Here is a 72089-nt window from a genome sequence, read left to right as displayed (position 1 = left end):
TCAATAGAACTTAATCTAATAATTTTATTCTATTTTATATTAGACAAAATTGCTATATCCTCGTTAAAAAAAAATATAATAATAATTCAATTGAATTTAATTTGTTATAGGGTGGGTCTCAGAAAATAATTTTATTCCATTTTGTATTAAACAAAGTTGTTATATTCTTGTTAGAAAAATAATTTTATTCCATCATAAATTAACCAAAATTGCCAAATAATAATAAATAAAGGAATAACAATTTAAATACTCGGCTGTGAGACATTTTCTGATCCAAAAGGGATCAGAAAATCCTAAAAAAAAGATCTAAAAAATCCCCAAAAGATCCCCCAAAACTCCCACCAAGGACCTCACAAATTGAAATCGTCCAGCTGTAACCTCCACCGGAAGCAGAAATGGTAAATCGAACATTCCCGCTATTTTTAGCCACCGTACGATGACTCATTCCACTGGCCAGCTAAGTACAAGCACCTTCCATTAGACGTCGCCTTATTTTTCCACCCTCGACTCACACGTGAATTCATTTGCCGCGTTTGTGAACACGGCCAACCGCGGCGCGTCCCATTCTGAATGCTTTTACGAACGAAATCTTGCGATTACCACTCTGACGCAAACGACGTCTATAGCCGTCAGAATTTTGGCGATATTCGCGTACGCAAATGACGGCTACAGCCGTCGTGAATATTTTAATCAATAAAAAAAGAACAGCGTATTTATTTATTTTTTTTAATTAATTCGTTTGAAAGTTAGACTCTATTTATATATTATTAATATTTATATTAACATACATATATATTCTTTATTTATATATTTTAGATAATTATTTATTTTATACTGATTTTTTATATATTTCCACTAAGAAGAAGAGCAAGTTTTTTTTTTTTTTTTTTAATTAATTCGTTTGGAAGTTAGTCTCTCGTTTACCAACAATTTAATATGTATTAAACGAGGGTGGATACAAAGGAGTTTCTTCGTTAGAAATTCCAATATGCTCGCTATAATTATCTTGGGAAGAAAATTTATTTGATTCTCGAAGGAACTGGATGCTTGCTTTGGAAGCTTGAAAATTAGTTTGAAGCTTACTGGAGGAGTGTAAATTTCTTTTATGTTGGGGGTTGTAATATACTTGCGTTGATTATGCGATTGTTAAAATTGTTAGGTAAATTAAATATAATTTGCAATTGGTAAATTGTTAGAACTATTAAATATACTGAATATATTTTAAAAATTATTAAATACATTTGAAAAATTATTAGATGTATTTTAAAAGATACTAAGCATGTTTTAAAAATTATTAAACATATCTTAAAATTATTAAGTACATTTAAAAAATTATTAAATGTATTTTAAAAATTACTAAGCATATTTTAAAAATTATTAAACACAATTTAAAGTTATTGAATACATTTTAAAAATTATTGAATATATTTTAAAAATTGTTAAACGTATTTTAAAAATTATTAAATATGTTCTAGAATTATTAAATATATTAAATATATTTTTTAAACACATCTGTTAAAATTATTAGATATATTAAATATATTTTGCAATTATTAAATTGTGGGAATTATTAAATATGTTAAATATATTTTAAAAATGATTAAATATATTTACAAAAATTACTAAGTATATTTTTAAAATTATCAAATATATTTTTAAAATTATTAAACATGCTAAATATATTTTTTAAACATATTTAACGTATACAGAGTGTCGATTTTCATCTTCTAAAAAATTCTGAGCAAACATAGAACAATTTCTCATCCCATTCCACAGCATGATCGATCCTGAACACCGAACGACGGCGTTTTTCTTCGAAATTGCAGGCATTACTGGTCGACGTAAGAAAACGGCTCATGATCGATTTTAATCTGACGTCTGTTTTCATTAATAAAGCCAGAGAGAGGCAGAAAGAGAGCCAAGAAGTCCACAGAGTGGATTATTTCAGCCATTTTTTAACTCGAACTAACCCTCGACTGTTAAACGTCGAAGCAGCGCCAGTTATAGGCGATTAATCCCTTTTTGTCCCATCGAAACTTGCCAGTTTAATGAAACTTCATCGATTGTGAATGAACAGACTCAAAAGTGAATTTTGGAAGCTTAATTTTTTTTTTTTTAGTAGTAAAATAATTTTTTTTTTTTTGTTGAGCTTTTTTTATTTCTCCGTCGTTTCTTCTTTCGATTTTGATATGGAACAGTGAAAAAAAAAGTTAGAAACCTCCACCAGCTCCAAGCCCTGATTTCTCTTTTTTTTTTAGCAGTAAAATTATTTTTTCTTCTATTTTTTTCTATTTTTTTTTTCTCAATCTTTTTCTTCATTTCTTCTCTCGATTTCGACATAGAACAGTGGAAGACAAAGGCTAGAAGCATCCCAGACACTCAGAAATGAAATTTCGAAGCTTGATTTTTTTTAAAAATCAGTTTATGAGTGAAATTATTTTTTTTTTTCTCGACATTTTTCTTCATTTCTTGCCTAAATTTCGACAAAGAACGTCGACCATCGAAATCCGCAAACCTCGACCAGACAACAGACGCATTCTCGACGAAAGTTTATTATCTCAGCCACGTCCAGCGAAGCGTTTCGCGCTCGCAGTCGAAATAAACCATAAAAAGCGTTAGACGTTTGTTTTCGAAGGCGCAGCTCTCGCTGTTGCTGCGTAAAACGCTCGAGGATGCCTCGAAAGCATCATCGAACGCCAATTCGCGGACAGAATTCGCGATGATCGATCGAAGTTCGATTAAAACCAGCGCCGCTGCCTCGTAAAATTCGAACTTGCCGCTTTCTGAGCCGATTCGAAGACCAGCGACGACGCCACAGCTCGAAACGAGCCTTTTAAACTGTCTATGAAACGTTTATCGAAGGTTTATTCGCCATTATTTCTGCGTTTATCGCACATGAAACGTTTAACGCGCCTTGAAATGAAAAATGACTGAGAAAAGATGCAATTATGGCAGTTTAAGAGTTAAATGCACGTGAAATTGGTTACTGCGAGAGAAGATGAGGTGGTTTTTAGGGTTTTTGAGGTTATGTTTGGAGTTAATTGAGAGGTTAGAGTTCGAGTTAAGCTCTGAAATTGAATTGTTATGAATTATTTGATGAATATTGAAACTTGAGACTCGAAACTTCAACTTTCAAGCTTGAGATTTGAAATTTGAAACTTTAAGCTCGAGATTTGAAGCTTCGAACTTCAAATTTCAAACTTCAAGTCTTCGACTCTCAAACTTGAAACTTTAAGCTTGAGATTTGAAGCTTCAAACTTAAAATTTCGAACTCAAGGCTTCAACTTTCAAGCTTGAAACTTGAAATTTCAAACTTGAAGCCTTCGACTCTCAAGCTTGAGATTTGAATCTTCAAATTTGAAATTTCAAACTTGAAGCCTTCGACTCTCAAGCTTGAAACTTTAAGCTTGAGATTTGAAGCTTCAAACTTAAAATTTCGAACTTAAAGCTTCAACTTTCAAGTTTGAAACTTGAGGCTCGAAACTTCAACTTTAAAGCTTGAGATTTGAAGTTTGAAACTTTAAGTTTGAGATTTGAAGCTTCGAACTTGAAATTTGAAACTTGAAGCCTTCAACTCTCAAGCTTGAAGAAATTTTCTAATAATTCATTTTCAACTTTCAAATTATTTGAAATCGCAATTAAAATAAATTTTAAATTCCAAAAAATTCTCTAACAATTCTCTTTTAATTTGCAGAAATAGTTTAAAGTCGCAACAAAAACAAATTTCTGACTAATCGAAGCAAATCTTGGAAAATTCGACTTCGACAAATCGCTCGAACGATCGCTCACAGACCTTTTTTCCCCTTTTTTCTTAGCAACTCGTGGACAGAGGGTGTTGTTTCTATGTTCAGTCGCTCAGGGTGAAATTTGTCACCGCGTGACAGAACAGATTTGGCTGTGGACTTTGTTACGTGACTCTAAAAGAAGGTTCCTCGGTTTCTTTCACGCGAGCCACGCGAGTTGACAATTATTTTTAGCCTTTTAAATACTCTCTCCTTTTCTACCTTCGAGAACAGCTGCGAAAGGTTTGTAAAATGTTTCGAAGAGTCAGAGAAAATGCGATGCGAAATTGTTGCACGTCGCATTTTAAGATTTTAATGGTCCTCGAGTGGACCTTTCGTCCATTTTGGTCCACGTTTTATAAACAAAATGACTTTAACTGTGCATTCTTTTCAGCTTAGAATTGTTATCATTATTTATGTAACTGAAATTTAAATGTTATGTTATTTTAATTATAATTATAATAATATGTAATATAAAATAATAATATAATATTCTAAAAACTTGTAGAAACCTAAACTAAATTTAGATAAAATAAAGAAGAAGAAAGACTGAATGAAGAACTTAAAAAAAACCTCTGTCAATGCATAAAATAAAAAGTATAGAAAAAAGAAGAAAGACTAAATAAAAAAATTGATAAAAAATATTCCCCAGCCCAAAATACACCTGAACACCCATCAACCCACAAACCCACAAAAAACAGCTGTTCAGACCTGTTCTAGAAGACTCTCGCGAGGCACAAAACAGATAAGACACTCGTACAGTCAGATTCTCTTTCTTTTCGAGGCTTCTGCTTCTAAAATTAGTGCCATTCTCCCAGAGCTTCATCCCTCTTCACGAGGCCTTATTATCCCCTACCCGTGGATTCAAAAGTGGGATCGCAGAAGCTGACCTGGTATCCCTCGCCATGTTTCAGAGAACGAACCAGCAGCATTCGCATTCCGTTCGCATCTCGCGCGATCAATCACGAAGATTCGTCGAGGCTCACAGTTTTGGTCCTCGTGTTCCTCGCCAATGATATACGAGACGTCCCATCGATCCTGCTCTCGAAATCAAAAATATTGTCCATTTATATTATGGACACCATATATCTTGCCAAGAGACGCCTGTATATTTTTCACAGCTGAGTGGGTTCCATTTCTTCCATAGTTTTGGATAAATTTATTTTTTAATATTAATTTCAGATTGTAATTTTCATTCTTCGATCTTTCTTCGCATAAATTACAATAATAGCTCAATCAAGCTTTCAATAAATTTTTCAAAATTCTCGAACGACTCTTTCCCTTCATTTTTCAATTCTCCTTCATTTAAGTTGCTATAGAAGGTCAACTAAGCTTCCAATTATTTTTTAAAAATTCTCAATTCACTCTTTCTCTTCATTTTTCAATCTTCTTTCATATAAATTGCTATAAAAGCTTCAAGCAAGCTTGCAATAATTTTTAAAAAAATTTTTAATTCACTCTTCCTCTTCTTTTTTCAATTTTTCTTCACATAAATTACAATAAAAACTCAACCAAGCTTCCAATAAATTTTTAAAAATCCTCAATTCACTCTTCCTTCATATAAATTACAATAAAAGCTCAACCAAGCTTGCAATAAATTTTTAAAAATTCTCAATCCACTCTTCTTCTTCATTCTTCAACTTTTCTTCATTTAAATTGCTATAGAAGGTCAACCAGGCTTGCAATAAATTTTTAAAAATTCTCAATCCACTCTTCTTCTTCATTCTTCAACTTTTCTTCATTTAAATTGCTATAGAAGGTCAACCAGGCTTGCAATAATTTTTTAAAAATCCTCAATTCACTCTTTCTTCACACAAATTATAATAGAAGCTTAATCAAGCTTTCAATAATTTTTTAAAAATTCTCAAATCACTCTTCCTCTTCATTCTTCAATTTTTCTTCACATAAATTAGAATAAAAGCTCAACCAAGCTTCCAATAATTTTTTTTGAATCCTCAATTCACTCTTTCGTCATATAAATTGCTATAGAAAGTCAACCAAGCTTCCAATAATTTTTTAAAAATCCCCAATTCACTCTTTCTTCACATAAATAGCTACAAAAAAAAAACCAAGCTTCCAATCAATTTTTAAAAATCCTCAAACCACTTTTTCTTGCTCGAAAAAAAGCTGAATACAGTTCATAAAGTCTATTTATATTTATAGAGGTCGAGATTAGGCGTATTTCTAGGTTATGATGCGACCATGGCGTCGATGGAATCGCTGGTCGCCTAAATTCAGGGGATTTGGAAGTTTTTTCATCAGAACGTAGAAGATTGTTTATGATGGACAGAAAGGAGGCTCGAAACAGTTCTGACCCAATTTTCACGTCCACCAAGACGCACCCTGCATGCCAAAATGGCTGCTTATTGAAGAGTCAACGATAAAAACGAAAAACAAAACAATTTGAGCTTTGAATTTACTCAATAAACTAAAATTTCTCCTTTTCTGCTTCAATTTTTCCAATTTTTGCCTTCAAATGCCTTCGATTTGACGAGAAATGAGCTCTGAATCCTTTTTTGACTCTTTTGTGCTTCGATTTTTCCAATTTATTGGATTGTTTCAGTTTGCAAATGTTTGGACATCGAGTTTTGTCGTAAAACTCGAAATGTGCTTCTGATAATCGACCTGACAATTCATTCTCTACGTTATTCAACAGATTTATCCTCCATTTTCTCAATTTCTTTCAAATATTGCACGTTTCTGTAAAGCAAAATTGTTTTGCTTTGGGATTTTTAAGTTCAGAGGCTGAAGATATTGAAAAAATGAGACACAGAGTGGATACTGAAAAGCTGAGGTCTTCTTTTATAAGAAAAACTATGTCACAAAGTCTACAATGTGTCTTTTTTCCTATTCATTTAGATAAAAACACTTGGTGGCCCACTAAAGTCGATATAAGCATTTCTTCACTGTTTATATCCAGGATAGAGGTTCCTGAGGGATACATGAATATTCTAGTCAGTATAAAGGAAGCTTTAGACCCTCTAGAATAAGAAAAACTACATTGCAAAGTCTGAAACATGTTTCTTTCCTTTTTAGATAGATAAAAAGAGTTGATGCAACAATAAGATCGATGTAGGTTTCACTGTTTATATGCGGAATATGCATTCCTGAGGGATACAGAAATATTCTGGTCAGTATAAAGGAAGCTTGAGGTCCTCTAGCATAGGAAAAACCACATCACAAAGTTTGTACGCGTTTTTTTTTTGGTAGTTTCAGAGGTAAAAGCACTTAGAGGACTACTAATGGGTTTGTTTTACTGTTTATGTCCAGGATAGACGTTCCTGAGGGATACATAAATATTCTAGACACTATGAAGGAGGCTTAAGGTCCTTTCACATAGGAAAAACCACATCACAAAGTTTGTACGCGTTTTTTTTTGGTAGTTTCAGAGGTAAAAGCACTTAGAGGCCTACTAAGAGGGTTTCTTTTACTGTTTATATCCAGGATAGACGTCCCTGAAGGATACATAAATATTCTAATCACCATATAGCAACCCTGAGATCCTCTCGCATAAGAAAAACCTGGTCACAAAGTCTGCAACAAGCTTTTTTACCTATTCACCAAGGTAAAAGCACTTGGAGGCTCACTAAAATTCTTATAGGCTTCTCTAACTGTTCATATCCAGGATAGACGTTCCTGAGGGATACGTTAATATTCTAGTCACTATAAAAGAAGCTTTAGATCCTCTCACATAAGAAAAACCACATACCAAAGTCTGCAACAAGCTTTTTTACCCATTTACAAAGGTAAAAGCACTTAACAGCCCCCAAAAATCGCTATTGGGTTTGCTCTAAAGTCCACATCCAAGCTTCCACGCCTCTCCAAACAAGTTTCTCTTTACTTTCTACATTAATACACCTCAAACTAATCCAAAAACATAAAAAAGTGTACAAAAAATCATTACTGTCGACAGAATATGAAGATTTACAAGTCCAACAGTTGTCGTCCAAGGCAATCCTCTTTCTTTAACCCTCGCACACAGGTCAAAGCTTCCCTCAACCACAAAACCTGAGGGAACAGCTCACTCTGGAACGCTTTACACGCTCCTCTGATTTATTCTCAGCCATTTCTCTTATCGCATCGCCTGCTATCAGCGAGAAAATGAAGATCGCGAAGGGAACGAAGCTGAGAAAGGAAAAGAGAGAAGCAGTCGTCCCAGTTTATTCGACCAGCGAACGAAACACGACTGCACTGTTTCGAGTGCCTCACTGCGAGGGGGATCGATATTTTAAAGGGCGAGTTGGACCAACTTTTCCACGCGAAACAGAAGAGTTGCTTCACGGATGAAGTAATGGCTTCTTCTGTTCTCCTCTGAATGGTTTTAGGGATATTAAATGGCGCCATATTTGCACGAATTAATGTTTTAAAGGGTCAAGTTCAATCTGAAAATGATTGCAGAGGATCTGAAGATTTAAAATAGCAATAATGAAGCGAAATGTGTTAATTCTGAGCTAACCACTGGCTGATATACTGGGTGGTCGCGAAGTAACGTGCGTCGAACAGAAGATTGCGGTTGCAATGAAATGAAAAGTGCAATTTGCAACAGCCAATGAGGGCATTGTAGGCTCGTGTGTTGGCCTCGATGGCCTCGCATTCTCGTCTCGAGCTGGACACAAGTGGCGCCTGAAGAAGAAGCAAAAAAAGAGAGAAAAAAAAAGGAAATGTGTTTTCAAAGAGCTTGAGAATTCGTCTACGCAAACAAAGCAGTTCAAAGTTTTCCTGGAGGTCGAGAAGAGACCAAGGCGAGAGATTCGTTTCAGTGACTTCGCTATTGTAAACAGTTAATTGTCAGTTAAATAATTCAGGCAAAATATTCTGAATTTTTTTTTTTTTTTTTTTAAGTACACGCACTAATTTTTTTCTAAGGCGTAATTTATTAGTAACCCTTTCTACAATATGTTAAAAATATTTTTCCATCATTGGTCTCATGTATAATAAATAATAATGATTAAGAAATTTCTTTACTTTATAGTTATCTGTTTTTTTTTTTGTACACGCGTTATATGAGAGAAAATTTTTTTCTAACGCGTAATTTATTAGTAACCCTTTCTACAATGTGTTAAAAATATTTTTCCATCACTGCTCTCGCATATAACAAATAATTATGATTATTAAATTTTTTTACTCCACAGTCGTCTGTTTTTTTTTCTTTTTAAGTTAACACGCGTTATATGAGGAAAAATTTCATTCTAACGCGTGATTAATTAACGAGGGACCATTAAGGACAGAAAGAAAATGGCGACTCACCTAAAGGATGTCCCCGGAACTGGCAGCCCTCGTAGTTCTCGTCAGTGGTCCCAATTGTCTGTTCTGCTCCGTTCGAGGCCTGCAGTAGATGATTTTTCGAAACGCTTTTCGAAAACTGTCGCTGAGGAACGCGTACAGGATTGGATTCACACAGCTGTTCATGTACGCCAAAATGTGGCTGGCTATTTGCACGACTATCGTCACGGAAGTCGTTGGATACGCCTTCAACGACTTTATCACTAGGATTACCTGTTTTTAACAAAAAAGAGACGTGCAAAAAATATTTCGTTAATTTTGAAAACCACTGACGCATATATAAATCACGAATTTTTGAAAAATTTTGGGACGAATTAATTGGAATAATTACAATTAATTAATTGGAATAAATACACCATTTTCAAAATAGAGCTGTGTAATTATAGTTGAACAATTCACCAACCTTAATCTACTGGGTGGCGAAAAATTGCTACTCTGACATTTAAAGATTGCAACAGCTGTTTTACAAATTCTCGCATCTCTTTTTTTTTTTTTAAAGGACTTAAATTACTTTCAAATTAATTTTCTTGAATTGTAATTGAAGAATTGACGAACCTGTATGGGACACCAGCAAAAAGCAAAGACGCTGACGACGACCAGCACCAAACTGGTGACTCTTCGTCTTCCTCGTCGACTCTCAGCGCTGACGCGGTCGCCTCGCCACAGTCTGATCAGCATGCAAATGTAGAAGAAGCAGATCAGCATCAGAGGCACCAGGTAGCTGACCAGGAAGAACCAAATTTGGAACATTGGCCAGTTGTACTGCGGCAGGATGCGACATGTCGTTTGGTTGTCTGATCTTGAGCTGCTCGCTTCCTGAAACTGAGAAAAAACCAAAAACTAGATCAAAATTTCAGAGAATGTTCCTGAAACTAAGAAAAAACCAACAAGTAGAGCAAAATTTCAGAGGATGTTCCTGAAACTGCCAGAAGAGCAAAAGCAAAAAGTAGAGAAAAATTTCAGAGGATGTTCCTGAAACTGCCAGAAGAGCAAAAGCAAAAAGTAGAGCAAAATTTCAGAGGATGAGAAGTGTTTTTTGACAAAAAATTTTTTTTGGTTTGCTGACTGTACTGACTTCAATATGAACTCGATAAAGGTATATTATACTTGAATCTACTAATTATAACTTTGTTAGTGTATTTTGCAAACTTTTTTAAAAGGCAGCTTCTAAGAAAGGAGAGAAATTGCGAGAAGATGAATGAAATTTGAATTTTCGCGCCAAGTAGTTGTGTGTAAAACACCATATACCCTTCATGAAGCTGCATTTCCCATAAAATTGCTCGATTTCCAAATTTGCTGAGTCATTTTCCACCTTTTTTCCTAATCAACATCCAAAAAATAGGAAAAATTGCAAAAAAATTAAATAAATTTGTATTTTTGCGACATGCACTAATTATAAAGTCCCATACACCCCCCATGAACCTACATTCCTCATAAAACAGCTTTAATTCCATCGTCTCTAACCAGAAACACCAAAAAACCAAACCCAATAACCGCAATATCGCTTGCATTCCCCCACTGACTGGCCATGGAATTAATATGTCTTGCCAAACACTGTCCATAAAACATCATACACCTCCCATGAAGCTGCATTTCCCATAAAATTGCTCGATTTCCAAATTTGCTGAGTCATTTTCCACCTTTTTTCCTAATCAACATCCAAAGAATAGGAAAAATTGCAAAAAAATGAAAGAAATTTAAATTTTCGTGCCAAATAGTGGCTATAAAATCCCATATACACCCCATGAAACTTCGTATTACATAAAATAGCTAAATTCCATCATCTCTACCCGGAAACCCCAAAAAACCAAACCCAATAGCCGCAATATCGCTTGCATTCCTCCTCATAAACGGCTCTGAAATTAATGTGTCGCGTGCAACTGGTTCGAAACTTCTCTGACCGAATCGAGCGCTGCACTTGACGCGCGCAGAAACCGAAACGCGATGATTTACACGCGCACGTCCCGTTAAATGGCACGTGTTATACACGCCGTGCTGAAATACGAGCTGAGAGCCAGAATAATCGCAATCTCACTGGGAGAAAACGTTTATTTCCGTTATTTCCGCTGAGCAGAACTCGCGTTCGAATTATTCGAACGCGCAGCGATCAGCTGTTCGCGTTCGACGATGGAATTTCGCGCGCTCTCAAATCGAGACGCGTTGTTATCGATCGCTCTGCGGTTCGAAAATAATTCTCGCGAATTGTGCTCGCCTCGAACGAAATAGATTTAGCGGAAATCACACGCGTACGCGTTATTTTAAGTCATCCTCTATTTTCGAGCTCCAACTTTGCTGCTGGTTTTGCATTCAAATCGACGATGGCGGTGGAAGTTGCGCTGATTGGCGGGATTTCGAAATCGAGATTCGAACGTGTTGGTTCGATTTATTTGGGCAATGGCTAACCTAATTTATTCGCGAACAGCTGATTGTGCATCTGCAAAGGATGTGGAATTCTTGGATGTTGAACGATGAGATTTTCTATACCGTGTGCCACACAAATTTTGAACTAATCCAATATTACATAATCCAGCCATTTTTGAAAAAAATCGAAATAAAAAATTGTAAGACAAATTTCATTATTCAGATTTTAAGATAATCTTTGTAATCAGTGGAATTCTTGAGTGTAAAAACGATGAGCTTTTGTATACTGGGTGCTACAAAAATTGTAAGATGGAACTTATAAGTTTCAAGATTGCATAAGTTTCAAAATTCGAGGACAAAACACATTAACAGAAGCGAAAGAAAAAAAAAAAAATAGTAAGAAATTAACTAGAGAACTAATAGAGTGGTAACGTGCCATTAATTTATATACCTGGTGACACGAAAGCAAAGGAAAAAGGATTGTAATTCAAGGACAAAACGTATAAAAAAAAATGTTTTAAATAGCCAGAAATTAACTTAAGAAAATTAATAAAGCGCTAACATGCCGTTTAGATACGCTCCACTACTTTATATACCTGGTGACACAAAAAAATCATCTTACCTCGCCATGAACAACGAAAGCTGGCGACGATATCGCAAGAATAATCGCCCAGGCGATGCAAATGGCAACGATCGCGTAATTCTCTGTCCTCCATGTAATTGAAACTATAGGGTGGACCACTGCCAAATATCTGTAACAATCAAAACACAATCATTCGTTAAAAAAAATTATTTAACATTTTTTTATTACTTTTTGCTTTTTTTTCGAGACACCCTATACATACATATACACACAAAGCATTTAAACATGATCTTTTGAATCAAAAAGCTTCAATAAAACCCTTCAAAATCCTCATTTTTAATAAAAAACTATCTACCAGGTGTCCAAATAGAAACAGTCGAATATCTCGAAAACTATTGAAGTTAGAAAAAAAAAGTTGATACAAAAGTTACTCGATACGAAGATTCACATCATCTGACATCAATTTTATCTCAATATCTGCATAACCAACAGAGATTCGACGATCAAATTCTTCTTATAAAACGAAATCATATTTTTGTTTCTGTAGTCTAGTAGAGCATTTCAAGAGGAATCCAACGACATGCAACACGACACGATTCCCGCAACTAAATTCCACATAATCGAGACTCAAAAATATAACATAACCTAAAAAAAAAATCAAAATTTAGGCTCACCTGTCAAGGCTCATGAGAACCAAAGTGTACACACTGGCGCAAGCAGTGACGATGATCAGATACTGCACCATTTTGCACCAGAAATTGCCAAAAGGCCAAAATGGCAGCGCGAAATCGGTCGTCGTGAATGGAATACAAAAAATGACGAACAGCAGATCAGCCACGGCCAGATTGATGATCAAAATGTTGGTCGTCGATCGCATGCTGGGATTCGCAGCGACGACAATCACGACTAACGAGTTGCCAATTAGCCCAAGAATGCCAATCATGCCAAAGAAAATTGGCACCACAATGGCGACGATCTTCTCCAAATTCCTCTCCTGCTCGAAATTTTCATCCTCGACAATCTCGTAGCTTTCGTTGCCAAAAGTCACGTTCATCGCCTCGTCCATCTTTCAAATCGTCATTAATTAATTAATTTCGACGAAATTTAGTGAAACAGCATTTTTTCACGTGTTTTGATGACGTCAGTTTCGTTTTTGGTTCAAAAACTTTGTCGTCGACGCGTCAGTTTTCGTTCTTTTTAAGTCCAGCCAGCGCATGTCGATAAAGAAGGTGGTCGCGCTATCGACGAAGTTTAATTCAAAATTCTTCAATTTGACGTCGCATATTTTTTTTTTTTAGAAGGTTCTGAGGATTCTTTGAGGTTTGATGAGACGATTTTTCATTTTTTGACGTTGTTTTGCTTGAAATTAATTTTTTTTGCTGCGATTTTCGATGAAGTCTGAAAAAGAAATTGGTTTTTTTAGTTAAATTTTGGTCTCAAATGCAGTTATTTATTATTTATTGTTAATATATTATATAATATTGTTAAATATATTCTTTTTTGAAAAATTCAGCGCTATTTTTAAATTTTGCAAGAGTTTTATTCGAAATTTTGGCGCGAATTTAAGTTTTTTTAAGCAGAAAAATGATTTTTTGCAAGATTGACAGAGTTTAAATTGTTGTAAACACAGTTGGATTGTGAAAAAGTATATTTTCTGACGTCCAATGGGATTATTTGGCGTTTATCGAGCTCCAATCGAATTATTTTTGGCGGGTAATGCAATTTACGTGGTCGAGCGATGGTTGACCAGTAATTCATTGAAAACAGTGGTTAATTAGCGATGTTACGAGAAGAGATCGAAGTAATAATATTTTCTGTGATTTTCGAAATTGAAAATGTAGTTTTTTCAACGAAAAATTTAGAGAAAAATATACTTTTTTCTTTAATACCGATATCAGATAAAATTTTAGAACAAAATAATTGAAATAAATTGCAGTTGGAAGGAATAAATTTTCGAATACAATTCTTCTTGCATTTTTTCAATTTTCAAAGTGGAAAATATAAATTTTTGAACGAAAGACTTAAAGAAAAATATATTTTATACATTTCAATTAATATCGATTAATTTTCGCGTGAAAATGACGTATAATTATTTTGAGACTTTATTGCAAGTGAAATTGCTCGATTCTAAATTTTCTGAGTAACTTTTCACCACTTTTTTCAAATCAGTTTTGAAAAAATAAGAAAAATTGCGAGAAAATGAATGAAATTTTAATTTTGTCGTCAATTACATCCCTCAAACCCCCACATAAAACCCCCAAAACAACATTAAACATAAATCTACCCATCTCACCCTCTTTTTTACCCTCTTTACTAATAAAAATGCAAAAAATAAGAAAAATTGCAAGGAAATTAAAGAAATTTGAATTTCAGCGGCAATTGCAACCCTCAAACCATCGCCAAAAAAAGGAAAAACAGCAAACCAACACCCAAAACAAATTTATCCCACCCCATAAAGAAGGATACCACCAAAAGACAACACCATTTTCCACCCTTTTCTCAAATCAGCTTCTAAAAATCCAAGAAAATGTGAATTTTGTCGCCAATTACATCCCTCAAACCCCTATACAAACCCCCCAAAACAACATTACACGCAAATCTCCCAATGCAATCTTTGTTGACCCCTTTTCCACCATTTTTGCCATTCAAAATCCAAGAAATAAGAAAAATTGCAAGAAAATTAAAAAGAAATTTGTATTTTGACGCCAAGTAGTGTCTCTAAAACACCATATACCCTCGATAAAACTACATTTCGCATAAAATTGCACAATTCATAAATTTTCTGAGTTATTTTCCACCCTTTTTCGCAATCAACATCCACCAAACCACCATCAAAAAAAGAAAAAACACGCAAAACTAATTTATCCCACCCGATAAAAAGGAAACACCAGCAAAAGACAACGAATGGCGCACGTGACACGCTTGCGACAGAGCCCAACCATCGCCTGGACCAACCCCTAATGAAATTCACCACGGTTTTCATTTAATTACCTCGCCACCACGGGTAACCCTCGGTGTTTAACGACCCCTCCTTTCACAGGATTAAGCCTGATAAGGCGTAACTGATGCAGCTGGATCGATTCATGATTGCTGGCCAGGTTGCTCTGCCAACGCTCGAATCATCGCCATCGAACGCTTGCTGTGTTTTGCGTTTCCTCAGACGAAGGAGAACCGGAAGTTGGCGATGGTCGCCAATGAGGACACTCGATTATGCGAATCCATCATGGAATTGTTTTTATTGTGCTTTGGTGCGTTTTTAATTTTGCGGAATTATTTGTTGTAACCAATAGAGTTGTGAATTTTTTTTTTTTTTTAGTCTTTTACTGTTTAATAAATTAGTTGGAATTAATTGAACCACAATTTCGTACTTTTCTTTTTTTTTTCTAAGAAGAAAAAGGTTTTGAGAATGATTGAATTGCAATTTTGTATTTGTTTTTCAGCTCTTTTTTAAGATTTCTAATTTAATGTGGTTTTGTCAAATTAGCTTTGAAATTAAGTGAACTACAATCTTATATTTTTATTTTTACTTTGTTTTTTAATAAAGATTTTGAGATTAGTTAAATTGCAATTTTTTCTATTTTTAATGAACCTTTTGAGATTACTTAAATTGCAATTTTTTCGTTTTTTAATGCACCTTTTGAGATTACTTAAATTGCAATTTTGTATTTTTAATAAATTATGTAATTAATTAAACCACAATTTTGTATTTATTTAATGCACCTTTTAACATTACTTAAACTGCAATTTGGTATCTTTTTTTCATCAATTTTAAGTAATTTCGTCACAGAAATAATTCTTACTTCTTCTCGTTCGAAACCAAACGTTCATTAATCAAGAAGTTCGATTTAATGAGGTCGTCGAATGCAACCCTCGCACTTTTCTAGGTCACAATTCACCCTCCTCGCGTTGCCAACAACAAACACAAACAAAAAAACCGCAAAAACTAAGAAAACAACTCCTCGCACTGGTCACACAAATCCTTTCTCTTCTGACCACCCTTTAAGTAACTCTTAATCGTCTCAAACGCTCACAAAATTACCCTCATCCTTCAATTTACGTTTAAATTTCGTAAAAACCATTTTTTTCAACTCTCTGCTGCCATAAATTCTCAAAAAAACGCACCAACACGCGCGAAACTGCTTTCAAAAAAATCCAAAAAATCAAAAAACGCACCAACACGTGTTCAACTGCTTTAAAAAAAATCAAAACAATCAAAAAAACGCACCAACACGTGTTTAACTGCTTTGAAAAGAATCAAAAATTGCAATTTTTCTACAAAAAAAAATGAAGAAAATTGAAAAAACGCACCAACACGTGCGCGAATGCTCGAAAGAAATCAGGAAATTGCAGTTTCTCGTCGAAACACTTCACTAAAATTCGTGTTCAGTTGGGGAAAAATGTGGTTTGCGCGAGAATTGACGACGAAAAGCGTTTTGTTCGAGGTTTTTCGGGTGTTTTTGAGGCCTGCGATGGCGGAAGACGCGCATCCGGCGGCGGACGCGGCACGACTGTGCTCGAAGGAAACAGAGCTGAAGGAATATCGTGTTTGGGGATGGTTGGTTGGGTTAGAAATGTTGGATTGTGGGGAGGGTGTGCGTGAGAGGCGCACAGCAGCACCCCATAAAGAGCTGAGATGTGTCGTTGGCTGGTAATGCAGGTCACGGATTTACCTTCGCGTAGTAACTCGATGGACCAACGATTTTAGGATTGACTAATGGAAAATTCGAGTTACGAGCAACTAAATCGAGTCTAAGTTCAGATATGAGCATAAAATGAATTATTTTTGTGCAGAAAATGGGGGAAAATTGCGAGCAATTAAATCGAATCCAACTGTAGGTATGTGTATAAAACAAATTATTCTAATGAAGATAATGAAGAAACAATACATTAGATTTTAGTGATTGGGCATTTAAATTTATACTAAGATCAGAAAAGTTGTTGGTAATATTTTTTAAATTATTTGAGTGCTGAATTTTAGTGAAAAAAAAAACACTAAGTGTTGGAATTTAATAAATGAAATTAATTTTCAGTGGTAGATTTAGGTTTGTTGGTTTATATTATCGACCTGTTCCGTTGGTTGGTAATGCAGGTCGCGGATTTACCTTCGCGTAGTAACTCGATGGACCAACGGATTTTTAACTCCGAGTAAGCATATAAAATAAATTTTTTTAATACAGATAATGAAAGAAAAATATATTAGTTTTTAGTGATTAGAGATTTAAGTTGATATCAAGATCAGAAAAATTTGTGGAATTGTTATTTGTTGAATTGTGGATATTTGTAGAATTTCTGGAATTTGTGGAATTATGGAATTTGGAGAATTTGTAGAATTTGTGGAATTTTGTAGGATTTGTAGAATTTGTAGAATCTGGTGTTTAAGTTGATGTCGAGATCAGAAAAATTATTGGAATTTAGTAAATCAACAACCAAACAGAAACCAGCAATTTTATTGAAAAACACCACTCCAAAACCACAAACATTACAACAAAAAATCCATCCAATCAACCCCAAACTCCACTCCAAATTAAAAATAAAATCAAACTCACACAAATTAAAAATTAAATCAAACCCATCCAAATTAAAAATTAATTCAAACCCACACAAATTAAAAATTAATTCAAACCCACACGAATTAAAAATTAAATTTTACCTACACAAATTAAAATTTTTATCAAACCCAAACAAATTAAAAATTAATTCAAACCCACGCGAATTAAAAATTAAGTCAAACCTGCACAAATTAAAAATTTTAATTGAATCCATCCAAACTCAAAATTAAATCTCCCAATAAAAAAAAAAAAAAAACCACCACCTAAATAACAATTTAATGCTTCCCAGCAACCCTATCCAAAATAGTCTGAGTCAAATACTTCCCAGCCAGATCCTTCGCAATATTAGTCAGCTGATCCCCAAAATTGGGCTTCCTAGTGGTAGGTGGCTGCTGATAGTACCCTCCAGGATACGCAGGATAGCTCTGCTGATATCCACCTTGAGGATACCCTTGCTGATACCCCTGAGGATACGATCCTTGCCCAGGATATCCACCATAATACCCTCCAGGATACTGCGAAGGATAACCAGCGCTCTGACCAGGATAACTGGACCTACCAGGAGGTCCTTGACCAGAAAATCCAGGACGACCAGCGTTCACGGAATTAGCATCGACTCTCTGCACAGTTTGCTCGTCCATTGCTCCTGCAGGATAGCCAGAACTGGAAGGATAACGCGAACCACTGCTGCCAGGATATCCACTGGACCCTGAAGGATAATTAGAGCCACTGCTCGAAGGATAACCACGAGAATTGCTGCTGCTTGGGTAGCCAGTTGCTCCTGAGGAGCTGCTCGAAGGATAACCACGAGAATTGCTGCTGCTTGGGTAGCCAATTGATCCTGAAGGATAGTTAGAGCCACTGCTCGAAGGATAACCAGGATATCCTGAGGAACTCGACGGAATTGGGTAGCCAGAGGAGCTCGAAGGGTAGCTAGGATAGCCTGAAGAGCTGCTTTGGCCAGGATAACTCGAAGAACTGGAAGGATACGAAGGATAATTGGAGGAACCTGGACTTCTTGGGTTGTTTGAAGGATAACCTGAGGATCCTGAGTCAGATGAGGGCCTTGTGCCTTTCGTGGAGTCTGAATTGGGGTAGCCACTGCCTGTTGGGTAGCCTGAAGAACTGGTTTTGGTGGACTGCTGGTCTTCGAGTTCAGTTTGGCGACGAACTAGGGTCTTCTCAGGGTCCTCGAACTCTGCGAACAATTCGTTATCTACCTCCTAAGTGGATGGACACTGTATACTTCCGGTTTGAGGCGCATGCCATGCAGAGTCCAACTTCTGTGCTGCTCTCGTGCGGTTCTCAAGCGTTTTGTGTGCTTCCTTTTTATTTTTTTTTAATTGTTGTTAGATTTTTAATTGCGTTGAGTGCTCGAATATAAAACGAGACGTTTTGGCATGCATTTTGAGGAGATTTTGGATTTTGCTTTTTCGTCGAAATGCTGGGTTTTGGCTGGATTTTGTTAAGTCCTGAATTTTTGTTAGATTTTTAATTGCGTTGAGTGATTGAGTATAGAAAGAGGAGTTTTGGCATGCATTTTGGGGATTTTTGGGTTTTGGTTTTTGGTCGAAATTGTGGGCTTTGGGTGGAGTGGAGTTTGTTAAGTCCTGAGTGGAGGATGTGAAGACTTGAGGTGGATGATTGAAGGCTTGTGCTTTGTATATTTTTTTTTTATATTTGGTTTTTACATATTTCTGGGTATATATTATGTATATGTATATATAGAAAAAGATTGTAAGTACTATGTGTGTGATTTTTTTTTTTTTTTTTGAGGAATTTATGGCAATTGAGAAAGTGTGGCAATGGTTGTTGGTAAAGTGGAATTAAGGGGATTGAGTTGGGTTTTTGCGTTCCTCATTAACCCTTAGAGCCCTGGACTAAGGACGCACATTTACGTTTGTCGATTTTTTCACTCGATATGCAATCGTTTCCGTCTAAAATTGATACAGAGCCACTCATCAGTGATTTGCCATATTTAGCTATCAATTGGACAATATTGGGATCACAAAAATCCCGTTTCACGTCTCACTTTCTAACCAATTAGACTCGAAACTTATTAATTCCTGTTGCAACTAATAAACATAAAATTATGCATAATTTTAATTCTGAAAAATAGCAGCTTTTTAATTGTACAACATTTTGCAGAAAAACCAGCAGCTCTAAGAGTTAACCAGAGAACTTCCACACCCTGTTTCCCTGGCGATCAGTGGACGTGTGAGTGTCGTAATATCCGCTGGCAGCCTGTTGGCCACGACTTTTGGGTGTCGTGGCTGACGCCTGATCGCGATCGTTGCCAAACAAACGATTAAAAATCGAGCCAGTGCCGATACTGTTCCTCGAGCCAGAGTTGCCACTGGCTCTGCCTCCAATTCTGCTCGAAGGCGTGGCTGGCGCTGGCCTCTTCTTCCCTGGTCTTCTCGTGGGATACGCTGTCGAATTGGAGATTGCTGGTCAGACGACTCGTCCAGTGGGTAAATCGACCAATCTCGAGGGCAATTACGCGATTGTTTTTTTTTTTTACATTGTTAAAAACGAGATACTTTGATTTTAAGTGGGCTCCACGTGAGGAAAATGGTTTTGGAGGGTTGATGTTGTGGTTTGAGGAGGAGTTAGTTGGTTAGGGTTGTTTTTGAAGCGTGCTTATGCGTAATTCATTGGTCACACTGTTAATATTGAAGTGTTGAGAAGAGATCTTTTTTCAGAAATCTTGAAATCCTCAAAAAATTAAAAGAAAAAAAGATTTCAAGATTTCTGAAATCCTCAAACTAGATGCAATAAATTCTCAGAGGAGATTTCTAATTTCGAAAGAAGAAGTCCTCGAAGAAGGAAATTTTCTACCCCAAGAAATTAAAATTTTCAAAGAATTTTTTCTAATCTTGAAAGAAGAAGTCCTCAAAGAAGGAAAGCTCAAAGATTTCTAATCTTTAAAGAAGAAATCTTCTCTGAGAATTTCAGAAATCTTGAAATCCTCAAAAAATGAAAAGAAAAAAATTCTCAAAGAATTAAATTTGGAAGGAACTAATCAGAGGAGTTCAGGATTTCTGGAATCCTCAAAGAATATTTCTAATTTTGAAAAAAGAAATACCAAAGATTGCTTTGAGAATTTCTAAATTTCTAAAATCCTCAAAAAAGCTTCCTAATCTTAAAAGAAAAAATAACGAAGACAGCTTTGAGGCTTTAAAAATTTCTAAAATCCTCAAAAAAGCTTCCTAATCTTAAAAGAAGAAATAAGATGGTCTTGATGAACTAATATAATAGTTGATACAGGCTGTTAATTGCTTAATATCGCCTTTCAAGCATGCAAATGCATAATTAAGGGTCACACTGTTAATATTCCAGCGTTATTGCACTTTCTCTGGCACTTTGGTCATTTACTCTTCAATTCTGCCCTTTATTTGCTTATTGCACTGAGCAGAAAAGCATAAAATTATGAAAAAACAAGCAAATTATATACAAAAAAAATTAAAAAATGGTACAATTCTGCTTAAAGCTATAATTAATAAAGAAAATTGCTCATTGGCTAACTACTGTGACTCGCAAAAAAATTAATTCAATTTTTATGCACTCATTGCATCAACTTCTGTTCGTTGTAATCGCGTAACAGTTCGATATTATCATTTTTAATTGACATTAATTGCTCTAATTCTCATCTCTGTTCGTGTCAGTGCCAAGAGAGTGCAGATAACAAGTGTCAGAGTTCAATAATGCAAATGAGAGCTGATAACGAGACCAGCAGCCTCGCAACGACTCCAATAAATGACTTCCGAAGTTTTACAATGACAAATGAGAAATTTATTTGATTAATTCTCTATTTCTGCTGTTAATTTACAGGATTCGTGAGAGAGAAAATTGCTCCTCGGACGGAAGAAGTGTCTGGTAAAAAATAAATAATAGAAAACCAGTGGTCTCCTCTCGCAATTGAACAGCTGATTGCTCAGGTACTGTTTTATCGACCGCGTGGTTGCTTAAAAAAATAGAAGCACCTCGTGTCCCCCTCTATTTAACTCTCTACTCGTCAATTACAAACAGTTTCTCCAAAAAGCACAACCTCAGCGCTCGAAAGACACGTTTAAAAGGCTCGTCATGGCGTTATCGAAAATACAAATCTCATGAAAATTCGTTACACAGAATATCTGTTGGACTAGCAGGTCGCAGAGGTCCAGGAGGACCCAACAGTGCCCTCAGAACCCGGACAGAGACCCAACAACAGCAGAAAAACCGACCCCTTCAGCCCAACAATTCACTTAACGCACTGCTGTTGCTCAAAATCTCGACTCTGAGTGCCCCAATCTCGACTCTCTAAAGCTACAAAGGTGTCCTCGACATCAGAAGTCCCTAAAGTCACAGCTGGTTCGCGCAAACGGCCAGTAAGATGGTCGCAAGGCAAGGTGCGAGCGCAACAGCAGCGCTTCTGCGGCCAGAATAGACGTTGTTGTGCAAACGATTCTGATTAGGGTAGTTTGCGTAGGGGTATTGGTATCCTGGGTACTGCTGTGGGTACCCTGGAGGCGCTGGATAACTCGGATAGCCAGGATAATTGGGTGGACCAGGCGCAGGCATCCTGTTGTTGGTCGGATAAGGCGGGTATCCCAAGTCAGACTGGCGATTTCCTTGGTTCGAAGCTTGTCCAGGGTTGCTGGGGTATGGTGGGTAGCCCAGGTTGGTCCCAGCGTTCGTCTGGTGGTATCCTCCAGCAGGTTCAGCCGGATACGGCGGCGCATTCGCGTTCGCGTACGGATTTGCATTGCTGGCAGCGTTGCTGGTCCTGTCGTTGGGCTTGTCGTCGACGCCTGTCCGCTGTCCGTTCACGTAGGACACGCCAGCTGACTCGTATCCTGAAAAGATCGTCCCCCTTCTGCGTCTGGTCAGAAAACACGAGCGCTCGAGACGAACGGGAAACGACACTCAACGGATTTCTACAACACTGGTTACAGTTAGAGCTTACTGTGCTGGCTAAGATGTACCATCCGAGGGTTTCTACTGGTGATTCGTCTTAGTGGTGTTAGTCGCAGGGATTCTGAAGCCTCTTACGAGTGCTTGAAGCAGTTACACCTGGATCGCATGCATTTTCGCTGCTGCTTTGCAGGAATACTCTTATTGGGTTTCATTTTTATGGTGGTAGCAGGGAATTCTAAGGTAATTATGTGTGTGGCGACTCGATGCTTTCATCAGAAGGGTTGAATAGACACTAAAACCACTACAGTGACCCCTGTTCCCCACTTTTTCCTATCGTTACAGCGCCAGCGACCCAAAAAGTGCTCGTATGTTACTAAATAATTTTCTACGGTGTCATTAATGGGGTTGGATCGACACTGAGGGCCCCACAGTGACCCCTGACCCTTGTCGTGTCCTGTAATTACAGTTACAGCGATGTAATTTGTGTTTGGGTGTTGATAAATCATTTTTTGTGGCAGCGTTTCCAGTGATTTCTGCTACGAGTCGCCACTGGTCCTTCGTAGAGCATCAGAGCACACTTTGGGGGCTCTGCGAGCACCATACGAAGTGGTCAGACCATCTGATAATATTTTCTGGGGTATTCGTTTAGATATACTGGTTATTTAAATGCCCGTGTATGGTTTTCATGCTTTTGTGCGCCCCTCAAGTACCCTCGACTCTCATGCTGGCCAACCATCGTGCAGAAAATGGTGGATGAAAGGGTGTAAACACTCACCAATTGCGTCTGACTTCCTCACACACTTTGGCATGCCATTCTCTGTCTTGCAGTACTCGTTGTCGCCACACACAGTGCTTGCGCAACTGGCCCCTAAAAATAAAAATCACTATCCTTATTAATTCACACCTTCATCGCTTGCTTTTTACAGTTATTGGAATTTAAGAAAGCAAGAAAAATAGAGAACTAAAATAAAAATATCGAAAATGTTGTAACGCCCTCGTTTGTGCTGCTGAAAATTAATTTTGGTGATGAAGCATGTCTAAGTGTGGGTCCAAGGGTGTAAAAAAATTAAATTTTCATTTAATGGAGTCGCAATAAATTTTTTAATTAATAGAAATTGTAATTTAATTTTTTTAATTTATTTTTTTTTATATCTGCTTCGATTTTGGAGCTTTTATTTTTTTTTGTGGCTGTTGGGGCCCAAAATTATTGGTCTTCCAGAATCCATGTCCAGTTAATTTTTTTTTTTTTACTAAGATGAAATTTGAATTCAACAAACGAGTATATTCGAAAAGGTCAACAACATTCTTACCTCCTGGACGAGATTTAGTGCAAGTTGGATAACGACCACAGTTGTCTCGTTGGTAGATTGAACAAGGATCCTCAGCCATCACGCAGACCTCGTCGCTCCTGCAGCCGATGTCCTTGCATGTTCTTCCGTACTCTGCAACCAGAATAAAGCAGATAATTAAATTTTTAGAAATAAAAATTGGAATTATTCAGAAATTAATGATTGGATAGTTCAGAGATTTGTTTTACAAAGAGATTTTAATTTTTTGGGGGATTTTGGGATTTCTGAAATCGTTGAAGAAGATTAATTTTGAGTGAACAATTCTTTTTTGAGGATTATTTATTTGGGAATTTTTTCTCTTAAAATTAGGAATATTTTTTTAGGCTTTTTTCTTTGGAGATTTCTTCTTTTAAAATTAGAAATCTTATTTGAGGATTTCTTCTTTCAAAATTAGGAATCTTTTTTGAGGATTTCTGATTTTTTCAATAGCCATCATTACTCCTATTTCTCAATATTTTTTTTAATAGTCATCATTACTTTTACTTCTCAATATTTTTTTTTCTTACAACAAAAACACTTGACAATTAAACTTTTTATTAAATAATCATCGTTGGACGTTACTCTACTTCCCAATATTTTTTTTAATAGCCATCATTGCCCGTACTTATCAATATTATTTTTTTTCTGACAACAAACGCTTGACAATTAAGATTCTTTTTTTAAATAACCATCATTAAATGATAAGACTATGATATAATTATCCATTTCCCTATTTAACCAGATCAGGAAGAGGAAGAGGGTAAAATTGGGCGATTGGGACGAAGGTCGACGTAATCGCGTCCGCTCGAGTCAGAGATTAAAAGCGATCATTTGTTTGCATTAAGTCCGTTTAAATCCCAGTCGAATGGAACGATTCGATGCGGTAATTGAAACCCAACGCGGCTGTTTAACCCACGATTATACTCTAATTACTGTCAGAAGAATGTAAAATCCAACAGTGTCCCTTAAAAGTGAATAATAAAAATTTCTACGTTATTGAAAAAATTCTTTACGCATAAAATAATATTTAAATAAATTTTAATTCATTAAAAATAACAATTAAAAAATTTGTTACGTATAAAAAAACGTTTAAAGGGTTTGTAAAATGTGAGAATAATTTTCTGCTTACTGGAATACGAAGCAGCGTCGGGTATCGAAGAGATAAGCAAGACTGTCCCAAGTAGGACACCCAGTGTGTAACTGGAGAACATTTTCTGGAACAAAGATACGAGTTTGTTAGTTATATTCTCGTTAAATAAATGATAATATTATTATTAATAATTATTGTGTTCCAATAGAAATTATTCTTTCGTGTTTTCTATTAAATTATAAAAATTTAAAGCTGCAAAGGTATTATTTAATTCTTTGAGGATTTCAAGATTTCTGATCTTAAAATAGAGATTTTTCATTTTGAGAGAAGAAACCTTCTTCAAAAATTTCAAAAATCTTGCAAACCTCAAAAAATAAAAATCTTTTCTTGAACCAAATCTTTCAATCATCCAATTATTTACTTCTATTATTTCTTCTTTCAATATTAGAACTCTTCATTAAAAATTATAATTCCTTGAAATAAATTATGAATATAAGTGCATCAACAAATTTATTACAAAGCAAATTAAAAGATACTTGAAAAAACCGGAGTCAAAGCAAAAGCTACTTCAAATTCTCGCGCCAATTACACGTGTCCTTCGCCCCACATTCTAACCTCGCACATCACCCACAAACCCAACCAGGTATAACCTAAAACGCCTAGAAACTCGACTAAAACAAACCTTAGACACAGTTCAGTCAGCGATAGGATTACCAAGACCGTAAACTCGACAGAATTGGAGTCAATCTTCCAATCAAACGACCTTGAAACCGTCAACGCATCGAACCGCGTCGTAAAACTGCGTCGTAACAAGTTTCACCATCGCTCGTCTGATTGCCTCGCAATAATCGTTGCGTGCGAATAAACGAGTGTACGAAGTCTCGAAGAGCAGCAGAATAATTATTTTATGGTAATAATGGAAGCTCACCTCGAATTAATCACTCGTTGCAGCACGCGAAGCGATACACGCCCTCCTCCACGCGCAGTCGGTGCGACACTGAACGCTCGATGGACTGCGGTAGCGACGTGACGTCAGCGCGCGCCAGACGAGGACAGACTGCGAGGCTGCGCGCGCACGACGAGGGCAGACTGCGAGGCTGCGCGCGCACGACGAGGACAGCGCGCGCGTCAGACGAGGACCGACTGCGAGGCTGCGCGCGCGTCAGACGAGGACAGACTGCGTGGCTGCGCGCGCATACGAAGAACAGCAGACGTGACCGCCACCGAACAGGAAGCTATGTTGACCATAAATGATCGCTTTCGCAATGGGAAAAATATCGATTCGTTCCAGGAAAACTTTACTTTTGGCTGTTAACCTCTTCAGGAATCAGTTTTCTTTTTATGGAGAGGAAAAAGGTGGGAGTTAATCGTTTGTTTAAGGAATTTAGTTAATTCTTTGTTTGAAGGAGTGGGTGAAGTTCAAGATCGAGTGGAATTTGAATTTATGGGGATTGGTTGGTGCTTCGTTTTGTTGGATAAAAAGATTTTGGGGAGTTAGTTTTTGTTATTAAGTGAAAATTGTATTTGGTGATCAATTTTAAATACATAAAAATTGTTATTTGATGGTTTTTCAAGCTTTAAAGTCGAAAAGTAAGAAGATTGGTCGAATCTTTTATTATTGAAGCTTTATTTATTAAAATTATCTCTTGCAATTAAATAAAAATTGCATTTAGTGATCAATTTGAAATAAATAATTGTAATTTAAAGGTTTAATTAAAATTGCGATTATTTGTTGCAAATTAATTACTGTGCAATTTTTATTCGATTGCAAAGACAACTTTAATTCCATAAATTATAATTTCATTTGTTTGCTATGCAAAAAATATAAAATAATTAAAAATATATTTAGATTAACAGAGAATAAAGAAACTTAATAATTATACTAATATTAATATAATTATACTAATAAATTAAATGAAACTAATTATAAAATTTCTCCAGATTTATTTATAACATAATTAAGAATTTCGAGCTTCAAAAAACCCAAAATTGCAAATATTTATCGCAAATTGATCCCAATTTTGATTCGATTACATTAACAAATAATTTCCAAAGATCTTTCAAAGAATTTTCGAGCACTGTAATATTATTCTGCATCTTGTTTTGGAGCAATAAAATCGCCTATCGAAACGTAAACACGTTTTATCTGTTCCAGTGATAAAAACCCAAGTCGAAAGAGAAAAAAGGAAATGATATACGTGGTAGTCGTTGAATCACGGATCTATGCATGGCAATTCCATGATGTCATCATCTGACGTTCAGATTAACAAATTATCAAGGAGGAAACTGCTTTCGTTTAAAAATATTATTCAATATTTGCTGAACGCGATCAAGAAAAGAAAAAAAAGAAAAATAATCCACTATTTTTCATTTTCAATATTACTGCAAACAACACACAATTACAATTTTCAATGTATACTCTTAAATAACAAAAAACAAGCTAATAATTTAATTTTGAACGTTTTACAGGGCACGTTGAACAATTTGTGGCATAAATGATGAATAATAAACATATAAAAAAATATTATAAAACATGATTTTAAATCAATAAAATAACATAATTGTAGGTAATCATTGCTCTTAAATAACAAGAAACAAGCTAATAATTTAATGCTAAACGTTGCATAGACTATGTTGAATAATATGTGGCTTAAAAAGTAATAATGAATAAATAAAATTATAATATTTAGTATTTAGATTATAAAGAATGATTACAAACAAATTAAATTATAAAATTTAGTATTATTATGTATAATGAATTAGTGAAGATTATTAGTGGAAATGTTAAATATTTATTAGTGAAAATTATTAGTGAAAATATTAAATATTAGTTACAATATTTAATATTTAAATTGTAAACAATGATAAAAAACAAATGAAATTATAATATTTACTATTATTATTGTATGTTATTTATTAGTGAAAATTATTGGTGAAAATATTAAATATTAATTATAATATTTATGTATATTAGTATGTTAGTATTATATATTAGTAATAATATTTAATTTTTAAATTACTATATTTTAGAATACAGTTAATTACGCGTAAAACTCTACTACACTCAATTAAAGTGTTAATAGTAGTTATTATTATCAGCAGTACTTAATTGCTCCTTTTACTATGCGCATTGCAACGTACGCTCTATGCTTCGATTATGCAATCTATGGCAGCAGAAACAGATACACATGTTTCGTTTAAAATTGTTTTATCTTGGCGTTAAACAAGATTAAACGTGGATCAAAGTCTGGTTGCTTAATTCGTGGCGCACTCGACAGTTATTAAATTATTCATTCGTTATTTATTCACTTATATTTTTATGTTAATTTATTATTCATTTTTTTATTTTTTATTGGATTATTTCATTGGAATTTTTGCTAATTTTTATCTTTATCTTATCAATCTATTATTCGTTCAGGAATGAATTTATTAAATTATGTATTCTCTTATTTATTTATGTTAATTTATTATTTATTTTTTTAATTTTTATTGGATTATTTCAGTGGAATTTTTGCTAATTTTTATCTTCATTCGTCGATCTGTTATTCCTTTAAAGACGTGATCGTCTTCAGAGTGATTTCATATAGATGAATGCAAAGAGGGGCCTTGTGAACGAGTACACGTAACAAGTTCTATGCCAAGCATACTTATGTCTGCTGAAGACGATAAGAGTTTGATTGATGATGTGAAAAGTTGTTTTTTGTTTCCTATAAATGTAGCAATTTTTTTTTTTTTGTGAAGTAAATGCAGTAAATTTTTTTTTATGTAGTAGAATATGTTTCTTGAAATGTGTGGTGTTTTAAAGTTCAGAGGTATAATTTTGAAGCTTTGAAGCTTAGAGATTTTGATCTCTGAGCTTCGAAGTTCTGAATTTTGGAGTTTTGAGGTTTAATTTTTAGAGCTTCAGAGTTCTGAGTTTCAACTTTTAGAGCTTTAACTCTCAAAGTTTCAAAGCTCAAAGCTTCTGATCTCAGAACTTCAACTCTGAAAGCTTCAAAGCTCAGAACTTCAGGGTTCTGAGCTTCAACTTTCAGAACTTCAATTCTCAGGGCTTCAGTGCTCAAAGTTTCAAAGTTCAGAGCTTCAACTCTCAGAACTTCACAGCTCAGAGCCTCAATTCTCAAAGTTTCAAAGCTCAGAGCTTCAAAGTTCTCAGAACTTTTAAGCTCAGAACTATAACTTTCAAAACTTCAGAGCTCTAAACCTCAGATCTCAAAGCTTCTAAGTTCAGAACCACAACTCTCAGAATTTCAAAGCTCTAAGCCTCAGATCTCAAAGTTTCAATTTTTTAAAGCTTCAAAGCTCAGAACTTCAGATCTCAAAAGTTCAACTCTCAGAGCTTAAAGGCTCAGAACTAATGAAAATAAAACAAAAACCTACATTAAACCATCAAAAATGCTGCAGCACTTTCAAAAATACCAAATGCATCTTCAATAAGCATACAACCACAAACCAAAAGTGAATCCCCACGAAACACCTCAAAAAACAAAAAAAAACCAACATAAACTCAACAAGACCGCTGCAACACTTTCGAAAGGACTTAAGGTGTCCTAAAATGTCATATAAAGTTAATCTATGCAAAATTATTTAATAAATAAAGAGAAAACCTACATTGAATCAATAAAAACACTACGATACTTTTAAAAAAGGTTCAGTGCGTTTTAAATAGATATACAATCGCAAAACGCAAGTAAATCCACACAAAACAACTTAAAGATAAATAGAAAGCCTACATTAAATCAACAAGAATAGTACGATACTTTCAAAAGGACTGAACAAGTCTTAAATAGACGTTCAACTACAGAATGCAAGTGAATCCACGCAAAACTACTTAAAAAACAAAAGAAAAACCAAGAAAACCGCTGAAACGCATTCAAAAGAGCCAACAGCGCCGCGTATCTCCCGCGCGGCTGCGCGCGCATCCCGCGGCGGGTCACGAGTGGTGGCTGCGCGTAGGACGGGCGTCGTCCGTCAGTCGAATTCGTGGCCCCGTCCGGAGCAGGTGTGTGTTTCGCTCTGGCGCGCTTCTACGCGTTCAAAGACTCGAAAGTGCTCGACGAGACGAACGAGAGAGAAAGAGAGGGGACAGACGTGTGTGTTTCCTCCTCGATCGAGCCGTCAGTGTTGCCTCGCGAGTTCCGGTTAACGATCGCGAAAGCGCGGCACTGGCGAGTGCCGCAGCGCAGCTCGCGAGCTCTGCTGCAGTCGCTGAAGAGGACCAATCGCGGACTCAGAGGGCATCGAAAGGCCTCGCTTCCTGTCCCAGCAGCTGTGACCAGCTTTTGGTACGTTCGAAACACGCATTTCACGCTCGACACGCGCGCACGTACAGGTTGGAATTTACGTACACTCGACGACGCGTGCTTCGACGCTTCAACTGCTTTGGTTTTCAGTCTCGTCGAGTAAATACCGCCTCGTCTCTCTTGTTACGCGAGTTTCTGATGCGAGGTCGCGTTCGTTGAGGTTATTGCACGGACGAACGAAGAGAGAATGGTTTTCTGTTGTCTAGCGATCGCTGCGAGTGTACTGCGATCCTGGAACACTTTGGTGCAATGCAAATTAGCTCTGATATTGAATGTAAGAATATCAGAATCTTTGAACTTAATCATTTCTATGCTTTACTTAGAACGACAATATTTAAATCACGATACAAATGGGTTCCAGAACGAATATTATACCTTGAGAACTTAAAAATTTGAACATTTTACTTGGTTTCTCGTTCTAAGTATTCTAAAAGGCTTTGTACTTGAATTTTGTCGAATATTTCTGATGGATATCGGTTTCCTCGAGTACAGCTGGCATTGTAGCAGTGCAGAAGGTGTTTCTCGCAGTCAGTGTTCGCAAAAACACGCCAGGGAACGGAACAACAGACCCATAACTCGATATCGAGTTTCGATTTCGAATGGAATTAATTACTGGACTCCCTCGATCGAGAGAATCACTTTTCGTTCTCAGAAGAATTTGATAAATTATTTTTTTCCAGCCAAATAAAATAACCAAACTCCATTTCTGGTAATAATTAAAATCAATTAAACGATCGAGTAAATTTTAATCTGTTTTTGATGGCGATTTGTGAATATTTTTGTTTATCAGTTGTTTTTTGAGCAAAGTGGTTCGCTCGAGAGTTCGAGCGGCAAATTTGAATTTTGTACGAGGCCATCTCGCTTGATAAGTTTCCTGGCTGGTTATTTAGCTCTGGCTCGAAACTTTTTGGCTCGTTTCGAGCCAGTTCCCTTCTCGAGCACGGTTTTCATCCCAGGCTCGATTCGCGTTTTAAGAAGAACCGTGACGACGAACAAAAGCGAACGATCGTCCACTTCTCGATAAACGATTCGATCGAGATAGAATGGCGGACTCTGCTGAGCTCGTTAAAATGGCCACTGCATTGAACAGATCGCTGAAATCGAAATTTTTAAAGGAGTATAATTTTAGAAAAATTTCAAAGTTGGAAATAAAAATAATTGTAGGACTAGGAAGACTTCTATGTGCGTTGTAAATGTGAATTAATTACAGTTATTAGTCACTTTTTATTGTGGAGGTCCACATTTGAAATTTTATGGTGGATGGAAAACTTTTTTCTAGATTTTAGGAAGCTCGACTTTTATAAAATTCTTCAAATTCTGTAAATTGAAATTTCTAGTATTTAGAAATATAAAAAATCCTATTTAGAAATTTTAGAAATATAGAAATATTAAAATTACTATTTAGAAATTTTTAGAATACAGAAATTTCTATTTAGAAATTTTTACAATACAGAAATTTCTATTTAGAAATTTTTACAATACAGAAATTTCTATTTAGAAATTTTTAGAATACAGAAATTTCTATTTAGAAATTTTTAGAATATAAAAATTTGCAATTTAGAGTTTCTATATTTATAAATTCTAGAATTTAGATTTCTTTAATTTAGAAACACAGAAATATAAAAATTGCTATTTAGAAATTTTTAGAATACAGAAGTTTATAATTTACAATTCATAATTTCTATATTTCCAATTGCTACAATTTAAAAATTTGAAAATCTATAATAATTTCTACTATTTACAAATTTTTATATTTTTATATCCAAAACGCAAATTTCCTTCTGATTTATTTCTTTATTTTCTTATTTACTTTCTTGTTTATTTTCTTTTATTTTCATTCAACTATTTTTTCAGCCCCACCTATTAATTACAAGAAGAGCATGGAATCTAGGGTAATGTCCTGATCGAGTACAGAGGGTGGAATCATCTGGGCGCTCGTACAACCTCGTCAACCCTCGAATCTTTCTAATTTCGTTACTTCGACCCAAACAATTCCAACACCTCCTCAATAATCAAAATAAAAAAAAAGCACTAAATGAACCAACAAAATTAAATTTTTATCAGTGAAAAGAAAGAACAATCAGTCCAAAAAATCCATCCAAAAAGAACAAAATTTTGTTACTTCGACCCAAACAATTCCAACACTCCTCAATAATCAAATTTAAAAAAAACACTAAATGAACCAACAAAATTAAAATTTTACCAGTGAAAAGAAAGAACAATCAGTCCAAAAAATCCATCCAAAAAGAACAAAATTTTGTTACTTCGACTCCAATAATTGCAACACCTCCTCAATAATCAAATAAAACAATAATTAAATAAAAAGATTGAAATAAATTAAACAAAATTTTTACAATTTACAATTTATTTCTTTATTTCTAAGTTTTAAAAATTTGTAAATAGAAATTTCTGTATTTCTGAACTGTAAAAATTTTTAAATAGGAATTTCTATGTTTCTAAGTTCTCAAAATTTCTGAATAGCAATTTCTATGTTTCTAAATTCTCAAAATTTCTGAATAGGAATTTCTATATTTCTAAATTCTAGGAAGTTCTTAGTTTTAACAATTTCTATAATTTCTATATCTCTAAATAGAAATTTCTATATTTCTATATTTCTAAATTCTAAAAATTTCTAAATAAAAAAATCTCTGAATAGTAATCCCTATATTTCTATATTTCTAAATGCAAAAAATATCTAAACAGAATTTTCTATATTTTCATATACAATTATTTTATATTTCTATATTCTAAATTCTATATTCTAAGAATTTCCAAATAAAAAAATTCCTAACTAGAAAAATCTCCAATCCAAAGCAACAGAACTACGAATATCGACAATTCTAAGCTTGTGAACTTAAATCACACAACTAAATCAAATTTCAAAAATGGCGACCAAAATAATTCCTCTAAAAAAACATGGATTCTTAAAATTACAGAATAACCATTTATTTAACCAATTCAAAGCAACACAGCTGCAAATATCGACTATTTTAATCTTGAGAAATTAAATCACGCGTACGATTCAAATTTCAAAGATGGCTGCCAATTTGAATTCTTCAGAGGAACTTATTAAGTCCCAACATTCTTTTATTTTAAGAATTCCATGAAAACACGCGATGTGAACACCTTTAATATGAGTTTGCCACTTGTTCAACCCTTCTCTGGTCCATCGAAATTGATACTGTTGGAAATTGGAGACCAGAGAAGGCAGAACTTAAGAAATACGACGCCATTGCTCGTCTGCAGCCATTTTAAACCAACCATAATCGCTTTTAATATTAATTTAGAGAAGAAATTCGATGGAAATGGCTCATAAAACGAATAAAACAAATTGTAATACAAATTTCTACAACATAAAATTGATTTTTCTGTATAAATTTTCGAAATTGAGGACTTTTTGATGACCAAATGAGATAATTGGACTGAAATTGTAATTTTTCGAGGCATAAATTGCTTGAACATTGCATTTCTCCTCGAAATTGATTCTAAATTTTACATTTTTCATGTACAAATGCGTTGTAACGCGAAACGAACGATGATGGAGAATGCGCGGTGCCTTTGGGAACGCTCGCGATGCATCATTGTCTCTGCTGTATTTCAGAACAGAAATTCTGCGCCAGGAGCGACTTACTCTAATGAATTCTTGATGAACACTTCTTCTGGCCTTTTTTTTTCGTGGCCAAATTGAAAATTGTCAAACTCGAGGGACTGCAAACAAATAAAAATAGAAAAAATAGAAAAATAGGCAGAAAAATTGAGAGAATAATTTTATTGTTTCACTTTTGTTGCTCAGATAAAACTACAAAATATCATGGCTTCAATTTCAAATATTCTCTTTTATTTGAATTCAAAATTGGCGGTAAAAAGATTTGAAAAAATGGCGTTCCTTTCTGGTAAATCAATCGCAATTAGTCTTCTACAAAGTATCGTGGCTTCATTTTCAAATATTCTCTTTTATTTGAATTCAAAATAGTCTTCTACAAAGTATCGTGGCTTCATTTTCAAGTATTCTCTATTATTTGAATTCAAAATTGGCGGTAAAAAAGTTCAACAAAATGGCGTCTGAAAATCTCGCGTTTCTCTCTGGTAAATCAATCGCAATTAGTCTTCTGCAAAGTATAATGGCGTTGCTTTCAAATTCTTTTCTATTTGAATTCAAAATTGGCGGTAAAAAAATTTGAAAAAATGGCGTTCCTTTCTGGTAAATCAATCGCAATTAGTCTTCTACAAAGTATCGTGGCTTCATTTTCAAATATTCTCTTTTATTTGAATTCAAAATAGTCTTCTACAAAGTATCGTGGCTTCATTTTCAAGTATTCTCTATTATTTGAATTCAAAATTGGCGGTAAAAATGTTTAACAAAATGGCGTCTGAAAATCTCGCGTTTCTCTCTGGTAAATCAATCGCAATTAGTCTTCTGCAAAGTATAATGGCGTTGCTTTCAAATTCTTTTCCATTTGAATTCAAAATTGGCGGTAAAAAAATTTGAAAAAATGGCGTTCCTTTCTGGTAAATCAATCGCAATTAGTCTTCTACAAAGTATCGTGGCTTCATTTTCAAATATTCTCTTTTATTTGAATTCAAAATAGTCCTCTACAAAGTATCGTGGCTTCATTTTCAAGTATTCTCTATTATTTGAATTCAAAATTGGCGGCAAAAATGTTTAACAAAATGGCGTCTGATAATCTCGCGTTTCTCTCTGGTAAATCAATCGCAATTAGTCTTCTGCAAAGTATAATGGCGTTGCTTTCAAATTCTTTTCTATTTGAATTCAAAATTGGCGGTAAAAAAATTTGAAAAAATGGCGTTTCTTTCTGGTAAATCAATCGCAATTAGTCTTGAGCGATCGCTTGCGCGATTACTCGTTCTTAGACTCGCAAAGCGAGCAACCCTGCGTCTACTTGGCGCGGTTCCGCCTCATCGTCGCTTCATTATCCGTACTTAACGAAGCTTTTTTTGCAAAGCACCACGATCGATTCGTGCCAGTTCCTGGAAAAATAGACCATCCAACGAACGCTCCATTTCGCCTGGCAGAAACTTCGCTGATAAAATCGCGAGATTCGAGATATTTGAATTTTCAAATCATTTGCGCGCGAATTTTGAACGATTCAAATTCAAATGAACGAAAATATTGAATAAATGTTTTTCTTTTGTTTCTAATTATTTGTAAGGCTTGTCAATTTTTAAATTCGATGCTTCTTAGGTTTAGCTCGAATAATTTGCGCGCGAATTTTGAACGATTTGAATTCAAATAAGCGAGAATGTTAAGTAAATGGCTTCTTTTTTGTTTGCAAGGCTTGTTAATTTTTAAATTCGATACTTTTTAGGTTTATATCACGAATGAAGGCGCGTTTGCATCGCAAACAGCCGAGATTAAGAAGTTGGATCGTTTTCACAAAGCGTTATGAAGTCAAATGTTTTCATAAAGTAGCTCGACGCGAAACTTGCACAGTTTCGACTGAACTTTTTTCTGAGAGCCTCGCGAATTCTGATAGCAATTCCTTTTAACGCCACACGATTGCCTCCTTCAATTTATCACAACCAGAAAAGCAGACATTCAAAGTAGACGTTCTTAATTCAAATATTTTTAGCGCCAATTTTGAACGTTCCATATTTAAAAGAGAAGAAATTGTAAAATAAGAAGAAAAAGTGGATTTAAACTGCTATTTGCGATGAAGTGAAGAACTGAACACGAGTTTCAGATCACTCGATGAAGATGTGTACAAGTTTCATTTTGAGTGACTTTTGGAACAACATTCGTCCCTTCGTACACAAGAAACTTTGTTTTTCGTGGATGCAGACACTCATCTTTTATTATATTTGTCGCGCAGCGTGGGTTTTTGTCGTAGTTCAAGTTTAGAGGTTTTGCTAGTGATGGATATGAACGAACGTAGAGAAATAGAAACAGTTTAAAAATATCAAGTTTTCTTTTACAATTTTCAATTGCAACGAATTGTTCATTGTACGATTCATATTTCATTCATTCATGATTTTCATGATTCATTTTAGCGATGGCTATAAACGAACGCAGAGAAATAGAAACAGTTAAAATATCAAATATCAACCTTCCTTTCACAATTTTTAATTACAATGACTTATACATTGTACAATTCATTTTTCGTTAGCAATGGCTATGAACAAACGCAAAGTAATAGAAACAAATGAAATATCAAATACCAAGTTTCCTTTCACAAATTTTCAGTTGCAACGAGTTGTAAACATTGTACGATTATTGTTTCATTTATTCATGATTTGCACGATTTTTCATGATTTATTAGTAGTGATGGCTACGAACGAACGCAGAGAAAAAAGGAACAGAAGAATAAAATATCAAATATCAAGTTTTTTGCTAGTGATGGCTATGAACGAATACAGAGAAATATCAAATACCAAGTTTCTTTTCACAGTTTTCAATTGCAATGAGTTGTACACTGATTCACGTTTCATGACTTTTCATCACTTATTTATGATTGAATTTTCATGGTTCATTTAAGCAATGACTCTGTCATTAGTTTCTGCGTCAGTTTCGATGAAAAAGACTCGAACGCATCCAGTCTGGGCTTCGATGTAATCCCTTCTAAGAGCCTCGCAGGTTAAAAACCAGGCGTCGCGTTAACGGCTGATGAAAAGTCGTGACCCGCAGCCGCCCTCCGTGGCGAGTTCACGGATTACGCTAATAGGAACCCCATAGAATTTATACCAGCCCAAGGATTAAGGGTTCAATTTCTGTTCGTGGCCCTGGCTGGACCGAAACGTCGATTCAATTACGATTAAGGGATTAAAAAGATACGTAACTGAGACCACTCTCTCTCTCTCTCTCTCTGGCTCCTCTTACTGATCCTTGGCTAAAGGTTGGATCACAGTCAACGAGGATTTCGAGCTCGACTTATGCTGCGACTTCTGTGTCGTTTTTTTTCTTTTTAAAGTTGATATCTTTGGTGCAATTCTTTAGAATTAGAGAGTGCTTTTTTATTGCTGAGAAAATGCATGGTATTCCTTCTGAAGTAGTTAAAGTAATTAGAAATTGTTCTTTATTGCTGAGAATTTTCTTTGTAAAGTACCCAAATTTCTCTTAATCCACCTCAGAAAGTCCTCAAAATCCACCTCTCATCCTCCAAAACCTCAAAGCCAACGTCAAACATCCAACATCCATCAAATCGTCGCACGATTTCTGCCTCCCATCGAGCTCGTCCCTTTAAATTCCAGCAGAAATGTTTAATCGAACAGCTTGGCTCGATCGCTTCGCCCATAAATCTCCACCAGAACGCTTTCTGTTGCAGAGCTCGACGAGGCGAGGCGAGGCGGAGCAGGAAGGACCGCTGATGAACCGAGAAACCGGAAACGACGAGTCGCGAGACGCGGAGGAAGCTCGAAGATTTCGTTATCGAGGGATTGCGAGTCGGCTGTGATAAATGAGAAACGCCCCTCGACTGCTCCAAACGAAACATTCAGACCCAATCCACGACTGGGGACAGCAGAAAGTCACGTTCTTCCTTAAAAACAAGCTTTCTCTCTCCAAGTTCGTCCAATTTTTCAGCATTGCAATTTTTAAATGCCACATCTGGCCTACAAATCTCACTTCTGACTGTGTCAGAACCCTTTCATGGACTCCAGGAAGTTTGTACACCCTTTAATAAGAAGAGGAGGTAACTTAAATTGGTCGAAATCTGCAAAACAAGTTCTCAAAGTGATTGCAATTACTTCTGCCATTTTAGTCTCGGTGCATCGACTTTTTTTCTTGCTCTGAAGGCAATTATCAATAGTAGAGGGTTATGACGAGCAGAAGAGTCCTTTTGTATCAAGAATTTGGTCCAGAAGAAGTGAACATTTCTCTATTTTCTATGAAGACCAACTGCTAAGTAAAATAATAAAGCAATTATAGCAAGAAAAAATATGAATTGGTTGAGAAGGTTTGTGTGGAGCTTGAAGAAAGTGTTCGAGCTGGATGTGAGAGAAGATATGGGGTTTTAGAGGAAGAGAAGAGGCGTTGGATTGGTCGTTGCATGCGCTGGGATGCCCCCATGACAAAAGGGAGGCACGTGGTGATGTCTTGTTGTTGTTGGTGCTGCGACAACCTCAGCGGTGCCGGTTCTTCGAGTGCTGGTGCTCGAGGTGTTGTTACTGGTGCGTCTGGTGGCAGTGTTATAGTTGGCGGCGACCCCAATAACGCCGCTGCCAGTGGTGGTGGTGGTCTTGGCATCGCTTCCGGTCTATCAGCGATGCTGTCGCTGGTCGTCGTCACTGTCGCTATTAGCACTGGCGAGTGGCTTCTCACGGAGGAGAAACTGCCGAAAACTTCGTCGAATGCTTCTGCGGAGCCTGACAGCAAAGTTACTTACAGCGGTCTGTGGCGTGTCTGCGTTGCTATAAGTAAGTACCTTGAAGTATGCTGTTTTCCGAATTGTGGGCGAGGGCATTTGTGGGACAGTGTAGCTACATCTATCCTTAATCTATTTCATAAAAATCATAGGAAAATGCGAACATTTTCATTCATGTTTTCACCAGAATCTATATATCATCATAACTCATACTATTGCGACTTTAATTGCAGTTTGTAGATTCTATAAAGCTCAGAGAGCGAGGGCATTCATAGAATAGTGTAGCCACATCTATCCTTAATCTATTTCATAAAAATCATAGGAAAATGCGAACATTTTCATTCATGTTTTTACTAAAGTCTAAATTATAATATCGTAATTGTAATTGCAATTTATAAATCTTATAAAGTTTAGAGAACGAGGGCATTTGTGGAATAGTGTAGCTACATATGTGTTTAATCTATTTCATAAAAATTGTAAGAAAATTCGAACTTTTTCATTCATGTTTTCACCAAAATCTAAATTATACTATTGTGATTGTAATTGCAACTTATGAATTTTATAAACTTTAGAGACTGAAGGCATTTATGGCATCCTGTAGCTACATATGTACTTAGTCTATTTTATAGAAATTGTAAGAATATACGAACTTTTTCATTCATGTTTTCACCAAACTCTATACACTATCATAACTCATACTATCGTGACTTTAACTGCAATTTGTGAATTTTATAAAGCTTGAAATGCGGGGGCATTCATGAAATAGTGTAGCTACACCTATGCTTAATCTATTGCATAAAAATGGTATGAAAATACGAACTTTTTCATTCATGTTTTCAATGTAACTCAGAACCTGACAACAAAGTAACTTACAGTGGACTGTGACGAATCTGCATTGCTATAAGTATCTTTAAATCTGCCATTTTCTGTCTCATAATAACAGAAAAAACTTTCATTAATTCCATTTCCACTAAACTGTTCCTTATATGCCCAAAAAAGGACACTTACTATATTATCTTAAATGGCACAGCAGGTAAGGTAGTTGACTACCACACCAACTATCCTAAAAGATTCAACTTTAATACTCACGATGTTAGACACGCACTTTCATCAATCATTTTTATTATTGCGATTGATTTTTATGTCTGTTCGTCGATTTACAATCGTGTTTGCAAGGTTAGACGGAAGTAAACACGAGCAATGGCAAGCGATAACGGAAATTGGTAAAATGGGCGGTCGTAAAACCGAAAAATTCTTTGAGAATGGACCAAAGTAGTTTAACGGACGAAATCCCGTTTAAGAGAACCCACTCTGGCGTCGTTCGAGCTTTCTGCTGTGCAACCCTTTTCGTGACCATCGGGGCATATACTGGGGGTGATAATAGAAAGGGGTTTATAACTTCCAGGGTGAATGGCACTCTCAAGCTGCTAATAAACATGTCTCATAAATTTCATATTTTCTAAGTTATTTTCTACGCTATTCTACTCTTTATCCTCTCCAACTTCTTCTAAAATTAACAAACACGATACTAAAATCCAAAATATAAGTCAATCTGTACTACTATTTAGTTAACGATATTTGTCATTAACATTCTTAATTGACATTACATATTTAATTCATTTCATACAATAATAATTAAAACAAAAAACAAATCAATTCGTACACTGACAGAAGACTTATCTAATAACATGCAGAATAAATGTCGATAAAACAGGCCACGTCGATACCAACAAAGCTCAAATAATTCTATGCAATGAAATTTTTATTTCTATCGTTCTGTTTTCTGTTCTTTCGTCTTGTTTTGTTGTTGTTTGTGATTAATTAAATTAATGCGAGGGTGTGGAATATTTTTAACGAAAGAAGACGAATGTTCGTTTCTTATTTCGTCGAGCAGAGGATTTTCTCTTCGATGAAAACGAGGGCAGAAAACGTTTAAACGGTAATATTCACGAGGCGTCCCGTGATTCCGGTCTATCGATGGGAATGACGGGAAGGGATGGAGTCTGGGCTGAAGGAGGACGAGTACAGCGAGTCGGAAATGACTCGTTACCGAGGGCGCCGGAAACTGCCTCTCCTCCGCCATCTCTGGGCCTCTAAGTAGCTCCACGCCTACTTGGACGATGCCCACCTTGCTAAAAGGAAAAGAACTGAATCTTCTTTCTGCCAGACGTCTTCTGAGCCTTCAATTTCTCTGTTCAGACTAAAAAAAAAAGAAGAATTTTTTATAAAATCGTAGAAGGCTCAAGAAGAATAATTTTAGTAAACTTCTGAGTCTTCAATTTTTCTGTTCAGTCCAAGAAGAGGAAGAATTTTTTTTTTTTATAAAATTGTAGATAACTGGAGACAAATAATTTTAGTAATATATGACACGAGTTTAGTTACTGGAGTTGGTTTAATTCATGAACAATTTCTGAGTCTTGAATTTCGTGGATCAAACTAAGAAAAAGAAAAATTCTTTTATAAAATTGTAGAAGACCTTTGAAAATTCATTTTGGTAATAAACAACGCATCGAGTTTAGTTTAATTGACGAGAGCGTCGAAAATCACCAAAGATAAATTGGATACCTTTATTATCGACACAGTAGCCGCGATGTGGAATATCGTGGCCTGTGACAAATGCTTCTGGGTATTTAATAGAGTAATCGTGCTGGCTTGGAACTGGCACTCATGGAATAGTGTAGCTACACATATACTTAATGTATTTCATAAAAATTATAAGAAAATACGAACTTTTTCATTCATGTTTTCATCAAAGTCTAAATTATACTATCGTGATTGTAATTACAATTTATGAATTTTATAAAGTTTAGAGAGCGAGGGCATTCATGGAATAGTGTAGCTACACATATTCTTAATCTATTCCATAAAAATTGTAAGGAAATACAAACTTTTTCATTCATGTTTTCACAAAACTCTCTATACTATCATAACTCATACTATGGTGACTTTAATTGCAATTTGTGAATTTTATAAAGCTCAAAACGCGAGGGCACTCATGGAATAGTGTAGCTACACATATTCTTAATCTACTTCATAAAAATTGTATGAAAATACAAACTTTTTCATTCATGTTTTCACCAAACTCTATATACTATCATAATTCATACTATCGTGATTTTAATTGCAATTTATAGATTTCTTAAAGCTGTCAGATCGGGGGCATTCATGGAATAGTGTAGCTACACGTATCCTTAATCTATTTCATAAAACTTATAAAAAAATATGTACTTTTTCATTCATGTTTTCACCAAACTCTATATACTATCGTAACTCATACTATCGTGACTTTAATTACAGTTTATGAATTTTAAAAAACTTTGAGATCGAGGGCATTTATGGAATAGTGTAGCTACATATGTCCTTAATCTATTTCATAAAAATTGTAAGGAAATTCGAACTTTTTCATTCATGTTTTCACCAAACTTTATATACTATCATAACTCATACTATCTTGATTTTAATTGCAATTTATAGATTTTATAAAGCTCAGAGAGCGAGGGCATTCATGGAATAGTGTAGCTACACATGTACTTAATCCATTTCATAAAAATGGTAAGAAAATACGAACCTTTTCATTCATGTTTTCACCGTGATAGTAATTATAATATTTAAGTGACGAGAGCGTCGAGAATAGCCAAAGATAAATTGGATACCTTTATTATCGACACAGTAGCCGCGTCGTGGAGTCTCGTGTCCCGTGACAAATGCTTCTGGGCATTTAATAGAGTAATCGTGCTGGGCTTGGTGTCTTCGCAACGTGTCCAGGTAGCCCGACCCGTTTGTACCAATTAGCCACGGTGATGTTAAATAATGCCACGCCTGGGAAACCGGCCGTGTAACGTATCCCAGTTGTAAATTGGATGATCCTATTTCATTGTAAACTTCATCTCGAGTCGAGGTCTCGCGTGGCTCGCTGCGAATTTTACCTTCCCCAACTACCTTCAACTGTGAGCAGAAAATCGAGTGGAAGGTACCTTTAAAACTTACCTCCTTTTAACGAACGTTTCCATTTTATCTGATTATTATTTTATCATTTTTTGTATTTTGATTTATAATTGTCCCTTCTTGCCAAAATAAATTTAAAATCGTAATTGTGAACGAAAGATTAGAACTGGATGATTTTACGAACGCTATTCAGTGGTTCTGTACGAGATGAAATAAAAAGTATTTATTTTTTGCTGTGCAAAGAGCAATTTCGAAAATCCATGTGTAAATAAAGTTCCTGCGAATGGCAATCTACGATATAAAAAAAAAACAGAGTGTATGAATTAGAGGATTGGAAATCTGCGTTCAGAAATGCATCAGAATTTGTTTCTGCAAATAGCAATCTGTATTTTTATTTAGAAAAAGCAAGGACCCAGCATGCCAATGTCGAACCCACAACACACACACACACACACAGTCCAGAAAGGAAGCCAGAACCAGGAAAATGAAAAATGATCGAGGAAGAATCGCAGACTTCCGGGTTTCTGAGTCACGCTCGAGCAACGCTGGCAGCGCAGGCCAACCAGTTATTATTTCTGTTATACTTCTGTCAATGGAGCCAGCAGCGAGCCAGGAATATCGATTCCGAGCTGTCGAACGGAGGCAATACGGCCAACTTCCGGCGCGAACCGGAAATGACTGTTCCACGCCTGCCAACCCAATTCTCTGTCCCCCTTTTCGCCCACCAACCCAAATAATCCCTGACTATAAAAGCCAACGCTTTGCGTTCCCTCGTGGATCATTTTGCGAACGCTTTGACAGTTAATCCACGTTATTTCGATCAGATCAATTATTTGCGTTACTGTTCAGCGAAGTAATAATATTTGACGGAATATTAATTGCCAAACGCAAACGTGATCTCGTTTTCGTTATTGGTTTCTGCTTACAATCAGTTCTGAGGTCGTGAAACTGGAACATTCTGCGATTTGCATGCAGTAATTACCGACAGATGGGTCTCTGTAATTACTCAAGCGATCTCGTGGACGAGACCTTTCTTATCGACCCTGGGTAATCGTCTGAATGAGATACATTGGATCTAACGAATTGTTGTTGTTTGGGGAGTGTGTGAGTTGAGTATGAATTTAGTTTTTAAGGTTGGGTTGGAATGTATTGGGTGGAGAATAAGTAGGTATATTGAAGTATTGTTTACGTTGCAGTTGGCGTTTCTATTTCTGAAATTTATTACTTGTATTTGTTCTAACGATTTTTGTTAACTTTTCATCCAGTTTTTGCAATGTCGATACAGTTTATGAATTTTATGAAGTTTGGAGCGCAAGGGCATTTATGGAATAGTGTAACTACATGTGTGCTTAATCTATTTCATAAAAATTGTAAGAAAATATGAACATTTTCATTCATGTTTTCACTAAAGTCTAAATTATACTATCGTAATTGTAATTGCAATTTATGGATTTTGTAAAACTTAGGGAGAGGAGGCATTTATGGAATAGTGTAGCTACACATGTGCTTAATCTATTTTATAAAACTTATAAGAAAATGCAAACTTTTTCATTCATGTTTTCACCAAACTCTATATACTATCATAACTCATACTATCGTGACTTTAATTGCAATTTGTGAATTTTATAAAGCTTAAAATGCGAGGGCACTCATGGAATAGTGTAGCTACATATGTGCTTAATCTATTTCACCAAAATTGTAAGAAAATACGACCTTTTTCATTCATGTTTTCACCAAACTCTACATATTATCATAACTCATACTATCGTGACTTTAATTGCAATTTATGGATGTTGTAAAACTTAACGAGAGGGGGCATTTATGGAATAGTGTAGCTACACATATCCTTAATCTATTTTATAAAACTTATAAGAAAATACAAACTTTTTCATTCATGTTTTCACAAAACTCTATATACTATCATAACTCATACTATCTTGATTTTAATGGCAAATTATAGATTTTATAAAGCTCAGATAGCAAGGGCATTTATGGAATAGTGTAGCTACATATATCCTTAATCTATTTCATAAAACTTATAAGAAAATACAAACTTTTTCATTCATGTTTTTTACATAACTCAAAACCTGACAGCAAAGTTACTTACAGTGGTCATTCAGTGATTAGCATCTAGTAATTACCAACAGGGCGGTACTGTATAATTACTTGCTCGATTTCACGCACGCGACCTTTCTTATCGACCCTGGATAATTGTTTAACTGAGATAAATTAGATCTCGCGAGTTTTTATCGCTATTGAAGTTTCTAAGTTGAGTATGAATTAAGTTTTTGCTTGTATTGGCAGATATTGAGTGAAGAATAAGTGCGTACATTGAAGTATCTTCTAAATTGCAGTTGAGGTTTCAATTTCTGAAATTCATTACTTCTCGAAACTCTCATCCTCGATATTATTTCAAACGATTTTCGTTCCCTTTTCAACCCAGTTTCTACAATATCGAAAGATCGAGCGTTCATTAAAACAGTCTCTAAGCGAGGCGCTATATTTTTACTGTAATTAAAGCCAGCTAGATTGTATAGCAGAGATATCGCTGTTTGATGTGAATTGTGGGATTCGATAACACCTTCTGGCCTTGTATCGATCAAATATTATTATCTCGACGTACAATCGAGTTTGCGAGCGATGCAGGAATTATATCTTCTGTGGAAAATGAAGAAAATGATGATTTTAATTTAAGAAATTAAAATTACAACGCCAAATACTTATTAAATATTAAATATTAAATTATATAAAAAGTTGAGAGATCAAAGACGTGGATTATTTTACCAGTCCACACAGCTCTGTGAAGAATCAAACCATTTTCAGACATTTTGTAGACTGTAATCAGAATTTTCTGGTTTTGATGGTCTGCAGTCATAGTTTTCTGGTTTTAATCTTGGTTTTCATGGACTCTGATCCCAATCTTCCATTTGCAACAAACTAAAACGACAAAAACCATACTTTACCAACCAATACTTGACCAATAACCCCTAAAACAGAGATCAAGAGAAAGAATGAACGTGGTTTAAGTAGAATCGAGTAAACACGTTGCCATACAAATCATTCTTCCCTACTTTTCAGGCTCTCGCATGGAGTACGAGTGCACGAGCATTGATTACTTCCCAAACGAGGAGTACAGCCCAGATCCGAGTGACTCGACGATGGCAATACCATGTGAGTACCACGAGAAACGCCCACGTGAGACAGATGGAGTGGCCAGCCAGTGCCTTTGAAAACGAGGCTTGATTAGGTGTCCTCCTGTCTGCCAGCTGGAGAGCCCCTCGTTAAATATTCGGCAGGGAAAATGCTTTCAAATAGAACGCAGCACCGTCCACGAGTGATTCGAGCTGACAATTTGTCCATCCTGATTGTCTCGCCCCATCCAAGCACTCTGAAAAAGAAAAAAACCAAGTCAACAGCGTCTGATTCGAAAGAAATCCTGCACAATACTATTCTTTAACACACGAGACGTATTTGTCGCTGAAAAAATTGTTTAATAGAGTCACTGCGTGTATTTGGAGCACTCTGTGAGGTCGAGAATGTAGGAATTTGCAAATTGCAAGAAGCATTCAGAGAAATCTCTGATCGAAGAGGGACGCGAGGGGAAAAAGGAAGTTTTCTATTCGCCTGGAGTTTCATGCTGGCTATTTTTTATGCAGATGCAGTTACCAAGTCGGCGATGTTCTTCTTCGCAGCGACATCGCTGCTGGTGGCGGCTGAAGTTTGTTACTTCACTGCTCACGTTACTCACCCGAGGCACAGACTCTGCGTCTTCGTCGCTGGAGTGGTTTTCATAGTCTCTGGTGAGTAGCAAAGTAGGTCCCGCGTTTCTGCGATAAAATTTGTCGTGCATAGAGGAACGAGAAGAAGAAGGGACGTGTGCTGAGACTTGTAAATCTGATTAGAACATCTGTTTAAGGGAAAGAAGAGAGTTCATTATGCTAGAATAAAAGAGGGGAATTCAATTGTTTCATTGGCACTATTTCAATTTTTCAGATCGCTTGACACTTTCTTAAGAAAAGTATTGTATCTGCTGTTGGATAGTAGCGTTATATTTCGTTTATTGCAGCAGGGTGAACCAAAATGGCTTCCCTCTGCGAAGGAGAACAGTTCAGTATATTAACGTGACTTTAATTGCAATTTATGGGTTTTGTAAAAGTTAGGGAGAGGGTGCATTTATGGAATAGTATAGATACGTATGTGCACAATCTATTTTATAAAAATTGTAGGGAAATACGAACTTTTTCATTCACGTTTTCACGAAAATCTATACACCATCATAACTCATACTATCGTGACTTTAATTGCATTTTATAAATTTTATGAAGTTTAAAGATCGAGGGCCTTTATGGAATAGTGTAGCTACACATGTTCTTAATCTATTCCATAAAAATTGTAAGAAAATACGAACTTTTTCATTCATGTTTTGACCAAACTCTATATACCATCATAACTCATACTACCATGACTTTAATTGCAATTTATGGATTTTATAAAGCTTAGTGAGAGGGGGCATTCATGGAATAGTGTAGCTACACATATATTTAATCTATTACATAGAAATTATAAGAAAATTCGAACTTTTTCATTCATGTTTTCACAAAACTCTATATACCATAATAACTCATACTATCATGACTTTAATTGCAATTTGTGAATTCTATAAAGCTTAAAACGCGAGGGCACTCATGGAATAATGTAGCTACATATGTCCTCAATCTATTTCATAAAATTTATAAGAAAATACAAACATTTTCATTCATGTTTTCACCAAACTCTAAATTATACTATCGTCATTGTATATTTTAGTTATTTCATTGCATTTTCTTGTGTATTTCAGTAGTTTCATTGCAATTTATTGTATATTTCCCGCTTTAGAGGTAAGAGAGAGAAAGATATATAAGAAAGCTATAAGAAAGAGTGAGAGAGATGATGATGGCTTTGCTGGAGAACACGTGGCGCCATCTCTGTGAAAAGTGCTCAAACTGGTCGCACACAGTTATCAACAGCGAAGTGAACTACTGAACAACTATCGCCATCTGTTGGAGAAATGCTGAAACTTCTCAAGCATTAGTTTCAATATCTTTTGTAGAGATGGCGCTAGTAGTTCTTCAGTAGTTCACTTCGCTGTTGATAATTGTGTGCGAACAGTTTGAGCACTTTTCACAGAGATGGCGACACGTGGTCTAAAGTAGTGTTTGTAGCAACTGTCTCACTCTTTCTTATAGTTTTCTTACATATCTTTCTCTCTCTCTTTTACCTCTAAAGCGCAAAATATACAAGAAATTGAAATAAAACTAATAAAACACACAATAAATTGGAAATTTATTTTATTGATGTTAGTTATGAGTCGTGACATTATATATTTACTACATATTGTGCAATATTAATAGGAAAAGAGCTTTTAACCTCTATTGTATGTCATCATATTATTTATCATTTTTATGATGGCTTAAAAGGTAATATATACATATGGCTTTCAGTAACTATAATTGTTAGTTAATAATAACCAAAATATCTGACAATACTTAATATGTTAAACATCTGCTGAGGTCTGACGGTTTTAATTTGTACCGCAAGAGAAGTTTACACATTAACAAATGTCATCCTACGCCACAGGTTAAAAAAGTTAATGTAACTGCAATTCATGGATTTTATAAAGCTCAGAGAGTAAGGGCATTCATGGAATAGTGTAGCTACATATGTATACAATCTATTTCATAAAAATTATAAGAAGATACGAACATTTTCATTCATCTTTTCATCAAAGTCTAAATCATACTATCATGATTGTAATTGCAATTTATTAATTTTATAAACGTTATAGACCGAGGGCATTCATGGCATTGTGTAGCTACATATATACTTAGTTTATTCTATAGAAATTATAAGAAACTATGAACTTTTTCATTCATGTTTTCATCAAAGTCTAAATTATACTACTGTGATTGTAATTGCAATTTATGAATTTTATAAACGTTAAAGACCGAGGGCATTCGTGGCATTGTGTAGCCACGTATATACTCAATCTATTTCATAGAAATTATAAGAAAATTCCAACTTTTTCATTCATGTTTTCACTAAAATCTAAATTATACTATCATGATTATAAATGCAATTTATGAATGTTATAAACTTTAGAGGCCAGGGGCATTTATGCAATAGTGTAGCTACATATGTACTTAATCTATTCCATAAAAATTGTAAGAAAATATGAACGTTTTCATTCATGTTTTCACCAAACTCTATATACTATCATAATTCATACTATCCTGACTTTAATTGCAATTTATAGATTTTATAAAGCTCAGAGATCGGGGGCATTCATGGAATAGTGTAGCTACACGTATCCTTAATCTATTACATAAAACTTATAAAAAAATATGTACTTTTTCATTCATGTTTTCAGAAAACTCTAAATATTAAACTCCATATTACAAATAATCCATAATCTCTCCGATCCATTAAACTCTTCAGTTTTAAATGACCTTATTACATCTCCTAATAGTTCTCGAATAAATCACGCTAAATAATTTTCCATTTCAGGTTTGTTAATGCTCGTTGGCATGGTGATGTACATATCGGTGTTCAAAGCTGAAGTAGGCAGCAAGCTTAGACCAAGGTCGTCGTTTCAGGTCAGTGGAACGCAGCTCTCTTTTCCACATCCCTCCAAACCCGAACTGCTCCTCCAATAATCCTGTTCGCAGCAGATATCCTGCAACAAATGAATCTCTTTCAAAGATTTAAATGGCACGATAGAATGTCTGCGAGTCCTGCGATTTTCGGTTTTCACGTTCCATTCGCCACCTCTCAGATTACTTCCTCGTCTGTACTCGTCGCCACACTGAATGAACACGTCTTCGTCGCAATCTTGCGATTTCCAGGGACCGCCGTTCACCTACAGGTACGGATTCTCATTTTTGCTGTACGTGAGTGGCTTCATCACGACCGAGGTCGCTGGCACTTACGCTATTTTCTTGTATATTTCTTGGCACCAAAAAGAACTGGTACGGAGAGACTCGAGGCGAAAAAATTACGGGGTTGGTAGTATCTGCTTCTTCTCCACCGCTTCGTAGGCTCTTAAAACTTGGACAGAATTGTCTGACCTCCGCTTGGTAACTTTTTTTTTTTATTGCACTCGACCATCGTTTGGCAGAGCGTCCACGTAACTTCCATTTGAATCGCCTAGCTTTCTATTCAAACGAGCCTTTTTATTGCCTTGCTTTGTGGTCTGAAATTAACATAATGGTCGAAAATTAATTAATGTTACTCGTTTTGTTTCTGTTTTAGCACAGTTTTTATTCTGTGGACGCTTTTTGGTGAAACATTGATTTTTTTCTTTAAATTGAAGATTCATATTATTATTATTATTGTGGAAGTTTTGTCTTTTTAAAGAATTAATTTTTGTGATGTTTCACTGATTTTTAAAAATAGTTTCCACGATATTCAGCGATTATCATTTTTTTTTTTAATTGTATTCTTCATTATTTGTTTTTTTTCCAAATAGCAAGAAATTAAATGTGACTGCACTGAAATATATTTTATTTAAGTATTTAATTATTAAGATTGGAGATAATATTCTGTCCAAGTTAGCAGCAAATCTGTGTATGTGATTTTACAAAACCCCAATTTGCAAGAAATTTAGTTATTTTAGAAACCCTGTCCCCGTTTTACAACCTTCGATTTCAGGGCGTGTACCACTTAGACAATCACCACGTGCACCACGCGAATCACGCGAGCACGGGGCACACGGGGTTCCTCTGCGAGAGGCATCAGAAGAGATACTTCTTTGGGAGGGATTCGGTGGACCACGTCGACATCGACGAATTCTTGCCACCACCGCCTAATCTGGACTACCACGATTATTCCAGACAATTTCCTAGAGACATCACCACGCAGACGGTAAATAAAATCTTAGTAAAACCTTATCAATTAAAAGTTATTATCCTTTTACTTTAAAGATTAACCAGCTGAAACCTTTCTTTAAGTCTAAGCTATTTTCTTCTTCTTTCCTAATTTTAATTTCGTTTTTTTCTATTTTAGGAACATGAATGAACTTCGATAAAGGAAATTCCAGAGAATCCTTATGAATTAAGTTATTCTTTTACACTGAAGATTAATTAGTTGAAACCCTTCTCTAATTTTATGCCATCTCCTTCTTCAATCCTAACTTTAATTTTTTTTTCCAAGGGCATTCATGGAATTATGTAGCTACATATGTACTTAATCTATTTCATAAATATTGTAAGAAAATAAGAACTTTTTCATTCATGTTTTTACTAAAATCTAAATTATACTACTGTGATTGTAATTGCAATTTATGAATGTTATAAACTTTAGAGACCGAGGGCATTCATGGAGTAGTGTAGCTACATATATACTGAATCTATTTCATAAAAATTGTAAGGAAATACGAACTTTTTCATTCATGTTTTCACCAAACTCTATATACTATCATAACTCATACTATCGTGATTGTAATTGCAATTTATACATTTTATGACGCTTAAAGATCGAGGGCATTTATGGAATAGTGTAGCTACATATATACTCAATCTATTTCATAGAAATTATAAGAAAATTCCAACTTTTTCATTCATGTTTTCACTAAAGTCTAAATTATACTATCATAACTGTAATTGCAATTTATAAATTTTATAAAGAATAGAGAGCGAGGGCATTCATGGAATTATGTAGCTACATATGTACTTAATCTATTTCATAAAAATCATAAGAAAATACGGACTTTTTCATTCATGTTTTCACTAAAGTCTATATACTATCATCACTCTTATTATCGTAACTTTAACTGCAAATTATGGATTTTATAAAGGTCAGAGAGCGAGGGCATTCTGGAATAGTATAGCTACACATGTCCTTAATCTATTTCATAAAAATTATAAGGAAATAAGAACTTTTTCATTCATGTTTTCGCTTTTTCATTCCTGCTTCCCCTAACTTTAAATCATCTTCTTCTCGTTTTCTAATCAAATTCAATAACTTTGAGAGGACTTTTTAAGAAACATGAATGAACTTTCAGGTCAGTACAACAGCAGACGTCCTCCAAGAAGAGGAGGAAGAGTACAGTTCAAGTGTTCAACACGAGTTCGTCACCTTCGACTTAGACGAGCCTCTGCCACCGCCACCTCCAGTCAGAGGCAGCGAATGGATCTTTGATACATTAAGGAAGACTACTCCTGTCTGATACACCGTCAGGTACATCAACTCACTCCAAAAAACGATATTAAAATCAAGTTAGTGACTACAATCTTTTATTACAAATTTAAGTTCCACTAAAGCAATTTTTTATTTTTTAAATAGATACGCCAAGCTGGTGCAAAGCGTGGAAACAGATGAAGAGGACGAAGAGGGCCACGAGAGGGCCAGTGACTAAGCAGATCTACTTGGATCTTTAATAAACCACTCAGCAAGAAGCTGAAGAATTTTTAGAAGAAAGATTGCAAGGATCAGAGAAAGTGAACTATTTCTTCTATCGAGAAGACTGTGAGGACATTTAGAGAGTACAATTGGTGCGACCAGACCTAGTTGAACTTAGTAGAGGAGGTGAGAAGCTCTGTGAATGACTTTTTCAGCTAAATCTACTGCCAGCCTCCAATTTGGACCGCCATTTCAGTATCAACTTTGTCAAAATGAACCGTCCCTTCGTTGAGAGAGAAATGAAAGCAAGTTAGAGAAGAAAGAAGCTTAAAATTCTACTCTATGTCTCTACGAGAGTCTCATCTGAGGATTTAAACGCAAACAGATGTTGTGAGAAGAAGAATTAGCGAAAGAACGAGTTCAGTCGTTTTGTATCCTGGTTATTAACCAGATAATAGCTCGTTAGAGCCGTTTATATTAATTTATTAACTAGAAACTTTGGTAAAAAGAAGACTGTAAGGTATATCTGCCATATTGAAACTGCAATTCGATTCAATTATCATTAAATAACGCTAGAATAATTATTGTAACCCAAAATCAGCTACAGAAAATTCGTACTTTAATTCTGAATCATTATTGTGCAATATAAATTCAGAAATTAAGCTTTAATTCTAATTATTACGTAATTTAAGTTCAGAAATTAAAGGTCTACGCTTTGGTACTGATTATTACGTAACTTTAATTCAGAAATCAATATTAATTTCTGTTTATATCAAATATGAAGACTGTTTTTAAGTATAAGGTCCAGAATTTTTTAATTGCCTTTTAATTATTCTCTGAACCTTAATATTTGTAAATATTTAGTTTAGAAGGTTCCTTTAAGATTCTTGAATGAGAATTTCTACCAAAGACTGTGCAAACGCGTTAATAAAAATGTTTTTTCACGAAAGCATTGAAAGTTGGTCATTGAGAGACGAGAATGAAGGAATTGCAGACTTCGTTCGCGATTAATCGTTGTAATTCAATGCGTCAAGTTGAATTAAGTAGTTCATAAGTTTTTTATACGCTAGTCGAGAATTTTTAACCAGATTTATCGACTGAAATAGAGAAAAGTCTGTCTTGCCTGGTAAAATTCTACCAAAATCTGATTCAAATTTAATTTGCAGTGTCCAACTGTGCCAGAAACGACTGAAATTGCATGAGAAAGAAGAATTACACGTGAACTACTTCCAGAACAGTGAATTGCTCATTTCTGAGTGAAAACAATAAAAAAAAAACAAAGTTTAAAGTTAGTCAATGAAGAGGTATCACAAAAAAAATTTTTTCTTTCAATTATAAAACGAATTATGAGTTAAAAATACTGTTAAACAAAATACTCGACACTTGTTTAAATTTTCTAACGACTATTTGTACATAAAAATCGAATGCTCGCAACGCAGCGTCGTTTTTTTCGTTTTTACACAAAATTTCAGGAAAATATGCGAAAAATAAGCGATGTAATCTGTTCTAAATATTGTTCAGCGTCTAAACAAATTAAAAATGCAATTAAACATCGTTTTAGTTCGAAAATAAATTCATTCGAAGCTCTGAAATCGAGCGAAACGAAATCAGTCGATTGTGCGTGAAATCTTTTGAGTTTAAAATTAAATTTAAGTTTGTATTGCGTGTTCGATTAGGTTTGCTTGTAAAAAAGGCGTCTGCGAGCGTGAAAGTTGAGAGAAAAAATTGTTAAGCGTAAGAGTAAACGATTTTTGGCGGCGATCTTCGCGAGAAGAGCAAGAAAACGCTGTAATTAAGTCCCATTTGGACTGATGGATGCGATTGTTCCGCTAAAATGTAACGTTTGGCCTCGTAAAATGACGGAGAACAACGTTTCATAAAATAATTTGTTCAGAAATTAAGGTAATCCATGTTAGATAGGGGTTTTCTGTGTCTCGTGGTGTTAATCTTGTCTAAACTTTGCAATTTGTATGATAAAGTGTCGCAGTGTACGATATACGATTCTACATTAATTAATAAACGGTTAACATATCTTTCACAAGCGAGTCTGGAATGTTTATTCGTTTAATTCTCGCTAAGTGAGATGCAATTCATGTAAATGTTGGCTTTTGCAGGGATTTCGAGGTGGAATTGCTTTTCTTTTCATGCTGACGAGTTCAGATTTTGGCTTCTAAGAAGCAATGGATTTGTATTTCAGTGTTTTCTATGAGAGAACATTGCAAGCTTAATTTTTTTCAGTTATAATTTGAAGCAAGTTATTGTAATTTCTTGTATATTTTATTAGTTTTATTGCAATTTCGATATTATTATTGATGTTAATTCCGTTTAGAACCCGTCTGATACTATTATTATTCCTATTTATTCCATTTAGAATTTTTTCTGTACTATTATTGCTATTAATTTCATTTAGAATCCTTCTAATGCTATTATTATTCCTATTAATTCCCTTTCAATATTATTATTACCGTCAATCCCTTTCTAAATCCTTCCAAAATTAATTCACAATACAAAAAACACCTTAATTCACGAAACAACAACCAAAATCAACCGTTACATCGCATAACAACGGACAAATAAATAAATAAACAGACATTGCTCGACTTAAACGAGACCAAAGCGCTCCAAATAAAAATCCATCGTACTTGCCAAACAGTTTTAACTGTAAACACGACCACGTGCTCCCGTTTGAACCGTGAAACAGAGCAATATTTTATTATCCATCCTCATAATCATGTACACGTGTATAAAGTAGATGTCTTTTATCAGAACCCGTGGGGCAGTTTGCTTACAATATTCTCGAATCGACGTTCATCGATCGACAAACGAGCATCTTTCCTCAGCAAAAAAATTTCTGTACACCTCGTAGAACCTTCACCAACGATTAAATCTCAATTTAGAAGCGAATTAACGCCATTCGATCGGCGAACGTCGACCCCAATAAACTCTTAACAGAAAGAAACTCTTACAGAAGAACTCAAAAACTCACACAATCACAAATTATTATACAGTTTGCATGGCGACGAGTCTACGTTTAACATCCAACGAATCGCGAGAACAGAGAATTGCAACGAGAACAACGCAAGAGTTCAAGTTTACTCGAAAAGAACGCATTTTATGCGTCCTGTGCTTGCATTTTTCTCTTAAAATGGACGTATTATTTGCACAGAGTCGTTTTACACGCGACAATTCGTGTCTTTGGACTGTCGTCGAAGTCGAAACCTTCAAAACGACTCGAAACGATCTTGTTTTACATTAAGTGGAGCATCCTTGTCGACTAGAATCGTACAACAGTTACGTGGGACAGTGAAATACCTTAGAATTAGTAGAAAAAGAGTTTCACTTTGTCACTGTACAATTAGTAATATCATTCGTGACTAGAATAAAGTGTGTACGTTCATTTGAATCATCACTTTCGTCTTGCTAAGGCGTCTGTTTCATTTTTTTAAGTTGTAAGAAATTGTTTCTAGCCTCAGCAGAGTTCAGTGATGGTCCTTACACTCTTAAGTACGACCTTAACATCGCAAAATTGTACGCATTGTTAACATTTAGCAACAATCAATCATTGTTAATGGACACTTGACTCGTTTCAAGTGTCTGACTCCCCCAAAAGATGAAGTTAAAAGAGATTGAAAGCTTTTTCTCAACCCATTTGGTGCAACAAGTGTTGTATAAAGTACAATGTGGTCTTTGAACTTGATTAATTACATCCAGAATTAATATCAAGGTCTTATCATTAATTATTCCATTCTAAAACCGCGTGGCACGCAAAGTTTTGCTTCAGATAGGAAAATATTTTTTGTCTCGACATTTACAAGTGGACGAATCATCGTCAGAGGTAGAAAAATACGTGGTTCTTGTGTACTGCAAAGATTTAGTCTCGATTTCTTATTTTAAGGATCAGAAATATCCTGATATCGATACGTACGTTTATTTCTAACGAGTTGTAAATAATTTTAGAGTTCTCGTTTGTTTAATAGTAATTGCAATTGCACCTGTTTTCAGTGCAAGCTTCAGACGATTATGTTCAATGGTCCCAACGAATGTGATTCGATGCAGTACTAAAGCATTTACTTTAGTAAAACATCTTCTGTGTTTCATTTTTAAGTTGTATAATATACTGTTTGGGGGATGCGAACGATTAGTGGGATCGTGTGCCACTTTCTAATGACTCCAGCTTACATAAAAAGTAGTTAATCGGACAACAACGGCTTGCAGAAAGCGGCGAAGCAAATGCACCGAAACTTGGTTTCAGTTTTGTTGAATGTTTGCAGGATATACATCTCTCTTGACGAAAACGAACATTCTTCTAGCATTGTACAATCCTTCAACGATTGTACGATTAATGAATATTTCTGTTTTATGACAGAGAAGCTTTGATAAAGAGTTCAATGTTTATAAAAAGAATTTTTTTAATTTCATGACAGAAAAGTTTTCAAAAAGACTTCCAAAATCACAAAAAGAATATTTCTACTTCATGATAGACAAGCTTCTATAAAAATTTCTGTACTTCGAAAAGAAATATTTCTGTTTCATGACAAAGAAGCTTTCATAAAGAGTTCCATGTTTACAAAAGGAATTTTTTCAATTTCATGACAGAAAAGTTTTCAAAAAGACTTCCAAAATCACAAAAAGAATATTTCTACTTCATGATAGACAAGCTTCTATAAAAATTTCTGTACTTCTAAAAGAAATATTTCTGTTTCATGACAAAGAAGCTTTCATAAAGAGTTCCATGTTTACAAAAGGAATTTTTTCAATTTCATGACAGAAAAGTTTTCAAAAAGACTTCCAAAATCACAAAAAGAATATTTCTACTTCATGATAGACAAGCTTCTATAAAAATTTCTGTACTTCTAAAAGAAATATTTCTGTTTCATGACAAAGAAGCTTTCATAAAGAGTTCCATGTTTACAAAAGGAATTTTTTCAATTTCATGACAGAAAAGTTTTCAAAAAGACTTCCAAAATCACAAAACGAATATTTCTACTTCATGATAGACAAGCTTCTATAAAAATTTCCATACTTCTAAAAGAAATATTTCTGTTTCATGACAAAGAAGCTTTCACAAAGACCTCCAAAATCACAAACAGAATATTTCTACTCGATGACAGACAAACATTCTTCTACCATTGTACAATCCTCCAACAATTGTCTCTCACGTTTTCATGGTCAAATAAATCTGAATCTTCATCCACAAAGGCAACGCAGTTCACCAACGAGAAACGATCCACCCAAATAGACCAGCTTCTCGTTGGAGGCTCAACAACAGTCTGTACGTCTTTTACAAACGATCTTCCTCTCATACAGGCTCTCTAAGAGCGTAAATCGAACGTCTGAACGTGAAATCAACGACCAATGATGGTTGGTTCATCAGCCATCGCTATTTCCTCCGTTGGAGCCTTGTCCCTCTTCCTCTTCCTCGAGAACAGCATGAAGGCGCATCCTGCGAGCAGATTGCACAGGAAAACTATCCAGGCGAGGATCAACGAGAAGTCGTAGTTCTTGATCGCATCTTTTGGGAACGTTGTTGGTATGTGTTTGCTCTCGAACTCCATCGAGGACAGCAGCACTTGTATCACCACCATGTTGCATGCAGCTGTAACGAAGAAGAAAAAATTAAAAATCGTGCTATTCTGTTTAAAACTGATATTTGTAAGTAATTAAATTCCTGTAAGATTACCACTGATGAAGTGTATTCCACCAGCCAGCCTCTTGAACATGTATCGTGGATTACGAAAGGTGTATATCGAAAAAAAGAAGCTCATTATCATCACGAACAAGCTGATTATAGCGAAGGATACTTGGGTCCTCGAATAATCTGCAAACATTTAATTCATCATTACAATCGATGTTAGAAATTCTTGTGTGAAACTTAATGGTTCTTTTACTCACTGACGACGGTGTTCAGACCAGGGTTCAGCTTGAACTGCTTCTCAGTGGGGAACATGTCTTGGTTCTTGCATTCCTCTGGAACAGAATACGAGTCGAAGTTAATCGATGCCAGGCAAAAGTGCTCTACCCGTTCTCGTTTCTCCCCTCGCATCCGTTCGTTCGCTATCTCCTCATCCCTGGTTATCTCAGCTCGCCTGGAGAACACGCCTCGTTTGTGTCTCTCGCGTCACGGGTAAGTTATTTTTACGCGCAGCCTTTTAAACGGGGTTGGTGAGACAATAAGACCGTGATCGATATTTATACCGCGTGATATTTACCCGTTCGATTGTAAAAGATTATTTACAACGCGATCCTCGAGGCCAGCAACGAACGCGCCTGTCGACGAGAACAGAGATTCGAGTCGAACTCGCGTTAATCGATTACTGGCCAATTAATGACACTGCATTTGTCTAATTTGGCGACTCTGATGCGTATGTATGTGCGTGACGAAGCAAATGTGGTCTGAATTACAGATGATGGAGTCGAAGAGATGGTCAGGGGCGGAATAAGCGGTGAGGGGCCCCAGAATCGCAAAAGGCCCCAAATTTTAACAGAATTTCACTGAATTTTCGAAATTACTTGCGAAGGTTCCAAAATGAACTCGAACAAATCCAAAAAACAAAATTTGAAATCTTTGGTCTCCAAATTGCATTTTTTTGAAAGAAGGGGGCTCAATCCACTTGTCTCAATACTCCCCTGAGAACTCAAAAATTTTGAAAGCGTGGGGCCCCAATTTGTCTTGATACGGCCCTGAGGACCCAAAAATTTCTTAAGCGTAGGGTCCTCATTTTTCTTGATACGGCCCTGAGGACCCAAAAATTTTTAAAGCACAGGGCTCTCACTTCTCTCGATACGCCCCTGAGTGGACCCAGTAATTTTATTTTTGTCGTTCAGAGCCCACTTTCTCTCGATACGCCCCTGGTTACTTCAAAATAATAATAATTACATTTTAAATAGCAAGAAACGGTTAATTAATTCCAGTTAATCAGTTATTTGTATGCTACTGAATTATTTTTGGCCTTTAAAATACGAAATGTTAGTAAATACGATGCGAACAATTTTGCAAAAGAACAGAAGGCGATAGATTTTCGTTTCGAGATTCGTCAGAGCAGAGTATTGAAATTCACGAACGCAAACGCATAAATCGTGCGTCAATCGGAAGTTTATAATCACGTCCAAGTTATTGAGGTATGGTAAATCTCTTAATGACATATTGGGTGAATCTCCCTGTTCTTTAAACACCAGCGTAATAAATCAACGTCCGTTATGGAGCAGTGCGTATTGGTTTTAGCATTCAGCGAACGATGAAAACTGTGTACGAAATAGAACAACTCTAATCTGCTCCATTAAAACTCTACAATTCGAGTACTCCCTTTCTAAAATAATTGTACTGTTAAATTACAATTGAACGTACGTATTATACTCCTTAAACGAATAAAAAAAGCTATTCTCTTTAACTATTGTCGATCACAGAGGCGTATTTCGAAACCGCTTTTTATTCACGGAACTCAGTGCCGTTAAAATTTGATGAAGATGTAAAATGGTTTAACGGACGTCTTAAACAGCGCGTAATACAGCGTCCGTTTCGAGCGTCACGTGTAATTATTACATCAGCATGGCGAGGGTAATTCGTGCCAACGGTGGTACAAATTGTTGGCTGCAGTGATTTTCTCCTCTTTTTATTAGCAGCCACCAACAAAGTTAAACTTGATGCAACTTCTCGCTCGAACGTCGCAGTTAACGCAGCTATAATGTAAATCACGATTTTCCATGATTTGTTGCAGGCAGAACTAATTAATGTTAATTGTAAATACTTACTGTACTCGACCACTTCTGTAGAGTTGTCTGCCTTAGTTATGGGTTTAGTCCCATAAACGCAGCCCCTCCAGAGCCCCATATGTTTGTAAACCAATCTTCTACCTTTAGACGGGTCGCCAACAGGTAAACCTTCCTTAGTTGGCGACTCGACTGTGAACCAATGGTTGGTCCCAATGGCAATCGACCATAGACACACAGACAGCCCCACGAGAACAGTGCAACCAAATAGAATTCGCCTTTCGAAGACAACCTATGCAACGAACGCACACACAGAAGAATATTAATAAAAAATGCTGTTTAAAGTCGTAGTCAATTAATAAAGATTTACACTAAGATTAGATTGGCTTTCGATAATATTGCAAACAACTTTCTGGCATTTATTTGTAATTTAGTTGAAAGGGAGGGAAGTTTTTCTACTTTAAACATGGAAATGTTTATGAACAGAATTTTTCTATTTCATGACAGAAAAGTTATCACAAAAACTTCCATAATGGTAAAAAGAATATTTGTATTACATGATTGAAAGGTTTTCATAAAAATTTCCATATTTATAAAAAGAATATTTCTGTTTCATGACAGAGAAGCTTTCATAAATAGTTCCATGTTTATAAAAAGAATTTTTTAAATTTCATGACAGAAAAGTTTCCACAAAGGCTTTCAAAGTGATAAAAAGAATATTTCTACTTCATGATAGACAAGCTTTCATAAAAATTCCCAGACTTAAATAAGAAATATTGCTGTTTCATGACAGAGAAGCTTTCACAAAGACTCCCATGTTTATAAAAAGAATTTTTTCAATTTCATGACAGAAAAGTTTCCAGAAAGACTTTCAAAGTGATAAAAAGAATATTTCTACTTCATGATAGACAAGCTTTCATAAAAATTCCCAGACTTAAATAAGAAATATTGCTGTTTCATGACAGAGAAGCTTTCACAAAGACTCCCATGTTTATAAAAAGAACTTTTTCAATTTCATGACAGAAAAGTTTTCAATTAGCTTTCCAAAATTACAAAAAGAATATTTCTACTTGATAATAGATAAGCTTTCATAAAAATTTCCATGCTTATAAAAGAAATATTTCTGATTTATGGCAAAGAAGCTTTCATAAAGGCTTCCATGTTTATAAAAAGAATTCTTCTATTTCATGACAGAAAAGTTTTCAAAATAACTTTCAAAATAGCAAAAAGAATATTTCTACTTCATGATAGACAAGCTTCTATAAAAATTTCCAGACTTAAATAAGAAATATTTCTGTTTTATGACAGAGAAACTTATACTAAGACTTCCATGTTTATAAAAAGAATTCTTCTATTTCATGACAGAAAAGTATTCACAAAAACTTCCACAATGATAAAAAGAATATTTCTATTTCATGGTTGAAAAGTTTTCATAAAGATTTCCATATTTATAAAAAGAATATTTCTATTTTATGACAAAAAAGTTTTCACAAAGATTTCCCCAATAAAAAAAATGATATCTATTTTCTACTGAGAATATAAAATCGCCATTACTTTTTAACCAAGCAAAAATACATAATTTCGTACCTGGTTGTATAAAGCTTTCATTCGGTTAGCCATTTCATGTAGTTCTCAGGATAAATCGAATTCCTTCTTGGAAGACTCGACGATGCCTGTCCCTTGTCGCTTAATCTCTTCACGAAGTTAGTACATCACCATGTACAGTAATTAAAGGGTACTTAAACTTAATGCATTCGACTTCGAAATGAAATCAGCTTTCGTTACTTCACGGAGAAACTGTTAATATTTGATTAAGCTTCAATTTTGTCTGCGAAAGTGTAAACTCTTCTGTGGTTTTTTAATTTCAAAATGATCAAATTTCTCGTTTGAAGCTCTCTGAGGTTTTCAAGTTTAAAAAAATATTCACAGGTTTCTCTTTAAATATTTGAGAGGGGGAAAACTGAAGAACTTCGCGAGGCTTCTTAGCTTCTTTGCTCCTCTGCTATTTTAGTTGCCAAGCATCCTCATTATTCCTCTCTGGCATTCATTTCTGTAATTCTTATCGCTTCTTTCAGCAGTGATCCATTCGGTGGCTTCCATTTCCTTCCTCCTCAAAGTTTCACCTCGAAAATCACTTCCTCCGCTCACGGTCCACTGTTCTCTGATTTATTTACTGGCTGCACCTGCGAACATTCAATTTTACTTAATAAAAATATTCAGTTTCTACAATTTTACTTAATAAAAAAATTCAGTTTCTCTAAGTAACGTGTCTTTTAATTAATTAATCGAATATGACTTGCAAAATTGAAGTAAAAATTAATAAAATTGAGAAATATTCTCAAAAAATACGAGCAGCAACTCTCTTAAAAGAAAAAAAAACGGTACCAAAAAGGTACGACGCTAGATTTGGCGAACCATCGCGTTATTTCACAGATGATACGTCGTAGCCTTGTAGTAAAGACGGGTGGCATGAAATTATAACACGTTTCGACAGAAGGATTCCCGTCCAGCTGCCAAATTATTTCAGCCAGATATTTATATATCATTGTTCTTCTACGCGAGCATCTTTGTTGGTCTCATCCAAACAGAGAAAAAGAGAGAGAGAGAGAGAGATTCACCCCTTTGTTCATTCTCTCGAGCAATTTTTAACTTTCTGCGTTGCGAGTTGGATAATAATTTGAATAATTAAGAATAATAAAAAATTGTAGAATAATAAGAATATTGAATAATTAAGAGTAATAAGAATAATTAGAAATTGAAGAATAATGAGAATATGAAATAATTAAGAATAATAAGAAATTGTGATATATATATGGTTGTGAATAAAAAATTGAAAAATAATAAAAATATTGGATAATAAAAAATAATAAGAAATTGTAATATACATGATTGTGAATAATAAGAAAGAATAATTAAAGAAATTGTAGAATTGTTATTTAGTTGATTAAATTTGTCGAGTACTTTATTTATAATTCAGAGATCTATGTTGACTCTGTCTTTTTTTTTTTTTAGTGCTTTGGATATCTTTAGAAAGAAAAAAAAACCTTATATTTTTGAGAAAAGCCAAAATTGCATCCTAGAAATTGCTTCAAAAGGTTATCATACAGTTAAAAATTTCGAAATCAACAATAGCGCGAGTAAAATTGGTCCTTTCTTCGATTATTCATTCAAATTGCCATATTTAGTAGTTAAAGTAAATTTTAAATGAAAGATAATTAAAAACGTTGATAGTTACTGGCAAAGAAATTGAAAGCAAAGGATTAAGGCCAACAATGCTAAGGAAAGGCACGTAGAACTCTGCTGGCGTGTCTGTTTACCATCATCAGCTGATTGCAGTCCTCGCAAGCTATTTCCTTAAAGTAGAAAGTGTTTTAAAATCCTCAACAAGAAACAAACGACTCTAAAGTGTGTGAAATAAATAAAATCGATTTTTGAGTTGGTTTTCTTTAATAAAAAAATTCCACAGCAAAATATTCCTAAGAAATTCATTATTTAAGTCTTATTTACTTCAACAGCTGATTTTTAATTATCTACAGTAAATATGTATTTAATAAACGACTCTAAAGTGTGTTAAATAAATAAAATCAACTTTTCAGTTGGTTTTCTTTAATAAAAAAATTCCACAGTGAAATATTCCTGAGAAATTTGTTATTTAAGTTTTGTTTACTCGAACAGCTGATCTCTAACTGTCCACAGTGTTTCACGATTTTCTTCTATTTTTAATATACATTTTCATAAGTATTTTTAATTTATTATACGTCTTTTAATAAGCATTTTATAAATATATAAACTAACTTTTATAAAGTAAAAAATTATAGTTAGCTTTTTTTAAGTAAAAAGTAAAGTAGTAAAATCTGTTTAACTTTTATAAATGTGTAAATAAGTTTAATAAGCAATTTTAATTTATTAACAAAAATTCTGACATTCTTTAGCATTTATTTAAATAAAATTAATATTGTAAAATTATACATATTATTATGATGTTAATATTTCATTTTTTTTTAATGTAAAAGAATTCTAAATTTTTTAATATATCTTCTAATAATTATATTTAATTTATTAACAAAAATCCTGACGTTCTTCACACATTTCTTCAAATAAAATTAAGTTCACTGTTGATATCTCAAAATGAAAGAATGCAAATATGGAAAAGCACAAATAAAAATGAAATTGATTCGTAGAACGTCCCATTTCCTGTCTGCAATTGCATCCACGTTAATACTCAATTAAAAAGCACTCAATGTAATTATCATTTTACATGATAAAAGGACTGCAACGGACATTATTAAAACATTCCTTTCAGCTGTTCGCGAGAGAGATAAATAATTGTATTAACCGTGCGGGCAAAAAGGGCCATAAAAGGTTCCATTAAGCTCGAGAATTATCGCTATTTGCCCCAGTTTTAGCGAAACACGACCCCCTTTTTTTCTCCTCGCCAGCTGCATTAACCGACGCGCCTTTTCTCGCTGAAACAAAAGCCAAGACAACTCCGTTTTTTACCTTTTTTCTGACAGAAACACTGCAATCTCTTTTTTTCTTGTCAAACTAGAGGCATTAAGCTAGCTTTAGAGGCAAATTGGAACCGTTTTTGTTTACACTCTTAAAAATAGGACAATGTTTTTCGACGCTCCACTCGCCGCCATATTTATTGCACGAAATATATTGCGTACGAGTTTGTTTTAATTTAATTCGTTGTGGATGTGGTAAATAAATTAGTTTTCCATTTTTTTGGCAGTAATTTTCAACTATTTTAATTTAGTTTTCTATGTGAATTATTTTTCTATTTTATTTTAATTTAATTTCTTTTGTGAATTATTTTTCTATTTTCTTGGCAATAATTTTCAGTTATTTTAATTTTATTTAATCTGTGAATTATTTTTCTATTTTATTTTAATTTAATTTTTCAACTATTTTAATTTAATTTTCTCTGTGAATTATTTTTCAATTTTCTTGGCAACAATTCTCGATTATTTCAAGTGTTTTTGTTCAACAAAGAAGTAGAAAGTTCTACGACCGCAATTTGTACGCAATTTTGTTAATTAAATGCAGATTTTGAGCTCAAGTTTTGGATATCTTAGATTTTTTTTTTTTTTTTTTTTTTTTCAATAGAACAGAATTAGAATAAACAGTCTCGAGGCTGTCACCAAAATCAGAACGACAGACACTAGCGTTATTTATTTATAGAGTACCACTGTGTACAAAGTGGAGCACGTTAATGTCTCTGCCATTCGCCCTAGTTTAAGCAACCATCCACAACTGCATCGCAAAACTTTTTAATTATAGTACAACCGACCACTTTGCGTTAATAATTTGCCAAACATCAAACTGGCCCACTAAACTTGCCTTTCTAAGCTTTTACATCGATAAAACTACACCTCAGCATTGATTTTTGTCATTTTACAGCAAATTATGTCTTATTGGGTTGCTGCATTTCGTTGAAAAAGGTGGAAAGAGGGTTTTAATGGGTGAAAAAAGTTGCTAAATATTAAATTGGGCCATTAAACTAGCCTTTCTAAGCCTTTGCATCGATAAAACTAGTTATTTTTACTACTAGATTGATTTTTACGGTTTTACAGCAAATTATGTCTTATTGGGTTGCTGCATTTCGTTGAAAAGGGTGGAAAAAAGGGTTTTTATGAGTAAAGACAGTTGCTAACCATTGAACTGAGCCTTTCTAAGCTTTTACATCGATAAAAATACTCCTCAGCATTGATTTTTACGGTTTTACAGCAAATTATGTCTTATTGGGTTGCTGCATTTCGTTGAAAAAGGTGGAAAAAGGGTGTTTATAGGCCAAGAAAGTTACTAAACGTTGCACTGAGGCGCTAAACTAAGCTTCCAAGCTTTTACATCGATAAAACTACTGCTCAGCATTGATTTTTACGGTTTTACAGCAAATGACGCGCTATTTGGTTGCTGCATTTCGTAGGAAAGGGTGGAAAAAGGGTGTTTTATGAGTGAAATAAGGTGGTGCAGCCTAGAAAACTCGAGAGTCATCGATGCTCGTGCCGTTTTTCATTGCACAATGACGTCAATGCAGTTGGTATTGTTTTATTCGTCGAGGAGCGCAGAGCACGGCGCTGCACAAGGTTTATTTAACCGCAGCCGCAGCTGCACCCACTGCGCACGGAGTTATAAATGCTGACAAAACCAACGTGCGCACTCGCTAAGCCTGGTTTCTAACTGTGGACGATCGTACTTTTCACCGTTTCCTACAGTTTCTCTTTTTTATTCTTCGATTCAGCTTGTACGATCGTCTGTTCTCTTGTTTCTTACAAAAATATTACCTTTTAACTGAGAGTTTCTTAATGATGCTTTGTTGTTTGGTTTTGGTATTTTCTATTATTTACAAATAGCAAAAAATTTTTAACACTTTGCAACTTGTTTATTCGAGAAAAAATAATTCAACTGCGACAAATACCCATCACTACTTCCAAATTTCACCAAAACTCAACCAATTACACTCTTACCAATTATTTAAAACAAATTTCATCCTCAACAACCCCTTAAAAAGAAAAAATAGCAGGTATAAAAAAATATTTAACTCAATAAAAAACATATTTGGTGGCTCAAAAACAAGAACCACGAAAATTAGCGCAACAATGCCTCTCAAAGAGCAATAAAAAAAAAAAATATTTGGCCTACTTTCAGAAGCTATTGTAGTCGCAAAACCTCTCCAAACCGTCGCATTGTCAGCCAAATTCTCAGAAACGAATTAATCAGCCCCAACCTGGCCTTTGAAACCCAGAAAAAATTCATTGAGTCGCCAGAGATTTATTTTTTCGAGCAAAATGAACGTCTGAAAGCCTCCACAATTTTTTTCCAGAGATATTAAAAAAGATGACGAGTTTTTCGAGATGATTTGCGTTTTTTTTGCGATCAAAAACGCTGAGGAGTTGAACGAACTTAAAAAGAGCGCTCGAAAAGAAACGTCCATCGATTTATCAACAAAATAACACTTTCGTCTTATTTCTCATCCAATCGCGTTTCTTTATTGCTGTTGAGCCCCTCCCACTGGCGCTGATTGGTCGTCGAGCGTGACGCGAGGCTCACGTGACTTCTAACCTCGAAATAGCTCGAAATTCGTTTGAAAATGGGTTTCAAATGACCACTGACGGACAACGTCATTGTTGCTGGGGCTAAATGCATCGCAATTATCAACGATCGACTTATTATTGGCCCACGGTGTGATAGAAAAGTCAACAGGCGGACCAAACAGCGAGTCTGGTTACAAAGCTCGCGCGTGCTTTAAGTTCTAAATGGATCTGCTGTTGGGCTAATGGAAAATCGACTTGGAGATGAAGAATAAAAAAAATAGAAGGTTTTTATCAAGCTTAAACATTTTTTTTATGCACAGATTTTCATATAAATTTAATAAATAAGAATGCACAAATTTTATTTTTATAAAATCGACTTGCAGATGAAGAATAAAAAAATAGAAGATTTTTATGAAGCTCAAATATTTTTTTTTTGTGTAGAAATTTTCACTAAATAATTGCATTGTAATTATTGTAAATTTAATAAAGAAGAATGTACAAATTTTATTTTTATAAATTTTTATACTGGTTTTCTATAGTATATATTTCACTTTGATTAATAATTAATTTTATACAATTTTATAGCAAGAAATTAAAATAATTTTTATCAAAAATTAGATAGTGCAATAATTAACAGCATCCATATTTAAATTTGTAGCTTTGTAAATAATAATAATAATAATAAAATCAATATAAATAATTTTGCGAAGAACTTAAAAGAACTCAGAGTTAGTTAATCTAAATAAAATAATAAAATAATGATAAAATTGATTTAATAAATAATAAATGGTGGAAGACACAGTATTGTAAAAATGAATACTATTTACAAAGATGGTTCAACCATTAATTGAACTAAATAAAAGTTCTAAAAATTGCTGACTAAATGAAAATTCATAAAAATTCCAAATTTTAACTTCTTCAATTCTAAATTGAGTTTCTATTAAAAATTAATTTAATAATGACTTAAACTATCAGAAATAACAGCGTTTTAATTCAGTAAAATGGTTTAACCATCAATTGAACTAAATAAAAATTCTAGAAATTGCTAATTAAATGAAAATTCCAAATTTGAACTTCTTTGATTGTAAATTGAGTTTTTATTAAAAATTGATTTAATAATGACTTAAACTATCAGAAATAACATCAATTTAATTCAATAGAGTGGTTTAACCATTAATTGAACTAAACAAAAATTCTAAAAATTGCTAATTAAATGAAAATTCCAAATTCAAACTTCTTTAATTCTAAATTGAGTTTCTAACAAAAATTGATCTAATACTGACTTAAACTACTAAAAATAACATCGTTTTAATCCACTACAATGGTAGAAGATGCAAATAAGTCCAACAGCACAGAAATTCTTGCAAGTACAAACAAGAAATCTTCTTTAATTCTAAACTTGGTTTCTATTAAAAATTAATTTAATAATAACTTAAAATAGCTTTTTATTTCAGTAAAATAGTGGAAGATGCAGTATTGCAATAATAAATCCTCAAAACAGAGTCAGTTAATTTAAATCTATTGTTCAATCGATGAAATAGAATTACTTGAAACTCGATAAGGTTTTCGAGGATCGATAATATTTGAAAACGAGTCGATTTTCAGATGAAACGCGAGTCTAAGAGATAAATAGCGGTATCTGTTATCAGATAGCCATACGAGAGATCGATTCGCTGGTAAATCGAGAAGACGAGGAGGTAACGCGCGATTGACACCGAGTGGAGCGTCGACACGTGTCGACGCGGCTCGCGTGCGCAGACGAGGGCCAATCAGACGCGAGCGTGCGCGGATTCGAACGTTTCGCTGGCCAGTCTCCGCCAGAAATAAGTTTCTCTGGCTGTTATATTTTTAAAGAATTTCTCGACGACCTACGACAATTGCACGCCACGCTGCGCGTATTCCTCAGATCAGACGAGCGATTATAATTGTACTTGAGCGATTAAACTAGATGTTACAATTAATTATTATTCATTTGTAATGATTTATATTTTTTTTTTTTTTGGTTTATAATGATTTGGTAAATTGAGACTGTTTTTACAATTGTATTTCAGTAATTACAGTAAATATTGTGATTAATTATTATTCGATTGCGTTAATTAATGATTTGGTAATTTAAAGGTGTTTTTGAACGAGTTTTTATTCGGCGATGAGTGAATATTAAGTTCTAAGTTTATTCTATTTTTGTTGTTGTTGAATTTGCTATATATTTTTGAATTGATGGTATTTTTAATTAAGTTTTTATGTATCTTTAACTCGACGCCATTTTTTATACAATTTTTATACATTTTTAATTGAATTTTTATGTTTCTCTAAGCTCTACTAACCTGACGCCATCTTTAATCACATTTTTATATATTTTTAATTTGACGCCATTTTTAACCAAATTTCTACATATTTTTAGATTAACGCCATCTTTAAATGAATTTTTATATACTTTTAGTTGAAATTTTTATGTATATTTAATTTCTAACCTGACGCCATCTTTAATTAAATTTCTGCATATCTTTAACTTAACGCCATTTTTAATCGAAATTTTTATGAATCTATCCTCTAACTTGACGCCATATTTAATTAGATTTTTGTGTTCTCCATTTTCTAACTTGACGCCATCTTTAATCGAATTTTTTTATGTATCTTTAACTCGACGACATTTTTAATTAGGTTTCTGTATATCTTTAATTTGACGCCATTTTTAATCGAATTTCTATAGTCTTTAACCTCTAAATTGACGCCATCTTTAATTAAATTTCTATGTTCACCATTTTCTAATTTGACGCCATCTTTAATCGAATTTCTATGTCCTTCATTTTCTAACATGACGCCATCTTTAACTCAACATAATCTACTTACATTTAAACATTTCTCAAACAACATTATCTAATAAACGAACCACAACCAATTACAATATTATCATATATAATCCCAGCCAATAAGATCCCTCAACACCCTCAACTCTCAAAACCACCAATCACATTTATCGTTCAATACCCCCTCAACTCTCAGAACCGCCAATCACATTTATCTAACGATCCCAACCACCCACAATTTTAAATTTTATAATTAATTATATAAATAATATAATTAATAATAATAGTAATAATAATATAAATAATATAACTATTAATAATAAGTATTCTTATATAAATAATATAATTAATATATAAATAATTAATAATATAATTTATAGCAAATAAATTCTAATAAAAATCCAAGCCACCCAAAATTTTAAATCCCCGCCAAAAGTACACTTTCGAATAATTTGAAACAGGGGCGAAGTAAAAATACGCGTCTACTCCAAACGTTTCGATTCCAGCTCTCGAATTATTATAGTTGTACATTATCTATGAAGCAAACTGTGAAGAGCAAAAAAAAAAGAAAAATAACCCCTCGTCTGTCGATAAATAAAGAAAAGAAAAAAAGAAGGAGCAACCTACGCCACGTTTGAACTGGCTTACGCGTTCTTGCTGGGACTTTTCGGTTCCCATGCCTTTCGTCAGCCCCTAATTGCATCGAATTAATCGTCGTCTGGGCTAACATTGACCAGACCCATTCTCGATCCCCTGTTTTCCAAAGCAGCGTGTTTAAATGGCTGATGTATGCAGTCCGTCTGTTTTGGTTGGACGGTATAAATACAATGGGCGAAAGCCTCGAATAAACACAGACGTTCCCCAGCTTCGTGGCCTGATCGCCTTCGTGAGAAATCTCGAAATGCGACGCGAATTCGCATTTCAATTTCTCTTCTCAAAGATAAGAAACGAGTTTCGACGAACAACCAAAAAATCGCGACTGTCGATAAAGTAGGTGACGTTCGTTGTTGGAAATCTAATAATCGAAGGCTAACTTTGTTATTGCGTGCAGATGGTCGTTTTAAGGGCGAATTGAATGTTTCTCAAGATGTTGTCGAGAAGTATTGCTGTTGGTTTCTTAAAGATTGCCGTGCTGTTATGTAATTACTCATAACGAGGGAGGGGAGGCATGGTGTTACGTAACGATGGATCTTTTTCAGTATTGTAGACATAAATGCTGGTCATAAAGATGTTTAGAAAGATTTCAGCTATTAATTGAACTAAATAAAAATTCTAAAAATTGCTAATTAAATGAAAATTCCAAATTTGAACTTCTTTGATTCTAAACTTGGTTTCTATTAAAAATTAATTTAATAATGACTTAAACTACCAAAAATTACAGCGTTTTAATCCACTACAATGGTAGAAGATGCAAATAAGTCCAACAGCACAGAAATTCTTGCAAGTACAAAGAAGAAAACTTCTTAAATTCTAAACTTGGTTTCTATTAAAAATTAATTTAATAATGACTTAAACTACTAAAAATTACAGCGTTTTAATTCACTACAATGGTAGAAGATGCAAATAAGTCCAACAGCACAGAAATTCTTGCAAGTACAAAGAAGAAAACTTCTTAACAGCACAGTAATTGTTGCAAGTACAAACAAGAAAAATTCTTAAATTCTAAACTTGGTTTCTATTAAAAATTAATTTAATAATGACTTAAACTACTGAAAATTACATCGTTTTAATTCACTACAATGGTAGAAGATGCAAATAAGTCCAACAGCAGAGAAATTGTTGCAAGTGCAAACAAGAAAATGGCGTGCACATGTGAAGAGTGTTGTGAGTGATGTTTTGAGACGCTCGAGGTGTTAATAATTTAAGAAACGACAACAAGATCGCATAACGATTAACAGAGGCATTCTCTTTGGCTACGAAAACATTTCGTTGCATTTCGAGCGTCGAAACGGTCGCTGGTTCCTAGTTCCCCCTCGAGAATAAACGCGTAATGACCAGAAAACTTTTTGGATAATTTACAGCGGCTCTAAATAAATACTTCACAGCGTGTACCAAAGATAAAACGGGCAAAATGCGTGAAATTCTTGCGTAGAAATCGACGCGTCTATAGAGATATACCTGGTGCCAAAATTTGTTACGACGCGTTTAATAGACGGTCGAATATTTTTGAACGAATGGTACAGAAAAATAATTAACAATAAATTAAAATAATAAATTAAAAGAAAAAGAAAAATAATAAATTAAAAGAAAAAAAAAATAATAAATTGAAAGAAATATAATAAATAATTTTAAAAAAAATAAATTAGGAGAAAAATAATAAATTAAAGGAAAAAAATAAATTGAAAGAAAAATAGTAAATTAAAAGAAAAAAAATTAATTGAAAGAAAAATAATAAATAATAGATTAAAAAATAATGAACTAATAAACAGAATTTTCGTCTGAATATTGCAAATTATTGCAAGTGTAAAAATGCAATATTAATTAATAAATTGACCATTGTTATTTAATTTTATACGAATAAAAGGCTCTTAAATATAAATTAATAATTTGTATTTATTTATTATTTTAATTATTGTACTTTGAAGTCGTCTATTGCAAACGCAACGCTTTTTATGGATAAATAAAAAAACCAGGTATGTATAATTTTAAGGGGAATACATAAAGTGCAGCGAGAAACGTGTGTAGGACGTGTAATAACGGATTTATGGTTTTTGCTCGACAC

At 34.6% G+C, this 72089-nt stretch overlaps 4 protein-coding genes across 4 annotated transcripts; 1 reads left to right on the top strand and 3 right to left on the bottom strand.

The window, feature by feature from the left end:
* Positions 1-9029: 9029 nt before the first annotated feature.
* LOC143431703 (allatostatin-A receptor-like) lies at positions 9030-12989 on the bottom strand. Its single transcript, XM_076908642.1, has 4 exons — positions 12684-12989; positions 12049-12178; positions 9621-9887; positions 9030-9278 (listed from the first exon to the last, which is right to left on the bottom strand). The coding sequence occupies exons 1-4, from the start codon at positions 12950-12952 to the stop codon at positions 9030-9032; spliced, it is 915 nt and encodes a 304-aa protein (XP_076764757.1). The 5' UTR covers positions 12953-12989.
* A 4829-nt stretch (positions 12990-17818) lies between these two features.
* On the bottom strand, positions 17819-25020 carry LOC143431746 (uncharacterized). Its single transcript, XM_076908689.1, has 11 exons — positions 24915-25020; positions 23768-23899; positions 23233-23325; positions 19733-19990; positions 19635-19666; positions 19584-19593; positions 19457-19540; positions 19363-19424; positions 18951-19255; positions 18825-18883; positions 17819-18774 (listed from the first exon to the last, which is right to left on the bottom strand). Exons 1-11 carry the CDS (start codon positions 24994-24996, stop codon positions 17834-17836), a joined length of 2058 nt encoding a protein of 685 aa, XP_076764804.1. The 5' UTR covers positions 24997-25020; the 3' UTR covers positions 17819-17833.
* A 13116-nt stretch (positions 25021-38136) lies between these two features.
* Positions 38137-51809, top strand: LOC143431722 (uncharacterized). The gene is made up of 8 exons (XM_076908665.1): positions 38137-38548; positions 45520-45612; positions 46098-46241; positions 48985-49073; positions 49323-49478; positions 50128-50340; positions 51479-51654; positions 51760-51809. The coding sequence occupies exons 1-7, from the start codon at positions 38182-38184 to the stop codon at positions 51641-51643; spliced, it is 1227 nt and encodes a 408-aa protein (XP_076764780.1). The 5' UTR covers positions 38137-38181; the 3' UTR covers positions 51644-51654; positions 51760-51809.
* A 5352-nt stretch (positions 51810-57161) lies between these two features.
* LOC143431723 (uncharacterized) lies at positions 57162-61216 on the bottom strand. Its single transcript, XM_076908666.1, has 5 exons — positions 61111-61216; positions 59566-59815; positions 57709-57783; positions 57497-57634; positions 57162-57412 (listed from the first exon to the last, which is right to left on the bottom strand). The coding sequence occupies exons 1-5, from the start codon at positions 61141-61143 to the stop codon at positions 57162-57164; spliced, it is 747 nt and encodes a 248-aa protein (XP_076764781.1). The 5' UTR covers positions 61144-61216.
* Between the last annotated feature and the right edge of the window lie 10873 nt (positions 61217-72089).

The sequence above is a fragment of the Xylocopa sonorina genome, unplaced genomic scaffold (assembly GCF_050948175.1).
Source record: "Xylocopa sonorina isolate GNS202 unplaced genomic scaffold, iyXylSono1_principal scaffold0014, whole genome shotgun sequence".
Taxonomy (NCBI): domain Eukaryota; kingdom Metazoa; phylum Arthropoda; class Insecta; order Hymenoptera; family Apidae; genus Xylocopa; species Xylocopa sonorina.
The sequence above is the reverse complement of the archived record's forward strand: the minus strand, read 5'-3'. Positions and strand labels throughout refer to the sequence as shown.

What these genes read in the sequence shown, in the direction of transcription:
- LOC143431703 (XM_076908642.1), bottom strand. Translation starts at nt 12,952, where the DNA reads ATGATTGGCATTCTTGGGCTAATTGGCAACTCGTTAGTCGTGATTGTC. An exon ending in CTTTCGTTGTTCATGGCGAG is followed by an intron (nt 9,888 to 12,048) that starts GTAAGATGATTT and finishes GTTTTTTCTCAG; the next exon opens with TTTCAGGAAGCGAGCAGCTC. An exon ending in TTTGCTGGTGTCCCATACAG is followed by an intron (nt 9,279 to 9,620) that starts GTTCGTCAATTC and finishes TGTTAAAAACAG; the next exon opens with GTAATCCTAGTGATAAAGTC.
- LOC143431746 (XM_076908689.1), bottom strand. Translation starts at nt 24,996, where the DNA reads ATGTTCTCCAGTTACACACTGGGTGTCCTACTTGGGACAGTCTTGCTT. An exon ending in GAGGAAGTCAGACGCAATTG is followed by an intron (nt 19,991 to 23,232) that starts GTGAGTGTTTAC and finishes CCAATTCGACAG; the next exon opens with CGTATCCCACGAGAAGACCA. An exon ending in CAGAAGTTGGACTCTGCATG is followed by an intron (nt 18,775 to 18,824) that starts GCATGCGCCTCA and finishes CTTAGGAGGTAG; the next exon opens with ATAACGAATTGTTCGCAGAG.
- LOC143431722 (XM_076908665.1), top strand. Translation starts at nt 38,182, where the DNA reads ATGCGCTGGGATGCCCCCATGACAAAAGGGAGGCACGTGGTGATGTCT. An exon ending in AGTGGTTTTCATAGTCTCTG is followed by an intron (nt 46,242 to 48,984) that starts GTGAGTAGCAAA and finishes TTTCCATTTCAG; the next exon opens with GTTTGTTAATGCTCGTTGGC. An exon ending in CGAGGCGAAAAAATTACGGG is followed by an intron (nt 49,479 to 50,127) that starts GTTGGTAGTATC and finishes CTTCGATTTCAG; the next exon opens with GGCGTGTACCACTTAGACAA.
- LOC143431723 (XM_076908666.1), bottom strand. Translation starts at nt 61,143, where the DNA reads ATGGCTAACCGAATGAAAGCTTTATACAACCAG. An exon ending in TGAAAGCTTTATACAACCAG is followed by an intron (nt 59,816 to 61,110) that starts GTACGAAATTAT and finishes TTCGTTGCATAG; the next exon opens with GTTGTCTTCGAAAGGCGAAT. An exon ending in TGGAATACACTTCATCAGTG is followed by an intron (nt 57,413 to 57,496) that starts GTAATCTTACAG and finishes TCTTCGTTACAG; the next exon opens with CTGCATGCAACATGGTGGTG.